Genomic DNA, 72,089 nt, shown 5'->3' on the forward strand with positions numbered 1-72,089 from the left:
CCTTAATTTTCTTCATTAATTTAAGTATTAAACAGCAACCAAAATGCCAACTTCGACATTCTCATAACTATCCTTATCTTTGTAAGACTCTAAAAAACTTAAACTTCAACTTAAAGTTTGATGTCCATTAAATTAACTAATAAATTGATTAAAATAAATGTACCTATCAATTAATAATATAGTTATGATGAGTATAGATATTGTTCCTCGAGAACTATAATTATTAGTAATTATCACATTTATATTATTTAACCTAATAATCTAAAGGCTTAATTAAAATTAAAGCAAACTATCTAAATTAACTAATGAATGCACCAAAGAATAAAACACACACAAAAAAAAAATCAAGCATCAACTAAGTGACAAAATAATATCTAGGTAAGAATTTATCTAAATTTCATCTATAATTCTATCTAATTTATGCAATTTTTTTTCTTAGCTTTTTGATCCGTAAAACTCCCTAATTTATGCTAATATCTCTTTCAAGTATAAGAGCAACTAACTCTGGGTTGATTAATTGAAATTTCTTTCTAATTAAAACTCATATTATTGCATTAATTCGCTCCATGGATCCCCTATTAGATTTAATTCTAATACAGTAGATTTATGTCGTCCTATTTCTAGGATTGCATGCAACTCCATTCAATTATGCAAGATCTAATTACAAAAAGGGTCTATTCAAACTCAGACTTATGCACATCAAACATGAATTAACACTCTAGAATTATCAACCCAAAAATAATTAAGCATTCATATTTGAAAACAAAGAAACTAAAGTTTTATTGCATAAAACTAGAAATCAAACAATAGAATCCATCCCAAGTTTCATCTCCCCTAGGTATTAAGAGAACTAGTTCATAATTGTAAGAAAAAAAACAAAAAATGCAATATAGCCACTAAAATAAAAGAAATCCATGACAAATCCCTTGGAAATCAACTTGCACTCTTGAATCTTGATGGAGAACTGCTTGGAAATCAGCTTCAATGGTACTCTTTGAGTAATTTTCGTGCTATCTCACGACAACTGTTTATTCTCACCTTTTAGTTCTTTATTTTTACCTTCTTAAAGTATCAAAAACTCTAAAAATCGTTACTTTCAATTGTAAGCGCACAAAGTTTCCGAAATCGACACTCCTTGGATACACGGCCATCTGGATTGGAAATCTACTATATGTGTACAATTTTCGGAATGCTTCAATGTTCTAATATCGACCCATTTTTCACTACTATTGTTCAAAGTGTCCTATTAAGCATCAAAACATAAGTATAAAGGATTAGTAGTATATGGTTCATAAATAATGTCACATAACCACCCAAAAATACACTAAAAATAAAGTTAAAAATTATTATTTTTGACACTTATCAAAGCTCAATCTCCTCCTTACTAACCCAACTCTATTCCAAGAAGACCCAAACAACCATTTTAACTGTTGGAGAACTTTTAGTTTCAAATTTCACAGGTTTTGATTATATTTTTTAAAATGTCATTGTTCAAAAAATAAATATTCTTTTTAGATGAAAAAAATACAGAACTTTTTGTCGAGTCTTCAGCAAGGTCTAAATCGAAAGAAAGCGAAAAAAAAAAAAAAGTGAAACTACTCGTGAATTGTTCATGCATTTGGTAATAGCATATACAATACAAAAGCTAAATTAAAATATTATATAAAATATGATACAATATAAAAATAATATAAACACGATATAAATATATAAATATTTTAAAAATTAACACTAATTAATTACAAACAAAAATTACAAAATAATTTAAAATTTTAAATATAATCATAATACAAAAATATAAAAACATAATATGCATACATAAATTATTAATTTCACTTTTTAAATTTTAATATTTTCTTCTTTTTCATACTATATCTTAACTCAATTAACACAACCATCAATATTTTTCAATTTATTTAGAACTTAAAATGTATAAAAATAATATTCTTTATTCTCAATTTTTACTTTAAAAGGACAATGTAGTTTGTATTCGCACCAAGGTCCAATAGTATGGCCTGCATTTTTGGAGCACATGATGTTACCCATGTAAAGAAGAAATCAAAATAAAATAAATAAAAAATAATGGGTCAGGTTTAATGCTGTATTGGACACTCTACTCACTCATGTGCTCACCGACCAGCCTGCTTCACCTCTATGTTGACGTTTATTTAAACTAAGAATAAGATAGCATTTTTTTATATATTTAAATATTAGAAAAAACAATTTCCACTCCCTTTTCATGTTCTATTTTTGTCTTTTTTTCATTATTTAATTATAAAAATATATATAACATAATGAACACCGTCAAAGTAAGATTTATTTATTTTAGGTTTTTAATTTATTTGCCATATAAACATAGTATCAAGTGGCAAAACAAAGTGCATTGAACTAAGCAACCACTGATGAATAAGATTAAAATTGGTATTCTTTGTCATAGTAATCTCCATAATAATATTATTATTATTAAACCCTAATATTAATTTTATGGATCATTTTCATTACATTATTTATAATCTTGTTTAATTAAAAAAGATATATTATCTTTCATTTAAAGTTTAGGTCAAATATATATATATATATATATATATATAATATGAAAAAACTATATAAGTGTCTTCTTTTAATTAGATAAAACTATAAATGATGTAGTGAAAATGTCTATAAAATAAAATTTTCAGATGTTATTATTATTATTTGTTTGTATAGTGGCAAAAGATTGTGTGTTTCCAAAAGAGCCCACTTGGGAGCAACTTTGGTAGGTACTTTTTAAATAATAATAGTTCATATGGTTCATCAAATATAAATTTAAAAAAAAATAGATTTTAGTATATTTAAGCAATAATTCTAAAAATATACATTCAACGAAGTTAGTTTGAAAATAAAATTGAAAAAAGAAAAAGGAAAATTCACTAGATGTTTACAAGGACAAATGATTTAGGCCATATGCTTTTTTTGCCACAAAGGGATTTACAAGGTGAACTATCAAGAAGAAAAATGCATCAATTAAAAACCTTCTGAAAAATTAATCAAAAGGATCTCCTTTCACTCACCCTATGATCAGTATTTATTCTAAAACATGATCCCAAACATCACAAAAGAAGGCCAAAAATTTATTCGTTCCATTCCATTTTCGATTATTTATCTTCCTCTTCTTTATACGATTCCAGTTGCTGCTTCCCAGCACCGTGAACACCAGCCAAAGACGGCGAAGACGACGGGGAAGAATAACCCGTAGCTGCTACCATGGCCAAGCATCCCTCACTCCATGATCTTCTCATAGGATAAGACACATTCTTGCTCTTAGGGAATGAACGTGAACAGTTCCTGCCCAACGACTTGTCGTGGAGAGCACAACTGCAGTTCCGGTGGTACGGTCGCCTCTCGATGTTGATGTCACAGTCGGAGATGCACCCTTCGTAGAGAAGTGACCGGAAAATTCCATCAGCAGCTCCAGTGGCCATCTTTCTTAATGAGCACCCTCGGGTTAGATTTGCAATGTACTTATTTATAGAAAGTAGTTATGGTAGTTAAGTACAGGGAAAAGACAAAGGGAAAAACTTTGTTGTTGGGGTGCGGTTAATGCGGTAATGGCGTGGGCCATCAGCCTCGTAGGAGCCGTTTCTTGAGGGTCGGTCCATGGACTTAGTATATGCCATATATATGAACAGTGTTGAATTTTTGGCCTTATTTGTTTTTTGTCCTGAAGGAAGATGAGAAGCAAAATGAATTAGGAGAGAAAATTGGAGAATCAATTGGACAGATTACCGACAAGAAACATCTTTGTTGTCTCAGAAAAACACACACGATTTATCGACTAATATTTCCAATGGTAAGTGTTTGGTATGACTATGGATTTATGCTGTTGAGTGTGTTCAGTACTCTTGTTATTCATCGGTTGGATCTATATAGTCTGATAAGACTTTTAGGGGATAAACCAACAATTTTGATTAAGATTGTTAGCTTAGAGTGGGGACATGGTTTCATGCACCATTTTTTTCAAGAAAGTTTTGTAATTAATAGGAATTATCAATAACAAAAATATAAAAACTACAAAAAATTGTATCCTAACCTGTCATCATCAAACCAACCTGATGACGAACTTTATGCAATTAAAAAACCATCGCCAATAGACACGCCTCATTAGTGATCCACAAAAGGTTAAGTCTTAGATGGTCTATTCTCCTCATCCTCATCTTAGAGTCCAAGTTTGCGAGCATCATCACAGTGCTCGGTCATCATAATACCTTCCAAGAACGATTCCCTTTAAATCTAACAACATCCTTAACTTCACAAATCTCATATACATATATACACACACATTAAAACAAATAGAAACTAAAAAGTAAAAACTAAAACCACCACTGCTTTCAAAGAAAATAAAAAACAAAAATAGTGTGGACTAAAACAAGAGAGAAAATAAAGTGGATTGAAACTAAAAATCAAAGAATACTGTTAAAGAAGTTGCAACCAACAACCACCTTGGAGGTCAGTGCCTCTGTGCCACTACCAGTAAGGCCAAGATTTGGTTTGACAAGGTTCAACAATTAGGGTTTTTTATGCTCAAATTATATTATGTTTAAAAAATTGTGAACTTAACATTGGTATGAAGATAAAAAAAGACATGATACATAGTACAAACGATAATTAAGACATTACAAATTGATGCACTAATGTACCGTCTATAGAATAATCTCAAAAGCGAAAAAGGCAAACAGACACTAACCATAACATTGAAATAATTTAGATATTTGTAAAGAGCGTGACCATGGAGCAGCATGTAAGATATTTGTAGCAAGTGTTTATTATATCGAGATAAATAAAGTGGAAGCAACTCAAAGACAAAGAAGCAACGAGAGAACAGAAAAACCACAAGAAAACACTCACAAAGTGTTTGAGTAAATTCTCTTAATAGTATTCAATTACTATAAAGGATTACAACTGAGTGATTACAAATAAGGGGAAATACATTTATTTATAGTTGAACTCTCCCAGATCTAATGGTATAGTTTACTTACATCGATGTTCGAGATTAAAGTCTATCTACAATTGTTATTTTTAAAGGATTTACACAATCCTCTAATATTACAAAATCAAATATTATAAGATTACACATCTTCTAAGATAAGTTTCCATATTTGCCATAGTAGCCCCAATTTTCATTAGGTCCTTCACTTGGCCATCAATGCTTCAAGTAGATAGGCTTCTCCACATATTCCACAAATCAGGCCAATTCAAGTGGGTCAAATGAGCCTTATTTAACCAATTGACCTCTTTGGGATACTTTTTGTACATTAGTCACGGGCTTTGATCCATGACCTGTGACACAAGATTACTCCTCATTGTCCTAGAGTGGTAGTATGAGTGACATATCACATTTAATGTTTCCAAAAATGTAATTGAATAAGAAGCCTTAGTAGCGAGTTTGGAACTAGCACAATAGTTAGGGGTCAAAACTTTTTAGATTTTACGGATTCACAATTGGTTGCCAAGCATATTTGAGGCAAATATGAAGTTAGAGATCCCACCCTTGCCAAATATCACAGTATTGTGATAAGTCAAGTGAATTATTTGATTATGCCTCATAAATATGCATTATTTGAACATTGATACTCACCAATTTGCTTAGCAATTAACAAGAATGTTGGCGAAGTTAGACAAAGCCAAATTAGAACAAATCACTAGGTCTAAAAACACAAAGGCAAATTCACTCCAAGCTCGCTTCATCTATTAAAATACAACAAGAGGAAACATATTGCTTAAATACAAGGAACACAGCCCAGCAACAAGCCTTCGACATCAACACTGAAGATACATGATGAGACCCATAGTTAGGTTCCTCACTGACAGATAACTCCCACTGTAGTGGCGAAGCTAGAAAATTTTTTTAGGGGGCGGAATTAAATTATATATTTTTACGATATTAAAAATACAATTTCATCATTTTAATAGTTTATATTTTTATAATTTTTAAAGGATTCAATCAAATTTTTTATTATTTTTGAGACCCAAAGTACAATTTTACAATTACTAATTTAAAATTTAATAAATTATAAAGAATTTAAATGAAAAAATTTCCATTTTAATGGAGACTAAGGCCCCTACCAACCCCCCTTGCCTCCGTCACTGTCCAAGTGGAGCCAAAAGAGCAAAACAAGCTTCATCAAAAGGTTGCAAAGTAAAAAAATCATACAATAGAACTATCTTAGAATTTGGGCATATTTATGAGGTGGTATAGTTATACAAGTATCGCATAGTTGGATTGTAATTGGGTGCTATGATGGTGGTGGTGGATGACTTCTGACTTGGGGCCCTGTTGATTCAAGCAATTCTAATAGTACTAAGGTTGTGGATGCATGTGGTTTTGCCATTAATACCACTAATAGGTGGTATAGTTATACAAGTAGCCATCATAGTAGACTTAATTAGCATCCCATGAGTAGCATAGTATGGTTATCATTGTCTCATATATTGTTGATAATAGTAATTCGAGTCATATATTGCTGATAATACTGATAATAGTATGGTTGGCTTCATTCTCACATTTTCTTGGAATATCTTGGTAGGGTTCTTGTCACATATACCATGATAGAAATTGAACTTGGCTAAGTGGTTTGAAGTGCTAAACTCAAGTTTTAGTTTTCTCATAAAATAACATGGATTCAAATCCCACCGCTAACATTTTTTCAACTTTGAATGCATTACAAGTCATATTAAATTTATAATTTCATTTGAAAATTGTAATCTAATCATTGATGTTGTAATGTTTTCAATTAAAAATTTCCAAATTTGTATGATACTAAATTGGAACACTTTAATTATGCTTTGTTTAGGAGAGGGTGAGAATTGAGGTAATTACGCAATGTAATGTATTGTATAATTATAATCGATTACATTAAAATCCAATACCTTATGGCTTTCAAACATACCCATATATGATTTAAGTTTAAGAAACTACTTTTTATAAATTAATAATATTTTAATTTTAGAACATATTTTTCAAAATATAATAATATGTTATTTTGCCAATCTTATTTAAATAATTTAATTTTTTTATTGAAAAGAGATAATTTTTCATATATTTTGGCCTACTAAATATAAATTAAATAATTAAGTCTGAAGATTAAGCAATCGATCTAATCAAACTTTATATTTTTTTATATACATACCATATATAACTATATATACCATAAATTTGTTAATTATTTTTTGGTATCGTTTAGAATTGTTCAAAGGTCAGGCTATCAGCCTAAACTCAAAAGCACGTTCGAAATATAGTAGGACTTGAACAAGTAGATAAAGCCCGAAAATAGGCTTGGGCAAAAGTGTAAACTCGTTTTTCTATTCGAGTAGAGCCTTAGGTAAAAATATTTACAGCCCCGTCCAAATATCTAAATTTTTTAAATATATATTTATAGTTATAAAATTTTAATATATAAAACTAACCTAAATCTAAATGTTATTTAACTCAAAGTACAAACCCATCCTTAAAAAATAAAACCCAAGCTCAAATCCATCCTTATTTGTGTTGGATTTAATATATAAAGTTAATGTTTTATCTTAAGTTTTGGTTAGAAATGTTCATGGGTTAGGCTGGGCCATATTCGGGTTGAGCCTATGTAAGATATTTAGATAAGATTTTAAGTCTGGGCTCGGTTCAACCCGAAAAATGGCTTACTTCTTTGCCTAAGCCCAACCAGATTTAAGAAAAGTAATTTTGGGTCCATTTGGCCCACCCATATTTAATTTTTAGATTAATTTTATTTAAAATTAAATTTTTAATAAATATAATACACTAAATGCACTAAAAAAAGCTAAAATAAAAGTTTTCTAACATATTAAAAATTATTTATATTAAAATAAAAACACTACCATAAATATAATAAATGTTTTATTATATAAAATCACCATTAAATATTTTATTGTATTAAATACAAAATAATATATTTTGGGCTGGGTTATTTAGTTAGGTAAGTTTTTTAGGTCTTGGGCAATGAATTTAATTGTTATTAGATTAGTGATTTGATATAAACATAAATATATAATTATTATTTATCATATATAATTAATATAGTGTTGTTTTATAACATAATATTCAGGTCGAGTTAGGCTCGAGCCAAAAAAAATTATCCAAGGCCTGGCCCATATAGAAAACGGACCTTAAATTTTACCTAAACTTATTTTTTGAGCATCATATTTTATTCAAATCTTTTTATTTTTCGAACGAATCTTCGTACCTGGATGTACTAACATGAGAATTTTAGTTGTGATAATAGTATTGGATTTAATATGTTAGTTGTTTGTAGAATCTAGATTCCAAAAGGATGCAATACATCAACTCTCACGTGAATAAGATAAATTACCTTAACATGGAATAATGTTTTACTAAGAAGAAAAGCATTGATTGGACTTACTCTAACCACAGGAATAAAAGCTTCACTCTTTATTGCTATTCATTATTTTATTTCATTGCAAGTTTACTGTTGTTCTATTTTTATGCATTCCTTTTCTAATTTGGAGTGTCAAAATGAATGAATTGATATGCAATTTTAGTTAATTTTTTATGATTTTTTTTTTAATTTGGAATGCCAGTATCTATAAACATTTTTTAATGAATTATCAAAACAAATATTTAATTGTAAATTTAAAATTACATTTCAATTTGTAAAAAAAAAAAGCTTTTATTTGGGTCGAGCCAAGCAAAAATCCAAATTACCCTATTTTATATAAGATTTAATTTAGATAAAAATTCAAGCTCATATTTTGGGTTGAGTCGGGCTTGGGCAGAGACAATATCTAGAAATTCATTGTCTGGGCTTGACCCATGGATAGCTTTGCTATTGTTCATATTTATTTTATGGTACATGTTCAAAATTTGTGACTATCTCTTCTAACTTGTCTCCAAAGTTTGAATTTGTGCCTTCCTTTGAGAGTGTAATGTATTTTTTAAAAGTTGATTAAGTCTTATCTCAGTTGGCATCAATATTGTTACCAGTGTAGGAAGATGTAGGTTTTCAGCGCGTTAAAGAACTTTTATCCTCCTATTTAAGAGTTAGGGAAAGAATTGGATAATCCTAAGTGTTGTATCAATTTTTTTTTTTAAAATTTAATTCTAGATTATCTAATTAAAAGTAATGCAATGTGGTTGGTCTAGAAAGTTAGTTTTGGAGTTATGATTAAGGGTGAGCTTTGATTAAGTTGAGTCAAATCGATTTGAATGATCAGAGTTTGATTAATCGAATTGACTAATCTTTTTTTATCAACTAAAATCAAATTGAAATTTTCTTGAATCGAAACTAATTATACAAAATTCAGGTTAAGTTAAATAGCATATATTTATCCGAATTAAATTTAAAAAAAAATCAATGTTATTTGCCAAGCAATGATGCTCTCTATTTTCTGGATGTGTTGTCTACTGAAAAAATTTGCCAAATTGTTATGAGTACCATATCTTCATCCAACATCGATGAGCAAATATCAAGGAGAAAGAATGCAAGTGGAGTAAAAAATTTATACTAATGGAATATGCTTATAAGACGAGAACGTGGATGTGTAGAAGAATAGCATAAAGACGAAGAAGAATTCTGGTTTTTTTATTGGACTGGACTGTGGGACTTTGGGTTTATTTGGGATTCAAATTTGGTAGAAAAAAAATCTAGAGTTTCAATTTAATTTTTAAGAATTTTCAGAGTTTTTATTATTTGTTTTTTACTGTAAAAATTCAATTAAATTTAAACTCAAAAATTGACTCATTAATTTGAATTGACTCGAAAATTTATATAACTTGAACAATTTAATTTAAATAATTCGAAATTTGAAAAAGAAAAATTTTAGGATCGAATGTTGATGTTGTTAAGTTATTGAAAACTTCAGCTCGGTTTATCAAGTCTGATTTGCAAAAGACTATGATACCTAATGTAGAGTTCAAACCCAATTTTGCAGAAGGGAGATGAAGAAATTTGAGTAGGTAGAAATCCTTTATGTTTCCTAAACAACCTTAACAAATCATAAAATTATTTTATTTAAATTTATAATCCTTTAATTACGTGGAAAAAACTATTATGTGGCATGATCAGTCAGTTTCTATGTAGGAGCAAAACGGCATAATGACCATTTTGAGCAATTTAACTAATAACAGTGATTATATTGACAAAAAAATTTTGAGTGATAATATAAAATGATTATATTTTAAAGTGATTAACAGAATAATTTACCCAAAATAAATAACAATAATAATAGGCACAAATGAACTTAAAAATTTAATTCATATATTTCAATTTTAAAATATTTTTAAGTCGTCATCCATAAAAATCACAATCATCAAATTAACAAATTCTATATGTTTTATGATCTCAAAGGTAAACCTAAATAAGTAATTCGGTTCAAGATTATGCTTATGAAAATTTTTTAAAAAAAAATAAGATTTTGAATCTGAATTTGTTTTCTCCCAAAGGTCACAATTTTCTTTATTTTTCTATAGAGCGGGGGTGTTAGTCTCTGGGCTAACAGCTGCTTGTTTTTTCTCCCTCTCACCAAGTTTCTCTATCTTTCTTCTCTTTATTCACTCCATGTGTATTCTCTCTTCTCAATTTGCAAATCTATTCTGTAGTTATATGTAACACCCTTAGCCTAGTCAGGTCGTTAGACCCAAGCTACAAGATACTACCATTGATTACTTGAACGATTATTATGTATTATATTTTTACTTTTTGGGACACCAAGCTCGCATAACTTACAACGTGCTTAATACCTACATGGCGAATCATGCCGCGCGCTAAAATGAGGTGGACTGATCCTGTGGGTCGTCCAACTGTGTATTGAACTGTAGCTGGCTAAACTTTTTACTATCCCGCAAACACAAATGTTGCATAAAGTAAGGTGAACATTTAATTTTGTAATTTCCAGCGGAAACCTAAATGGCGAGCTGTTCCGCGGATACCCCACATTGCAATAGGCCCTGCAGAACTTATAATGCGGAATATAACAGAGCCTGAGTTCATTTTATTTACATACATCAAGAGACTCTAAAGTAATCACCTTCAAATTTTAACATATTTGCTTACAAAATAACCAACTGTCTATATACATTCCACTTAGACCAAACTAAACAAAACCAAGAGTCTACAACAACTTTCGGTAGATAGTGTGAACTTCTCGTTGATCTAATTGACACGCTTTGAATGTTCAAAATCTATAAGATAAAAACAACCTAGGTGTAAGTATTAAGAATACTTAATAAGGTCATACAAATTCAATAATTAACCTACCTCACATAATAATTATGTGTTAATTTAATATGCAAACATAGTTTACCTATCAACCAACACAATTTGTCAACAAGGTAAATGTGCATACTTTATCACATACAGTATATTGAGTACTCAACATGATATGTTAACACTTTGCATATCTGATTCATTCACATACCGTTCACTGGTGCAGACTTTAATTTTTTAATAATAAAGTATTCCATTACTCATCATTCCTTAATTTGACAATTTCACACCTCACATGTTTTATATTACCCGATGGACATCGTAAAAGAACTCAAAACACATGTACGCTTCACATTAGAGGCTTGTCTGAACTAATCATGTACAGAGGTGTCAAATTACTCGTCCGAGCTAAACTTTTATTGATACAATGAAAGTCTAGCCAAGTTTTTATATACATGTAAGATTACCAGTCCATGCAAAACCTTTAAAACGACAACATATTACCAGTCTAGGCTAAATCTATGTCACATGTATCTTCGAGTCCGCAACAAATCCTGAATCTTGGAATCGTTAGGAAATAACATGAAACCATATGTATGAGTCTTTTACTAAGTTCATCGGGACACTTTCATTTTATAAACTCATTCTCATTCCTTAGTGTCATAATTCAATATCTCCTTTCTATACTCAACAAATTGAATTTGACTTGCCAAATTTTCAATTATACAATTAAAGAACAAAAAAAGAAAAGAAAAGAAAAGAAAGTTAAACAATGTTTAAATTATATGAACTTACATGGTGGAATGACAACACGCGACAATAAAGTCTACTCAACAACTTTTCCTCCGGTGATCTTCTCTTGGTGGCAGGGGCAAAACCAGAAAAATTTTTTAGGGGGGCCGAATGAAATTTTAATTTTTTATAGTTTATATTTTTATAATTTGTAAAGGATTAAATTGAATTTTAGGAGGGGCCAAAGTGCAATTTTACCTTTATTAATTTAAAATTTTAAAAAATTTCAAGGGCCAAAAATGCAATTTTACATTTTAGGGGGCCGGGGTCCATGCCAGCCCCCTGGCTTCGCCCCTGCTCGGTGTATTCAAATCTTGATTTATAACATAATTTAATTCAATTTTTATCAACCAATATCATTCATCAGCTAATGAAGCATATAAGTCAGTTCAATCCTATCACTCGAAATTTTGTTAAATCTAACACATTAAACAATCAAGCCCTTTTTAACAAAGTCTAGAGAAATCTTAAATTGGTTTCGAAATGTTTACACTTTAGTCCTGATATTCTAAACTAACAAATTTTCATTTTACCAAGTGATTCTTTTTCATAACACCTCTTCTAATATAATCATTTAATACCATAATTTCAAGCATTCAACAATGACAATCTCATAAAATCTTTAACAGTTTTTGAAACGAGCACCACTGTTAGCTAGATTGAAGCACAACAATCTCCAAAACACAAAATTAATGTTAAACAAGCTCTAATTAGCTTACCATATGCAAGAGCACAAAATATGGTCGAACTTTCTTAACTCAACAAAGAAGAAAGACAATGATGGAAAGGATGAAAGAAATAATAATGAATTTTCTTCCCTCTATCCACAATGTTACGGTATGTAAATCTAATCTAATTGTTAATTAAAATTAACATTATTATAGTGAATACCAACATTTGTCCGACCACTATCTATAAAGATGATTAAATTATCATTTCAGTCCCTAATTGATTAACGTATTATCATTAGCAAATAGAAATCTATAGTAGTAAACTTTTACCACCTTTACTATTTCATCCTTGTACTATGATCAATTCTCTAATCAATCAAAATTTCTAAACTAAAATTTCATATAACATTATATTAAACCAACGATTATTAAATATTAATATCTACGAACTTGATCATTGGAGACAGGATTCTGAAACCACCATTTTCGGTACCACTGAAAACGAGTTGTTATTGTATCTTTGCTATATTCAAAAGTTGTGATGGACAAGTGATGGTGCATCATGTCATTGAAACCCCACCTACAACTAGCAGTTTTTTTTTTTAAAAGTGGGTAGCTCTTCATCTTCTTCTTAATTTGTTTCTATTTTGAGAGTATATCAAAATAATAAATGATTTCACGAGTCGATTTGGACTTATGTTGTCTTAAGTTCTATATGCTATTTTTTTGTTTTCATTGTTTAATAAATCTTTACTTTTAGAAGTTTTTTGTGTGTTTTTCTAGCACTTTTTCAATATTACTTTTGCAAGCGATTTTAAGGATATTTTAACGAATGCTCGATTCTTTTATTAATTTTTTTCGCCGCTTTGAACCATCTAAGACTATTTTTATTATCGTATTAGGGATACTTGTGAAAGAGGAGTATAAATTTTTATAACAATAATTAAATAATAATATTATTGTTTGTATGACGGATTCATAATCGTCACAAGGTTAACATTTCTATCACATTAATTAGTATGGTTGAAATAAATGGATTTAACCCCTAAAAAATTAGAAAAATAATACAGTAATTACATTAAAAAGCTTTTACTAAGCAATTTGTAGTCAACTTTGGATTAACAATCTTTTGAAGATATTATTTAATCTTATCTAATTAATATTTTGGAAATAAAATCATCTTTAATTAATATTTGCTTTGCCCTTGGGAAAGGTAAAGGAAAAAGAACAAGACCGAACCCAAAGAGGATATTCGGTTCACCCACACAAACACCAACGATTCACACGTGTAGCTTCACATGCGAGCCGCTGCGCCTTTGGGTGCCACAATAGGCTCAAACCCAACACGATTACGAAACGATGCCCAGATTCCATCATGTCCGTCCACGTCATCCCCATGGAGCTACCCAATCGGCTTGACCCGGCTCCATCAACGCTCCAGATTGATCCTTCAACGCTAAACAGAAAAGAAAAGAAAAGAAAAGAAAATGATAAAACCAAAGGGAAGGTGAAGGACCCTCTTCAATTCCCTTTGAGGAAAGGCAACAAGCGGAAGCCATGGCAGGTGGTGGAAATAAGAGAAGATCAAATAATAACAAGAATAAGAACAGCAACAGCAACAGCAACAGCAACAGCCAAAATAAAACGAACAGTGGCCGAGGAAGATCCAAATCTTCGTCTACTCGAATCAGGAACTCTCTTTTTGTTGAGGGTGGTCTTTTATCCGATTGGCAGTTGGATTCCCAAGGTCCCCTTTCCTTACTATCTTGTTGGATTACTGAGAAAATGGGTTGGTTTTGGGTTTTGAGGAAGGGAATTGAGTCATCAAATGATTTGTATCTTAATAAGTAAATTTCTTTCAAGGAAAAATGCTTTTCTTATGGGGTGTTGTTGAATTGCAGGAAGGAATAGAAACGGGAATCGAATCGGGAATCGAATTTCTGGGTTGGGTTCTGATAGGGCAAAGGCTTCTACTTCAAAGAATGGGCCATCAACAAAGATTGGTGGTAGTGCTATAAGATATGAGTACCCTTCTCTCGATCTTCAAGTAAGTTCCTTTGAACACTAAAAGTTGGTCGCTTTTTATATAATTCGAGTCTTGAAGAATTTAAGTGTTCTTCCCCTCTGTAATAATGTAAGAAAACTAGAATGTGCTATCTATTGTATTTAAAACTGATTTTGGTTTCACTTAATTTTTCGGTGCTGAATTGGTTTGTTTGTGTTGATTCATTGTATTTATTGCTTTTTCTGCATCTTTTTCCATATTCTAGTTTTTGTGCTTGTTGAAATTAGCCTAAATTTCTGGCTTCTACTGTTTTCAAGAAACTTGGAGGTTTTGTAAGAAGTTAAATATGGGATATAGCAATTTTTCCCTTTCACTGCTAGTTATTTGAACTGACGTAATTTGTATTAGAAGAAGGTGGCCTGCTGCATTTTTAGTAGGAAGCAATTTTGAAAACATCACTGAACTCTGCCTTTATTTTAGGATATAAGTAGGAGCACATAGTCTGATATGATCCCCTACTTTCAGATGATATACTTGGCTTTATTCTTTCTTTTTTTTAACTGAAGATGTAGGAGAACATATTCTGGTTTCTAGTTTTTATTTGTGATTATAGTCGAGAGTTGAGAGGGAATATGATCTTGATGTTTGACAATTGTTATCTCTGCACTACCCTTGGTAATGATGAAGTCTTCTTATTTCCTACTTTGCCTAGTTATTTTGTTCCTTGAGGCTTCTATTCCTGAGAATAACTTGCATCAGCAGATTATTGTAGAAAGGCAGCCAAAATGTAATGATGAAGTCATCTATATTAAGTAGATTGTAATGGTTGTTTTTAATGTGGATTTCTTACAGGATCCAGAATCAGATATTCTGGCCAATAAGGGAGATAATAAAAAGGATGAGATGCATCCTATTATTTTGCTTTCAAAGGAGAGCCAAATCGTTGCTTACATGGACCAAACCACACCTTCGAAGCCTAGTCTTGTAAATTATACTTATGGATATGGTTCAGATTTTGTACTAGGTGATAAATCACACAGAGGATTAGGTTTTGATGATGAATCTGAGGCAACCCCCAGTGGAATTGAGTCATGCTCAAAGAAAATGGAAGAACAAGAAGGAGCATGTTCTAATTTATCATCCTCTGAGACAGAAGCTGATGCTGGTCATGATGATGATAATAATAATAGTAGCAAGGTTGATGCTGGTGTGGCTGAAGAGTTGATTTTTAATGAATTATCCCCAAAGAAAAATGCAGGGTTTTTGTCAATTGGAGGTGTGAAATTGTATACTCAAGATATGTCTGATGCAGAAACTGATGAGGACTATGATGGAAACTCACTAGGTGATGAAAGCTCTGGAACAACTGATCAAGAGGAACAAGATGGAGTATATGAGAGTGATGACTCTGTAGTTTCTTCAGATGATGATTCAGATATTGATGAAGAGGTTGCAGAAGATTACTTAGAAGGAATTGGTGGTGAGGGTAGTGTTTTGGATACCAAGTGGTTGGTAGGTCAGGTTTTGAATGATTCTGATGATGATAGTTCTTCTAATACTTCTTTTGATGACACATTAGAGAAGCTGGGTGGGATTGCTCTCCAAGATGCGTCTATGGAATATGGCATGCAGAAGAATCAGTCTAGAAATAAATACTCTGGAGGCGCTAAAGATGCTTTGTCACCGGCCTTGGATGATCTTATGCTAGTAAAGGATCCAAGAACCAAGTCTGCTAAAAAGAAACATGTTGCCAAGTTGCCTCAGTCTTGGCCTTTACTGGAACAAAAGAGCAAGAATTCCCGAAAATTTCCTGGTAATAATTGTTTTTTATGGTTACCTCAATCTGTATGCTTTAACTCTTCAGCCTGACTTTAAAACCATTTTCTTTAGGTGATTCTTTTGAGATTGTGCTTCAAAACTTGGATGTGGTTGGAATTTTATAGACCTTCAATGAAAGGAAAATAAGGAAATTAGAAGTATAAAAATAACTTTTTCCTTGTTCTTTTTTTACGTACTGCTTGGACAAATTATATACTTTGTACCTCAACTAGCTTAGGTCTGTGAAAGAGAGAGTGTTCCATCTTTTTCATATTTATTATTTATTTGTTTTCTCATTTACATTCAAGTCTTGACAAACCCTCAATTTTTTGATGAGCTCAAAGAAGCTTTAGTTATTTTATGAGATTTGAATATGATGATTTATGGTTTCTAAGATGTGCTAGGATTCTTATTGTGACATGAACAGATAAGCTGGTTCTACTATGTCAGTCAGCTATCTCATATTCAGTCACTTGCCTGTTTGTAGATATATAATTATGATGTTCTGAAGAAAATCATAATCAGTTAAACTGTTACATCTGTTCTAAATGAAATAAAAATCAATTGAAACCCTAACAATTTGGTCTTTGCATTTTCAACTCGAAGGTCTCAGGTTCAGACCTTGAGAATATGAGGCCCGGTCTTATGGGAAGAGATAGGGTCATTTTCCTTTCTGTACTTCACCTTCATTTGTAACAAAAACAAAACAAAGCAAATGATGAAATAATTCTGTACTACATTTCAGGGTCACTGTCACAGTTTCCTTTGTTGAACTTTCTCAACTTATATTAGTAGCTCCATCTGCTTTCTTTTTTTTCTAATTCTCGGTGGACCAACTTTTGGAAATTCCCAATGTAATGACATGTAATTTGGTTTGTATATATATTGATAGAATAATTTGGTATATGTTGATGTCTCTATTTTCTCTTATTTTCATTTTGCATTATGGTAATTAAAATATCAATATATTTGTTAGAAGCCTATTTAAAAATTGCCTTATTTTGTAATTATGGTCTTTATGGTACATCAGTATACCTGAACGCAGACCACGTTATATGTTCTTATTACAAGCTCGCTTTTCAGGTGAAAAGAAGAAACATCGCAAGGAAATGATTGCTGTGAAGCGCCGTGAAAGAATGCTTCGTCGAGGTGTTGATCTTGAGAAAATTAATTCGGTAAAATGAAAAACATTTTAAGAGATTTAACAATCACTTGTTTCCTTTTATTGCATCTATGATGATTACTGATGCCATTTTTTGTCTCATAAGACTACTTATCATGCTTTATTTGCTGCACATTCTTAAGCCTACTTATCATGTTCGATTTGTAGCACATCATAAGTTTTAGGTTTTTGCCATAGTGTTATTTTTCTTGTTTCTTCTTCCTCCACGCTTGAGTTTCTTAATTTCCTTTTGTGAAAGTTTAGTTAGGATAAGTGAATTGCATTTTCCCAACTTATGCTCCCTTTTAAAGATTTTGATTAGCTCATAAAATATTTGAAATGGATTCAGAAAAAGTTGTACATGTGAAGAAATAATCAGAGATGGGAGCTACTTAAGTGATCCCTTTTTCTCTTCATACAAGACAATGAACACAAGTTGATAAAGGAGCAATTAGAAGTAATAGAGTACTGGTTCAACTTTGTTCCCAGGGGTTTGGGGGAAGAGGTAGCAGGGGCCGGGCCCCCCTAAAAGGGAAAATTTTCCATTTAGGCCCTTTGAAAATTTTAAAATTTTAAATTAGTAAAGGTAAAATTGCACTTTGGCCCCCCTAAAAATGATAAAAATTTGATTTAATTCTTTAAAAATTATAAAGATAGAGGCTATTAAAATGGTGAATTTGTCCCCCCCCCCCGGGCTTCGCCCCTGTTTGTTCCTATTCCCTTTTAAGTTAACAAATATAATAATTGTTCTTTTTTCTTTTCTTTTAATAGCTCAAATGACAAGAGGTAGGAACTTTCCTGGTAAATAGAAAACTAAAAGAGATGACACTGATCTTTCTTCTTCTTCTCCTCCTCCTGCTCCTATTTTTTTGTGCGTCTTTGGTTGGGCACTTTGAGGAAACCATTGAAGTAATTAATAAATGGATATTAAGTTATTCTTAAATGCATTTCAAGTTACCATGAATGATTCAAGACATTAACAGCTCCATGTTTTGATGAATTGTAGAAATTAGAGCAGATTGTTTTAGATCAGGTCGATATGTTTGCTTTTCAGCCAATGCATCCTCGGGATTGTTCACAGGTATGGCCCCATGGCTAAACTTTCGCAGTTGGGAGTTTATTTTTCTTTATACATCCCCTCTCTTGTTTTCTCTGTGATTTTTTAATCTTATCTTATGGGCATGGATCATTTTCTACCAATATATAACAAGGTGCAATTATCATTATAATATTTTAAGTTAGTGGCATGGAATAGCTTGTTCTCATTTTAGCAAATAGGGATAAGGTTTATTTGGTCTTAAACTAAGGTTATGACTGGGAGAAGAATGTTAGTATAAGGTGAAGAGCGGATTATCCTCCAACTTATTGGCATGTTAGAATATGAGCAAAAGAAGTCTCTACCACTTATTGACATGTTATAAAAAGTTCATTGAAGTGTAGATATGGTTAGTTTGCCATCGTTATTAGCTTTAGTCATTAGGAAGTTAAAAATGAATTGCTTTATTTAGTTCCTGTGCTTTGACCCAGTAAGCCTTCAGGCGTAGGGCAGATGATGCAGATTAGCTTGTAACCTACTGGCCATGAGATATTTAATTTTTTTGGTTCTTAACATGTGTGAGGCAACACCATTTTTTCCTAAAAATATTCTTGAACAAAATGTACATACATTAAGGAAATCAGAGGCATTGTTTCATCTAATAAAGGTTAGGTACACATTTTTCTATGTTAGCATTTTAAGTTATGGCTAACAAAATGTCTGTGTAGGTAAGTAGTAAATTTGCTTTTTTTTCTCTGGTTGTAGTTTGGAAGACTTTACTTATTTTATGATTTATAATGCTTTTGGTGATACTTCAGTGCTTGCACTGGTGATTTCCTTTGTTTCTTGTGTTATTGGAAGCCTTCTTCGGTCATCATAATGGTTCCTTGTGTGAAATTTGCACACTTTTCTTTTCACATGAAGAACAACTTGAGCACTTGGAACATTTTCTACAATTCCATATTTCAACTTAACTCAAAATAAGATTATTAGATTAATCTAAAGTTTGGAAAGTTAGTTTCTTCAATCAAAAGGCCAAGCATGGAAAATATTATCAGTAGTGTCAAAGAGGATAACTTGTGAGTTGAAAATGTCAATTAGCCATTGAACTTGTGTATTTAAAGGCAAACAGGCCTGATAATTTTGAAAATAGTATTAAAGAGTCCTGCTTTGAAATTCAATGTGGAGCTCTGAAAAAACTCAGCATCAAAAGGCTTTTATTTACCTTTTTAACTTGCTGCTGACTATTTTGCTGCTATTCGAGTATATTTGATGTACTTTAGGTCACTGTAGGTAAGAAGATTAGCTGCAATTTACCGTTTGTCGAGCGGATGCCAGGGTTCTGGAAAGAAAAGGTAATTAGTCTTTTACTACTGCATGAATGGAGTCTGATGTCCAAACCTGATGCCATTTCTCCTTACAGGTTTGTGACAGTAACACGGACACAATACACTTCCATGCCGTCTTCCAGTGACAAACTTCGCCTGGAAAAGGTACCAAGCTCCTTTTAACTAAATTTTAAAGGTTATGCACTGCAAGCAGTGGATTTTGCATTAATATTTTATTAGTATTATGTGTATGTAATTATATATCTTTTGCTATGTTAGCTCTCTCTAGAGTTTGAGCTTGTAATTGGACAGTCTATTAGTGAAAATTAGCAGACCTATAATCCCTTTTTTTCTGGATTGCAGCTAATTGGAGCTGGTGACGAGGATGCAGACTTCCCTGTTAATGAGGGGTTTAATATAAAGGCATTGGATTCAGGCAGAGCAAGAGCACAGAAGGTTGCTAAAGGGAGTGGCTTAAAGAAAGCCGGTTCTAGTAACATTGGTGAATCAGGTGAGAAACGACGAAGTGGGAAAAAGGTTTCCTATGCAAGTCAACCTGTCTCATTTATATCGAGTGGCGTCATGGTATCTGAAACTGATGAGATCAGAACTACGGATCCTGAGGGCACATCAGAAAGTTACGAACACAAAGATATCATCAGATCAGCACAGTTTGGTGCATTCGAGGTACATACAAAGGGTTTTGGATCCAAAATGATGGCGAAAATGGGATTTGTTGAAGGTGGAGGGTTAGGAAAAGATGGTCAAGGTATGGCACAGCCTATTGAAGTCATACAGCGGCCTAAATCCCTTGGGTTGGGTGTGAATTTCACCAGCACAAGCAGTGACTCGGATAGGGTACATCATAAATCCGGCGGAGCTTCTGAAAATCGTAGCAAACGTTTTGGTGACTCATCGAAGGATCAGCATAAATCTTTTGGAGCCTTTGAAAAGCATACCAAAGGTTTTGGATCCAAAATGATGGCTAAGATGGGTTTTGTTGAAGGTATGGGGTTAGGCAAGGATTCACAAGGCATTGTTAATCCTTTGGTCGCTTCTAGGCTCCCAAAATCACGAGGATTAGGTGCTAATCATTAAATGCCATGCATAAAAAATGAATATAAAAAAGGCAGCCTTCAAATAGAACTGTTTCTCGGGTTAGTTCAATGCATTTGTAGTTATTTTTTATTTAGCAAATCATAACATTTACCTCACTAACTTTTATGGTACGTTTAAAAGTAATAAAAGCTTCATCCATTTGGATTCTTCCTGATTTATCATGTATTTCATTAGCCATTGGAAGCTTTCTAGTGTTGTTCATTGAGGGAAAACCCCATGAGTTGTTGTTAACTTTCTAGGATGGAGACATGGTGGCAAAAACATGAAATGACTTCTATATGCAATAGGAAGCCCTTCAAGGCTTACTTTAGGCATGGTTTGTGAGATGTGGGAGATTTAAACAGCTCTATTTCTGAGTGATTTTCCATGTGACAGAAAATGTGAAAATCGTTGTTGCTGTTTCATTCACATAATTGTTAGTTTTATTATTGGAATTGGTAAGATGTGTGCATCATGGCCCGTATGATATACCTTTCATTCTTTATGCATTCAGTCAGAATATGATTTATTTATGTAGCTAAGCAAATGGTGTAGAAGACAGTCTTAACAGCTCACCTTTAACAATAAAAAATGCCGTATGATTGAATCACATTACCTTCTTTTTGGTGCTAAATGATATTGCCATCTTGGTTTGACCAAAACAAAGGCCATTAATGTTAAAAAATGATGGTTAAAATTTGAGTTTTCTTTGCTCATTAGTTGGTGGGTCGAGAGCTAGATTTAAGCCATATTAACCCTAGTTAACTTGTTGAGAGTCATTCCAACACTATCCTTCTAGTTAATTGGATTGTGGCATACTATATTAAAAAAAAAGGTAAAAATGTACTTATGTATATTTATATACAAATTAAAGAAATATGTTTGTAAATTTAAAAATATTTTAGAAATTTAAAAATTGTAAAAATAATAGAAGTTATAAAATACTATCAAAATTACAAAATTTTATTAAAATATAAAATTATTAGAAATTGTAGAAGACTAAAAAATTATTAAAATTTAAAAACAGCAAAAATTGTTGTATCTTATAATTTAGTATATCTTTATCACAATTAAAACATTAAAAGCTTCATATAAAAATTGTATATAGTTAAAAATACAATCAATTTTTATAAAATATTTTAGTAATTATTGAATAAATTTAAATACTTTTAAATGAGTTAATTTTAATACTTTACTAGTGTTTCTAGCAGTATGCTCGTTCAATTTGGTTTCTTATTTAATATGTAGTGTAAGCTTTATTTATCCATCTATCATCGTAAATACTAAAGTTCTTCAGAATAAGTAAATACTCAACAAGAGTGATGGATCAAAGAAATATTTTGGACTTTTATGGGTATTTGATTTGTAATTAAAATCATAAATATTAAATATTCGAATGTTTTTGTTTCAGAAAAAAATATTCAAATGTTTTACAGCAACATATTGGTATGTTAATATTTAGATGTTAACTTTACACAATCTAGAAAATAAAAATATTAGGAATAATTAGAAATATTATTTAATTCAAATAGCATTATTTTTCATTGTTTAAATAATTAAAAATTTATTCAAATATCTACAAATTATAAATTCTAGTTGATCGAATTATAAAACTATTGTGGGTGATATGTTCGCAAAAGATAACAACCTCATGTTTAAGCTCTAGTAAATATGACATATAGAATTTTAGAAATATTAAATTTTTAATATCTTATTTAAAACTTTAAGTATTTTTTTATATTTCTAGTAATTTTATAATTTTATAATTTCTTTTAATTTTAATAATTTTGTGAGCTTGTATAGGTTTTTTTTGTATTTTTATATATTTTCCATTTTTATAGTGTTTTTTTTCAAATTGTGATATTGTCATATAATTCAGTAACAGCATATGATTGGCTAGATATGCGAGCTGTTAGTTTTAACGTTCAAGGATTAAACGAGAATGTCTAGTTAAGGATTAAAGTGGGTCAAAAACTTTAAGCCTTAAAATTTGTATTTTATATCTCAAAATATTAATAATAAGTTAAATAAATTTTTTAATATTTTTATTAAAATATTATAATATTAAAAATTTATACATTATTTAAATGTATATTTTACTATACAATATCATATTTAATTAAAATGAACATTTTATTTCTCAAAAGTATTTTTATGATAATATTAAACACTTAAATTTGGACTAAATATTTTAAGATCAGTTTTTTATTGTACTTTTCAAAAACAACAGGAAACTGACTTTAAGTGATTTTTTTTCTAAATTTAAATCTATAAAAGTTTTAAAAAATTCAAAATGTTATGCATACAAGGCAAAATCAATTTTATATGTATAATTTTATCAAATTGACTCACATATTATATTATAGGTTAAGATATGTTATAAGTGCTTATGTTTTTATGAATTTGAATTTTAGTTTCTATATTTTTATTTTTAGAAATTTAATTTATTTGTTTTTAGATTTTAAATTTTAGATTCAATTGTTAATATTGGTAAAGTTATTTTGTCAATTTAGATTCATTATAGCGCCATTCTTTTAGTTATATTCTTCCAATAAGTGTTTCATTTATTTCAAGATTTCACATCAACAAATTTAACAAAAAATGTTAACAATTGAACTTAAATTTTTAATTTGAAAATAGAATGACTAAATCTCTTAAAATAAATTATAGAGATTGAATTTTAAATTTATAAAAAGTGCAAGGACTTATCACATATTTTAACCAACTAAAATTTATTCTTTAAAAATAATAATGTTATTTTTATATTGCTTTCAAACTAATAACTAATACATGTATTCAATGTTACTAACAAGTGGTTAGGTATAATGGTAAAGCACACTAGATTCTCAAGAGGAGGATTTAAGTTCAAATTTTGAAGACGATATTGTTAAGAGGAACAACTACAAACCTTAAATATAAACCATAAAATAGACATGAAGTATAAAAAATGTATCCAATGTTTTATAATAAGAGCAGTAATCATAATTAATATTAATATTTTACTATATTATTTATAATGATTTTGTAGTAGGATCTTTTAGAAAGAATAAAGAATATAAGTTATTGAAGGGTTTAATTACCAATTTCGTCCATATATTTTAATTTTTCAAAATTTAATCCTTATATTTTATAAAAGTTGATAAGCTAGTCCGTTTTAAGTAATAATATAAACCTTGTTAAATTGCTATCCTTGAATTCATCCATTCATTTACAATTAATCAGAAAAAAAATCAATAATTTAATAATTTATATATGCGAATAAATAGAAAAATCAACTATTCAAGTTTATATATGTTTACTAACAATTGGATTAATTTATCAATTTTTATAATATATGACGATTAAATTTTAATAAATTAAAATAAAAGGACCAACTTTTTAATATTCTTAAAATTATTTTAAAAATATGCATAATAATCTAATAAATTTAAAGCAAACTACTATATAGTATACACCGGGAAATAAAAGTAAAAATAAAGAAAAATAAGGCTTTGATAAAGTGTGAGAAAAAATATATTTTCAAGAAGTTAATTTTTTAAATACTTGATGACCCACAATAAAATTTATCAGATAGAATTTTTTCCATAAAAAGTGTGAAATATGATAAGTAGATAAGACCTATTTATTACTTAATAAAAATATTTTTTATTTTACTTTATTTCATTTAAGATTATGTTATTATTTATTAAACAATCTAATTATAAATCGATTTAATTTTAAGTAATACATCAACCAAATTTTATAATTTAAATGCAATATTTATTTTTTAGCGCTTAATTTTTAGTATATCTAACATAACTAAACAATCTTTTATAGATAAAAATTTGAACAAAAATTTGGTGAAAGTAGCTAAAAGTCACTTTATTATAGGACAAGATTAAATTAGTCCTTTTACTATTAAATAAATTAATTTAATTCTTATACTATTAAAAGAAGATAATTATCATATTGGAAAAAATAATATTTATTATTTAAAAGATAACAAAATATTTAATTTACAAATTATAAAAAGCTTTCAAAATATAAATCCGTTAAATAAAAAATGATATTTTTAAACATTAAATACTAACTCGGTTGAAATGTGGTTTTATTTGATTCTTTTATTAGAACAAAGATTAAATTCATCGATATAATAGTAGAGGAACTAATATGATCTAGTCCTTTTAATAGAAGGACCTGTCTAGTATATTCACCAAAAAAAAATTAATAGAGTCAAAAACGTGTAATTCACGAAAGCTTCAAGAGGAAAAAAGAGAGAAAAAGAAGACTCAAAACATGGTGTCGGTAGTAGAGTGTTTTTCAGAGCAAAAAACGGAAAAAAAAAAAAAGAAAAAAGAAACCCAATCATATAAGACCCGCCATCGTGCCTTCCATTTCTACTCTCGTCCTCTCAAAAGTGCATTTTCCTTGGAAACCGAGAAGGAACATTTTGAAGATCTCTCTATGTTCAGACTTTAAGTCTCTTCATAGAGGCTCTTCATTTTTGCTCTCTCAGCAGGAGCAGGTAATTCTATTTCTCCTTCCATTGTTACATGCACTGCTAGATTTTGTGCTGTTCCCATTGTTTGCTCAAAACCCACATCGAAATTCACCTATATCTTTGCTAACAAACACATTTCTCGTTCTGGGTTTTCCCAGATCTGACAAAATTTGGAGTGATGGGTAATTTTGGGATCTGGGTATTAACAATTTGCTTGATATTTCAATCTGGGTTCGGGTTTTATTTGCCTGGTAGCTACCCTCTGAAACATGTGGTAGGGAATTATTTGTCTGTCAAAGTGAATTCCTTGACTTCCATTGATACCGAAATGCCCTTTAGCTATTACAGTTTACCCTTTTGTAAGCCTGTAGAGGGTGTTAAGGATAGTGCTGAGAATCTTGGTGAGCTTCTCATGGGAGATCGGATTGAGAACTCACCATATAGGTTTAAGATGCACACTAATGAAACTGAGATCTTCTTGTGTCAAACCAATAAGCTCTCGTCTGATGATTTTAAGTTGTTGACGAAGAGGATTGATGAGATGTATCAAGTTAACTTGATTCTCGATAATCTGCCTGCTATAAGGTATACTAGGAAAGAGGGTTTTATGTTGAGGTGGACCGGGTATCCAATTGGTGTTAAGATTAAGGATGTGTATTATGTGTTTAATCATTTGAAATTTAAGGTACTTGTTCATAAGTATGAAGAAACAAATGTAGCACGTGTTATGGGGACTGGGGATGCTGTTGAGGGTTTCCCTAGTGTCGGCAATAAGGGATCTGATGTTCCTGGTTATATGGTTGTCGGGTTTGAGGTGATTCCTTGCAGTGTCATGCATAATGGTGACTTGGTTAAGAACTTGAAAATGTATGAAAAATACCCATCTCCGATTAAATGCGAACCGACTACTGTATCAATGCCCATCAAGGAAGGTGAGCCAATTGTCTTCACCTACGAGGTTACTTTCGAGGAGAGCGATATCAAGTGGCCATCTCGTTGGGATGCTTATTTGAAGATGGAGGGAGCTAAAGTCCATTGGTTCTCTATCTTGAATTCTCTTATGGTGATCACTTTCCTCGCCGGTATAGTCCTTGTGATCTTCTTAAGGACTGTCAGGCGGGATCTGACTCGGTATGAGGAGCTCGATAAGGAGGCGCAAGCATTGGTGAACGAGGAGCTTTCTGGGTGGAAGCTAGTTGTTGGGGATGTTTTCCGTGCCCCATCCAATCCTGCCCTTTTGTGTGTTATGGTTGGGGATGGAGTTCAAATCCTTGGGATGGCAATTGTGACAATATTGTTTGCGGCTCTTGGATTTATGTCACCAGCATCCCGTGGAACTCTCATTACAGGTATGCTATTTTCCTACATGATTCTTGGTATTGCAGCTGGCTACGTTGCAGTTCGTCTTTGGAGAACAATTGGCTTCGGTGATCACAAAGGATGGGTTTCCGTTGCTTGGAAAGCTGCTTGTTTCTTCCCCGGTATTGCCTTTTTCATTCTAACCATTTTGAATTTCCTGTTGTGGGAAGTCACAGCACTGGAGCTATTCCATTTTCTCTCTTTGTTATTCTACTTTTACTTTGGTTCTGTATCTCGGTTCCACTCACCCTAGTTGGTGGATACTTTGGGGCTAAGGCACCTCATATTGAATACCCTGTTCGAACCAACCAAATCCCTCGGGAAATTCCAGCTCAAAAGTACCCATCGTGGTTGTTAGTTCTTGGTGCTGGGACTCTACCATTTGGTACCCTTTTCATCGAGCTTTTCTTCATCATGTCTAGCATTTGGATGGGACGAGTTTACTACGTCTTTGGGTTTCTGTTCATTGTTCTGGTCTTACTTGTTGTGGTTTGCGCTGAAGTATCTTTGGTGTTAACTTACATGCATCTGTGTGTGGAGGACTGGAAATGGTGGTGGAAATCATTCTTTGCATCCGGTTCAGTTGCCATCTACATCTTCCTGTACTCCATAAACTATCTCATATTTGATCTTAAGAGCTTGAGTGGACCTGTCTCAGCTACTTTGTACTTGGGGTATTCTCTCTTCATGGTTCTCACAATCATGTTCGCAACCGGCACAGTTGGATTCCTTTCTTCTTTCTGGTTTGTGCATTACTTATTCTCTTCGGTAAAGCTGGATTGAAGATGGTTTCTCCAGGTATGCACACAAAAAATGGCACACTGAAGAGGTAAGTGGACAATGAAGAGGATCTTGAGAAAAGAATTCAACCCTTATATTAGTCAGTCTTCTCTTTACAAGTACTTTGTTATCTTGAGCTTTAGTTTAGTGGATGTAATAACAATAAATTTTCCCAAGTTTTGCTTTATTCTTTTATGAGATTTGCATTCTGATCACTTGGAGGCTGATTTGGGTTGTGTTGGTATACTTTGTTGCGGTAATTATACTGCGTTGTTTTCAGCCATGATGAAATGCAATGAACATCAGTTCATCACTTTTTCATTTGAAAAAATATTCAAAATCTTTATATCTATTTATTAAGTAAATTTAAATAAAGATTAATTAGTATTTTATTTATTTATTTTTTATCTTCAGTATTTTTTAATTATTATTAAATTAAAAGTTTAAATGACAAATTGCTACTTAAATCATTCTTGTATTCTCATCTTAGTACATTTATTCTTTTTTTTTTTATCTTGTTAGAATGATTTACTTAAAATCACTTCAAACATTACATCCCATAATTCTTTTCCGTGGCATAAAAACCTCGTAAACATTGACATGTATATGTTTATATCAAATCATTTCAAGAAAAGTTAAAAAAACTTATAAAAATTAAAATAAGAAGTTTAAAAAAAAATCAAAATATACTTTTAACAAACTTTTTATGATATATTAATATATAAAATAGGTTGTGCCCAAAGATATTCTATTCTACCGAGGGTGTGAGTTGATTATGAATAGACAATGTATTTTAAATTGATTCACTTTAAATGTAGTGTGTTTTTTTTTTGAAAAGTAGATGCAGAATGAGGCACGGTTTTTGGATAATAAGTATAGAGCAGCTTATGATAATTACTTGTTCTGTTCGCTCAATTTCACTATATAAGATTATCATTTTATCATTGTATATAATATATTATAGAAAAATTCATATATTTTATGCTTAAATATATTAATTTGAAGAATTATGTTTAAATATTTAATTGACTCTAAAAAATTAAAAATAAGTAGTAAAATTAGATTGAAACGTAGCAAAAAGAAGGTGAATGTATCCAACATCCATGAAGATGGTAACAGTTTTCAAGATAATACATCCATAATAAAACGAGACGGATGGTAAAACAAAACGTGCTAATTATGAAGTGGTAACAACATCTACGTCTCGTTCCATTACCATCTCTAATCAATAATATGTTATTACCTCGTCAATGCAAGTAATGTAAAATGGAAGCATGATGGAGGAATTTCACCCTTAAGAGCTATCTGCCAAGCTGATCCATATATCTTGGAAATCAATCAAGTTATCTCGTGAAGGACCTTTGCTTTTCACTTGTGATCTTGTTTTATTTTGTAAAGCTGATCTAATCCAAGCAAGGAGTGCTAGGAATATTTTGGAACAATCATGCGTGTACTTTTGGGCATAGATATCTAATTCTCTATGAATGCCTAAGATGTTATGAGGTTGAGACTTTTTAGATGTTGGGTTTTTAAAAATTCATTTAGGTGTTCCCCTATTCCATGAAAGGGTCATCAATATCGACTCTTTGATTGATGAAGTGCCTAATAAATTAAATGGATGGGACATCAAACTTGGGGACATATCACTTTTACCAAAAGTGATTATGGCAATCCTTAATTGATTTATACAATCATTGGATTTTATGCCTTTAATGTAATAATTTGGTTATTTTATTTGTAATTTTGAATTGACTAAAAAATTAAAATTTTATAATTAATTTATTATATTTTTGTAAGATTGTTTTCAATAAATTTTTTTTCATAAAAAGCAAATCAAATATTCCTTCATTAATTACTTAAAAGTTTAATTAATATTAGGTTGCATCGTATATTAAGATTATGATGCAACAAGATAACTTATATTAGTAAAACATCTAAATTGTTTGTAGTTTATGGAATCAAGATGAACAATTGATTCATGAGAGTTATTATATTGTTTCTAAGTCCAATTGTGAAGAGACATTATCTTGTGTATCGTGATAGTTGACTTCTACACATAAAGACATAGGTGTAATTGCCTAGATTGAAATGCATCAGATTAGACTTAAGTAGAATTTATCCTCAATCCGTTTATGAATTTATTACTTATGAAGTTCATTGTATAACTTATCTAAATTCTGAGTAAGTGATTGGCTAGGTATACCTAACTCACGTACTTTGATATATTGAAAGTTTGTGTTCCTTTGGTATCGAAGCTTAAAGTTGGTATATTGAGTGTATGACTTATATATAGCATGACTTCATTTACAATAGTAGAGTTCATAGCTCAATTAAGGAGTAAATGATATTCTTTTACTGGCATTATATGAGTTATGAAAAATGAACATAGTCATGGGTTATTCGTCTGGGACAAATGATAAACATTACTATTTGTTAGTGTTAAATATGACTCCTATTTTCAGTCAAATTTGAGAAATAATTTTTCAGTTAAACTTTGTTTAACTTGTTTCAATCAAACACTGATTAGTTTAGATTATTTTATTATTGTTTGACCTATGAATTTAGCCTATAAATAGGCTCTTTTATAACCTTAGAAAATACATCCATTACATATTACAACTCATAACACATTTAGAGAATTTTCTGTTTACGTTTTGAGGGTTCTTTGTTTTCAGGTTTTCGGAGTTTAGTTTTTATCTCCATCTTTTGTACCCTTCGTTCTTTTTCCATTATAGTAAAATTATCTTTACCCATGGTTTTTTATCCTCTTTGGAGGGTTTTTTCACGTTAAATTTGAGTGTTCAATTTCTCAATTTATTCTGCTATTTTTTTCTTGTTGCTTAATCGGGTCGATTCTAACAAGTGGTATCAGAGCTAGTTCAATTTTCATAGATCAGCTCATTCAGATGTGGCACCAATAAGGTTTGAAATTGAGAAGTTTGATGGTGAGACAAATTTTAATTTGTGGCAAGTTCGAATGATGGCAATTTTAGTTCAACCCTGCTTGAAAAAGGTTGTTACCGAAAAAAAGCCTGAGAATCTAAATAAAACAGAATGGGAAGAGCTTAATGAAAAGGCTTTGTCTGTAATCCAGTTGTGCCTCGCGAATATGCTATTGCAGGAGGTATTGATGGAGAAAACCTCACCCGCCTTGTGGAAAAGGTTAGAAACTTTTTATGCGACTAAGTCTCTAGCTAACCGTTTAGTGTTGAAACAATGTCTATTTACGTTTCGCATGAACGAATGTGAACTTCTTAGAGATCACATCAGTTAATTCATTACTCTTTTAAATGATTTAAAGAATGTTGAGGTTCATATTGATGATGAAGATCAAGCTATGTTATTATTGTGCTTTTACCCCCTTCATACAAGTCTTTCAGGGAGACCCTGATATATGGCAGAGACAAACTCTCGTTTGAAGATGTGAAGGGTCATTTGTTGAGTAGAGACAAACTCGACAATGAGCTTCATTTTGATAGCAAGGCAGGTAGACAAGCTTCTGTTTTGATAGCATCAAAGAAACAAGACAAAAGGTGTCACTATTGTAAAAAGTTAGGTCACGTCAAAGCAGATTGTTATAAACTACGAAATAAAAGAGCTGCTAAAAGTAATGAGGAAGATGTAGCTGGTGCTAATTTGGCCAATGAAAGCGATGATGATTTCTTGTTAGTGTCAACGAGCAATAACTTCAAGCTCACGTTCGAATGGATCCTAGGTTCGGGATGTTCTTTCCACATGTGTCCCAATAGAGAATGGTTCTCCACATACAGTTCAGTTGAAGGTGGAGTTATGTACATGAGAAACGATTCATCTAGTAAGGTAATTGGTATTGGTACTGTTAAAATTAGGATACACAATGGGACGATTAAGACACTTTTAGATGTCAGGTATGTACCTGATTTACAAAAGAATCTCATCTCCTTAAGTATTTTAGACTTGAAAGAATGTAGAATCAACATTGAGTCGAGCAGCATTAAAGTATCTCGTGGAGCTCTCGTTTTGTTAAAAGGTAAAATAATTGACAGTCTTTATATTCTGGAAGGTTCTACAGTGACCAGTGAAATCGAACGTCCCTCATCTATTACAGAGTCAAAGTCAACTCATTTGGAGTGGAGGCAACTTGGTCATAGGAGGGAAAAATGTATGACCGTTTCGTTGAAGAGAGGTTCTCTTTTGGATGCATATTTTGAAAAGTTAGGGCACTGTGTTCGTGAAAATCAAACCCGGGTTAGTTTTGATTTAGCAGTATACAAGTCGAAGACTAGAAGTCTTCTAGTTTCTAAGTACAGATTCGACTCAATTAATTCCCTGTATAGTTTAAGATAGGCTCGTAGCGGGCTTTGGCAAAGATGGCGTTGTGGAAATATGAGTCAAGGTGGAGATTTGTTAAATATGACTTATATTTTCAGTCAAATTTGAGAAATAATTTTTCAGTTAAACTTTGTTTAACTTGTTTCAATCAAACACTGATTAGTTTAGATTATTTTATTATTATTTGACCTATGAATTTAGCCTATAAATAGGCTCTTTTACAACCTTAGAAAACACACCCATTAGATATTAGAACTCATAACACATTTAGAGAATTTTGTGTTTACGTTTTGAAGGTTCTTTGTTTTTGGGTTTTCGGGGTTTAGTTTTTATCTCCATCTTTTGTACTCTTCGTTCTTTTGCCATTATAGTAAAATTATCTTTGCCCATGGTTTTTTATCCTCTTTAGAGGGGTTTTTCCACGTTAAATTTGTGTGTTCAATTTCTCAATTTATTCCGCTATTTTTTTCTTGTTGCTTAATCGGGTTGATCCTAACAGTTAGCAATAATCTTTTTCATTGTGGAAGATGACAATGACCTAAAATAGAATCATATTGAATGAATGAAATTTAACTCGAAGGGATTAATGATACACTATAAGGGTAACACACAGATGATAATGTCATTGGAAAAAAACATAAATCTAGGTTGCTTTTGTATATTATGGGTTAACTCAATGAAGAAACTGTAATGGTCCTATTTTGCCTGGGGCTAAACCAATAACTCAAAAAAAAGAAGAGAAAAGACCAATTAAATATAAGATAAAGTCCAAATTATTAGAGTCCATTCACAACATCAAAAACCTAGCAGGCCCAATTTACAAATTGCCCAAACATAACCCAAAATCCCTAACCCAATTCCTATCAGCCCAATAGGCCCAAAACACTAAACCAACTCAGGAACCCTAGGGTTTCTGAGCCTCCCTCGCGCCGCAGCCTTCACCCACGTGCTTCAGCGCATACTCTGCCCGAGGGTCGACTCTCCTTGCACGGAAGTAGAAACTTCCTTATCTGTTGACCTTCAATGGACCTGCAAACATGCAAAAAGGGGAGAAAGCAAGTAGAACCGGAGCAACATGCAAAGGAAACGAAATAAAATAACTAATATATGTATTATTTCTCGGCTATAAAGCCCCAAAAAATGAGAAATGTAATTTATTACAGACGATTAAGCAATCAAAAGCGAAAACAGAAAAAAGGTTGATTTTGAATCTCGTTTTATCTTTTTTTTTCTTTCGATTTCCTTTTTATTTATTTATCTATTTTTTGTTTTTAAATAGATTTTAAACAAAAAATTAAAAGAGAAGGGAAACAGACTTACCTCAACCTTGAGTCGTGTCATTGGAACTCCCTTTCCGTCGTCGTAACCGAGTCTAAAAGGCAGGGGAGAGCCCCTTTTTCTTCGTTCTTTTCAGGTTTGGAGAGTGGCCTTCGAGGGTGTTCTAAACAGGGGCTGAAAAGCCTATTTTAGGCCGCTCGACCACCATCTACGGTGAAGGAGCAATGGACCAACGACGGCTCCCCCAAGATTCGGCCGAAACCCTAGAGAGGAAAAGGGGAGGCTCATTTTTTAAAAAAACAGAAGGACAAAAATGAAATAAAATTTTTTTTTTGGTTTAAATAAGGGCGCAAAACGGTGCCATTTTTGCACCCGAGGCCCTGGCACTAAAACGGCGCCGTATGAGCCTCTGACCCGCGCGTGACCTGACCTGCTCCAGGGGGGATCCTCGTGTTTTCACTAAATGGGCTATTTACGCCCGCAGTTCTTCCGCTTTTTTTATTCTTTTAATTTAATCCTTTTGTTCATTTTTTTTATTTTTAAAATTGGCCACGTGAATTTGCTGGAGTTTCACTACGGTCCTCGACGCATAGAGGCGCTGGGTGATGGCCACGTGTCCAGGGGCTGGGTTTTTTGCCCGTTTAAGTCCCCAAACCTTGCGCGCTTTTATTTTTGACCCCATATTTTTATTTTGTTATGATTTTTATCTCTAATTCCATTTTTGTCTCAATTTAGTCCTTAATCAGTTTGATTTTAATCCTTTTATTATTTATCTGCTTATTCTAAGAAATTTATTTTAAACTTATTTTTCATATATTATTTATGATAAATTTCTTCATGTCATTTTAAAATGTTTTATAAATTGTTTGTTTTGAGTTTGCTCTACATACTATTTTACTGTTACATATATATCAATGACTTTAACTCGTTTATGTTTTTTTATATATAGTATCTATTTTAAATTTGTTTTTCCACATATTATTCATTTTAAAATTGTCTTATTGTTTATTTCAAATTGTTTTATATCATTCACTTTATTTATTTATTTATTTTATTATTAATGTTGAAATGTAAAAAAATATGTGTTGTGTGATTATCACCATTATGTGTTTTATAATCCATTCATTCGTATCTTCATGTCATTGTGATTCATTATTGTCATATTTTCATGGGCAAATTATTATGCCATATTCGATATTATCATTCCTTTTTATTCCATTTACATCGCATTGTGTATTAAGTTCAAGTGTATTTATCCAAGTATGGACCATTTATTCCAAAAAATAAATGCACATTCCTAAATGTCGCATTCGTTTTTATTCAAAGTAAGGCAATATTTCGCGTTTCGGGAATTCAAGAAATCATACCCTAACTTACTGGGTTTCGATTTTCTTGTTAAACCTAAAAAGCCAAATATCCTTTTAGATTTCAAAATACACAATCTTTCGACAAACATTAAAAGGCAAAATTGCTCCCGAAGATTTAAACGTCGCATCCTAACTTACTGGATGTGACACCTTACTATCTCGGGACGAGTAAGTCTTTGATGCTCGTTTCAATGTAATTCAGGCGTTTTAAAATTAGTATTCATGAGAAGGGATCGTATTTTAAAATTTATTTTAAAATCTTTTCAACTTTAGACATTAAGATATTAATTAATCGATTAGGTACCAATTTTGGGCGTGACGAGGGTGCTAATCCTTCCTCGCACGTAACCGACTCCCGAACTCGTTTTCTCAATTTTCGTAGACCGAAATCATTTGTTTTAATAAATAAAAATATTTTATTAAAATGACCAAATTTCTAGGTGATCCGATCATACCTAAATAAAAAGGATTGGTGGCGACTCCATTTTTTTTTAAATAAGTTGACGCCCTTTACAAAAAAAATGGTTTCAACATAAATAATTTGTGATTAATAAATGAAAACTTGGAGATTAATTACAAACTATTTAAGCTCTAATTATATAAGTCTGATTGGTCCAGCCACTAGCTCAATACAACTCTGAATGAATTGCACGATAAGAACCATTTTGATAAATGAATGAAAATGATGTATAAAAAATAAATTGTATGAATTATTGTCCATAGTAAATGCATTTTCTCGAAGCAACAAGAGATGACTTAAAAATTAATTTAATTAAATGTAATAAAATAATTGAGTCCAAAGTGAAAAGTTAAATTAAATAGTATTGCAGTTTTATTAAAAAAATAATTCAATTTATTTACTCATAGATTATAATACGATTAGAGCTGATCATGGGCTGGGCGGCCCGGCCCGGCCCGAAGGCCCGTCCGAAAAAATGGGAGGGTTTGGGTAAAAATATAGGCCCGAAAAATGGGCTTGGGCAAAAAAACGAGGCCCGTTTAAAAAACGGGTCGGGCCTCGGGTAAGAATTTTTGGTCAAGCCTGCCGGCCCGGCCCAATTATATATTAATATTTTTTTATTTTATTTTTAATTATTTTAAATTTTAATATAACTATTTTTATTATATTGTTAATTTGTGTATTGTTTTAAGAATTGTTTTAGTATTATTTTTATTTGTTTTAATATTTATTTTTATGTTTTTAAATATATTTGATTTATTATATTTTTAAATTTTTTTATTTAATGAAATAAGAAAAAATTTAATATGGGCCGGGCCGGGCCGGGTTCAGGCTTAGTAATTTTATTTCGGGCGGGCTTGGACAATTTTAGGCCCACATTTTAAATGGGCGGGCCCGGCCTAGTAGACGGGGCTAAAATTTTATTTGGGCTCGGCCGAACCCGGCCCGCCCGGTCCATGATCACCTCTAAATACGATAAAGTCGTGATTACTTTGATGAGATTACAATTGAGTTAAAAAATAATTTAATTAGATTAATTAATTTTTAACTAACCAACGAATTAATATTTTGGGAATAAAAAATTAGTTATTGGGTTAAATAATTATATTAACTTATTTTAATTTAAAATTAATCTGTACATATAATTGTACCAATACATGAAACAGCTAGAAAGCCAAATTATTGGACATGAAGGGTCTCCCTATGCTTACTGCCATCCCTGTTGGAGTTTTAGTAGAACTCTCGTTTTCTATTAAATATTATTTTTTCCTCTCTTTATTCTAGTAGGATTCTTGTGAACGATTATGGGGTGCCGCAAATTATAAGGAAAATATACTAGGATACTCTGCAAATTTTAGTAAAAATTTATTTGGATTATTTCTTTGAACTCAAAAAAAAAAAAAAATCGTGAGTACTTGTAGTATAATTCAAATTTGCGAGATTGAATTTTTTTAGTTTTGGATTTTTCTAGAGAAAGTTAACTTTTTCAACTAGAAAGTCTCAAGAAGATTATTCGGTTAAAAGTCAAAAAAGATTTAGACACTAGATTTAAGATTTGAAAAATCTCCCTAAATAAAAAATATATGTACTATAAATGTCACAAACAAGTTCAATTTTATGAAAAATTTAAAATTCTTTTGTGCAACAAAAACTATTTTTCATAACCTATTTTTCCAACAATGATCATTTCCACTGGAATGTGCTAAGAAATAGAGTGAATGAGTTCGTAGCTTTGTATGAGAATCAAACAATAATATAAGAAAATTTTCTTTACTGAGTTGGAGTGATTGTTTCTAACAGACTGTCAATGAAAGACTTAGCTTGTGGAACTGAAAGATCCTAATACATTTTTTATGATGAGACTTGGCTATCAAATTCTCACCAATAAAGATAAGATTGGTGATGGAATTTTGAATAACATTTACTAGCCTAATTTCTCTGTTGTTTGGAGATCAATTTCGAAAATTTGGGCCACTTTAAAGGAGAATGTGTATTGGTCAATTGGAGATGGTGAGGAAGTTTGCCTTTAGGAAGACATGGATTTTAGATGTTGGCCCTTTTTTACACCATTGTCGAGCACCCCATTTGATTTTCCCGAATATTAAAGTTAAGGATATGGAAGGTGATATAGGAAATTGGCTTTGAATTTTAATATGGAAGATAGATGCATTGCAATGGGTAAAGAGTTTTCTCTAAGTGCATGCTCATAATCGACTAATAGCTGATGGAGAGTGTAGCTGTCGAGGAATGTTTGATGACTCATTGTATGTCAGATGCCAATGTTTGTGTAAAAAATACTATTCACGTAGTAAGAGATTTTGGTATAGCGAGAAAGGTTTGGCTTGCATTGATTCTTCAATAAGCCCGTGTTCGTTTCTTCAATCTTAGTCTAAAGGATTAATTGTTTGTAAATTCGACGAATAATTTTAATCTTATTCTTCAAACTGTAAATTGGGTATCACTTGGGATTGTATGCTAGCAATTGCAAAGAGGGAGGAATGACTTGGTGTTTAATATGATCGTTGTAATTAGGAATTCACTGCTAAAATAGTGTTTAACATAGGGTAAATATATTAAGCAAGCTACGACATTGTATATGAATAAGCTTTCAAATAAAAGTGATGTAGTGGAGCGGATACCACTCGGACTAGGATAGTTAAAGTTAAATATTGATGGCGCAAGGGATACCAACAATTGTACTACTTTGGTTGGTGGATTGGTTCACAATGACAAAAGGGAATTGGATCACTAGTTTTTCTAAGAATGCAGGAGTCGTGCTGAATGATCAGTGCAGAATTATTGGGCATATTAGATGATCTGCTTTGAGGAAGGGGGGCTCGTAAGATTGTGGTAGAATGTTACAATTTACAAGGAAAAGCCCGAAATTAATGTAATGGCTTTGGTAAGGACTATTTGGGAAATGTGTGGTAGGAATTAGGATGTTAAATTTATTCATGTGAATCAAGGTGGCAGTAGAGTTGTTTGACTTTATGGCTAAACTGAGAAAGCAAATGAGCGCACTTACTCTTGTTGGAAGATTCTCCTTGTGATATTGATGAATTTTTTTAAGTAGAGAGCTGCTGAGCACTTTTATTGAGAGAAATTGTAATATGTATTCATGGGTTGAGCAGTCTCAACTTAATTGGTTCAATTCGATTTAGGTTGGATTTAAATTTTACACTTTTAATTTTATCGTTTAAATATAAAAAATACTTATTATTATTTTTGAAATAGTGAAATAGATCATTTGGATAAGTTGAACTTAAGTTTGAGCTTAAAATTTTTTAAAATTATATTTCATTCAGTATTTAAACACATCTAATTTATTAATTTATAAAACATGATGACCGCATTATCTATAAAATAACTTGTCACTCATAAGTGTTGTAGTACCCTTTAAAAAAATTATCATGAAAAATAATTTTTAAGCATACTTATTTTATATTCAAATAAGTAAACCACAAAATGACAGCTTGTGAAAAAAAAACAAGTCTCACCAAGAAAAAAATATTAAAAGATCACATATTAATATGAAGGAATTTTTATTATAAATAACTATATTATATCATGTCTACTACTTGGGTAGAGTTTTTTTGTAAAAAAACTTTTAAGTGTGTTTAGTTGGATGAAAAATAGAGGAATAAAAGGAGGAGTGGAAAATAGAAAAAATAAATTTTAAGTGTAGTTAGTAATAAAGAAAAGTGAGAATAAAGAAAATAAGAGAAATTATTATTTTCATCTTCAAACATAAAAACTAAGTTTTTCAATTTAAAATGATAAGAGTAGAAGAAATGAGAGATAGAGGTATGTTAGTTCAAAATTATACATTTTCCAAATATTTTATTTTCTTTCATTTTATTTTTAACTCTACCAAGTAAGAGGGATGGAAAAGATATTAATTTTACTTTCAAATTTTCCATCTTCCTACCTAACACACCTATGGAAAGGAAAATTATATTTTTCACTTTTCTTTCCCTTCATTTTTTTCATTTTCCTTTCCACTCTACTAAATAAAGTCTTAAGGTGTACTTAGTTGAGTGAAAAAGTAGAAAGACGGAAGAAGGAAAATAAAATTTAAGTGTGCTTGATAGGTAAGAAAAGTAAGAGAAAAAAGAAAGAAGATGATAATTTTTATCTTAATCTATAAAATCAATCATTCCATAATAAAATGATAAAAAGAAAAAATGATAAAAACTATGTATATTAACTTAAACTTATATATTTTTTAAAATTTCATTTCCTTACTTCTCATTTTTTGAATCTATTAAGCAATTGAATTGATGAAAAAAATTACCTTTTTTTAAAATTTTTCTCTTTTCTAACAAGCAGACTTAGGAAAAAAATTTATATTTTCTATATTTCTGTTTTTCATCCTTTAATTTTTTATTTTTAAATTTTCGTTCCACTCTACTAAATATAGCGAGTACCGCCTGAGATTATCAAGCTTAAGTTTTAAACTTTAATATTATATTTTTTAGTAAATCATTTTAAGATTTTATATAAATTATTAAATAATATAAATATTTTTACAATAATATATAAAAACCTTTCCTCAATTGAGTTGGTATCCTCGTAATAATAATAACTTTTTAATATTATTGAAAAAGAAACCAACAAATTAATTGAAAGAGGAAAATCCACTTTTTATATATATAAAAAAAAAACCTAAAAATCATAAGCCCGAGAAATTTAAAAAAGAAAAAGAAAAAAAGAAAAACATATAAACAAGGAAAAACCTATGGTGTCCATTGATCCGTTAGCATGAATCAACTATAATTCAACTTTCATTTCAAAGCCTCTGTTTTCCTCTATTTCACTCTTTCTCCTACAGTTTCACTTCTCAAAGAGAGCATCATCAAATGTTGGCTACTTCTTCTTCTTCTTCATCTTCTACTGCTATTTCACTTCATCCACTTGCCAATTATAATGCCTCTGCAACGCCCTCTCTCAACCCATCTTCTCTTTCTTTCTCTTCTTCTTACTCGTACCTTTCTCCTCTCTCTTTTCGTCTCCATAGCAGCAAAACCCATCTCAGGATTACCCCAAAAAAGGTTTTTCCCTCTGCTGAAAATGACTTCTTTTCTTTTCCTTTCTTTCTAAAGATTTTTTACTCGTGCATTTTCTTTCCTCCACTATTGTTTTCTCTTCTTCTGTTTACAGGGATTGAGGGTAAGTTGTTCAACAAATGAACCTTTGAAGGTGATGATATCAGGTGCCCCAGCATCAGGTAAAGGCACCCAGTGTGAGTTAATTGTACAAAAGGTAACTAAATTTATGCATAATTTACTTCAGTTCAATATATTACTTGTGGTCTCAATGAAAATCTGTGTGATGTTTTATTCTATATTATACAGTATGGTATTAGATGCCATTGAACCAAATATATGCAAAGGTTTATACTTTCTCTTCATTGCTTGCACTCCTTGTCTATTCTAATGGTTATGAGTTTTTGTTTTATGAAGGCTTGATTAGAAATAATTTCGAGGGAATGAATCTGTTTCTCTCTCATGAATTGGATTCTTAATAATTTTCTGCTGTAGAGCTGTTATGCTTAAATGGAAAAACATGAAGGAAACAATATACTTATATATATATATATATATATATATATTAAGATGGGTTGCTTTCCCTTCTTCACAAATACCTTTCTGTCCTTTAGAATTTATATGCCAAAGACTATTTGCATGGCCTTCACTTTTGATGATTGGCATTCCTTTTTCTCGATTTATATTGAAGATAATATTGTTGCTTATTGATAATGGTTCTCTTATTAGATTGAATATATATATATATAAAGAAACCTGTATGGTGTGAAAGTTTTTGGAGAGGGCATTTTGAAAGAAAACCATGTGAAACATTTTAGTGAAGTACGCAACATCTTTTTTTTATCTTGTGAAATTTTTATTGATGTAAACAAGCAATTGCCTATGTGCAGTGAATCAACAGAAAGCCATAATTTCATAAAGTAAATTAAAGGGAATTACTGCTTTTTTCCCTTCTGGTTCTAAAAAGAAGACAGCTTAGTCTTTTCTACAAATTGCAGCTGTGGTATTTGCAATATTATAACTTTATATTTTATGTTTCTAAAACATAATTCACTCTTAATACACCAATTACTGGGGTCTTCTTATTAAAGAAGTTTTTCATATGCCTTAAACTTTTCTTTTAAATGGTTATCTATGTTTTTCATTCTGGCAGTTTGGATTGGTGCATATATCAACTGGGGACCTCTTAAGAGCAGAAGTATCATCTGGGACTGAAATTGGAAATAAAGCAAAAGAATTCATGAACTCTGGGCGTCTGGTTCCTGATGAAATTGTGACGGCCGTACGACCATCAACCTTCCCACTTAAATCATATTATTCTTTATCCATTCCTCCCTTAAATGCTTAAGAAATTAACTATTTCTTATTCATTTTATAGATGGTTACAGTCAGATTATCACGTCAAGATGCTAAGGAGAAAGGATGGCTTCTTGATGGATACCCAAGGAGTTTTGCCCAGGCTCAAAGTTTGGAAGAATTAAATATTAGACCAGATATCTACATTGTACTAGATGTATGTATCTTATACGCTTATGCTGGTTCGGCTTAACTTCTCGACAATTGTTTTGGAAGTTACCGAATCCTACCCAATGGAAAGTTTCTTGGGATACTGATCACCATAGAACTCCAGACAACAACTTAGGAACTGAGAATTTAGGGGAAAAGAGATTGAAAGAAAAATCGAACGGCTCAATGCTGGACACATACCTAAGCCCAACATTTACACACACATCCAAGCAACATAGTCTTCCACTATACTATTTGAAAATATTTGATTCGCATAGTGATATTTTAGAGCCTCCTTCCACACAAACACACACATCCATATGTTGTTACTTTGCCATCAAATGAAACTGTGGTCATAAATTTTGTTCATAAAGTGGCTATTTGTGTGCATAAGATCTCAATTTAATGCTACAAGGTATTATTCTACAAACACTTCAAAAGATCTTTTGTTACATTGCTTCTTATAATTTTAACTCTGAGTAAATATTGATCATACCTCTTTTCAATCTCTGACAAATTCATTGCATTTCATTTTAAGTAGACAACTATGGATGAAAACATGCTTTTTACATTTACTTTATTTCTTAACATTCAGGTTCCTGATGAAATTCTAATCGACAGATGTGTTGGAAGAAGGCTAGACCCTGTGACTGGAAAAATTTACCATCTGAAAAATTTCCCTCCTGAGTCAGAAGAAATTAAAGCAAGACTGGTTACCCGTGCTGATGACACAGAGGAGAAAGTATGATTCTCTTTACTGCTTTCATTTATATTCTTTCATTTTGTTGCTTTTAATTGGCTTAGATACAGGGTGCCAAGATGTTGTGTGAATATATGACAGAAACAATTGCATCTTCAACAGACATCTGGCTTACTATTCATTGTTCTGCATGGTACTAATTATTTGAGAGGCTTGTATAAAATTCTTGGAGCTGGGACTCTATTACTACAAATGTAGACAAAACTTGTTCAGTGCAAATAACCTCCCCTTTACATCCAAAAATTTTGAATATATGACTTGCAAGAGAACTCGCAGAAACCATCTCAACTCATCTCTTAATGATCTGGGTTGAACTCATTTAAGAACTAATAACGGACTGTCCTGATGGTTATATATATATGACCATTTCAAAGTACTATTTGGACATGCAGTAAATTCAAATCTTGTGGCCTGATTTTAAAATAAACAAACTTGAACAGTGCTGCATGGAGCATGACTTGATCTTGGAACATATCTTAATAAACCTATTCCGAAGTAAAGCTACATGTTAGCAGTTCAGCCTTTATTATATCACAGGATGAACTGCTAAATTTTCCTGTGGATCAAGTTTGCAAAAATACTTGTTATGGTGCTTCTAAGTCCTTGTATGCCTCTGGGTTACTTGAAACTAATGTAAATGTTTACCTTAGACCTATTATTGATTGAAGGATCAGCAAGGATGTTGCTCCCTCTTTCTATCTCTCACTCTTACAAAAGGAAAGAAGAGATAGGATGAAGTATTGAGGGAAAGCTCCATGTACAATTATTGTCTAATAGATGCTTCATTTCATGTAATGCAATTTACCATGTGCTGTGTGCTAGCTACCTAATATCCCCCCTTCCTTTTTCCATTTTCTTTGCTTTATTTAGGTGAAGTCGCGACTAGAAATATACAAGCAAAATGCTGCAGCAATCTCATCCACTTACAGCAGCATAACCAACAAGGTTTGGCAAATTAAAATGCTTTCTCTAGTCCTGTTTTGTCTTACTTTTATCATTGTATGAATCTTCCCCTCACAGATTGATGGAAACCGCCCAAAAGAAATAATTTTCAAGGATATAGACTTCTTGTTATCTCAACTGCTGAAGGATAAAACAGCAAAATCAGGTAAGTGGAAATAAATTTCAAGTTTTAGAGTACGAACTTACTTTGCACTGTCTTGGTGTATTAATAGAAAATTTTCCTACTCTTATTAAGCTTTATCAAAGGCAATTTTGGAACTGAAACTTTTTTGCACTATTTGAAAGCATTTTGTGGATAGATTCTTGAATTTCTCATTTAGGGGGCACTATTTGGTTGAGATAAATGTAGGACGACACTGATTATCAGCCTACTGCATTAAACCTTTAGATCATATAGATATTCTCATCTTGTCTTCCACTTTCATTCTTACAGAGGGGTTCACCTGTTAATTTTGGAGGGGACAATATAGAGGCCTTTTAATTACTTTCTAAATGATGGTTGATGTTTTCTCAATGTGTATCGTATTAGACCTGTTTCCAGTTGACCTTTCTGTTTCATACTTATGGCTATTTATATAGACATGGTTCTATAAAACATAAATCCAAGCACTTGATGATGGTTTAACCTTTGATCACACCAGAAGTAGGATGGCATTGTCAATATGAGTCCATGGACTTGAGTTTATAACAAGATAAGGATTTTAATCATTATATGTTCTATTTCTTTGATTATGCTTTCACAGAGATTTTCATGGTTCAAGATCAGTTTGTGTTTCAGTGTTTAAATTGAGTTTATTGTCCATGAGATCACTTTCTATCTTTGATAGCTTCTGCCACTTAGTCTACGTAAATGCTGACAGATCCCTGTTTTCCTTGTTTGTTTAGTTCTATTCCTAAAATGTCAGTTTATATATTCACACTTTCTCATTTTATTGACACTATTAACTTCATTTTTTTACTATCTGTCTATTACTTGAGGATTATCATGTTCATGAAAGTAACTTCATTTGAGCCGACTTTATACTATCTGCATTTAACTAACTATAGCTTCAGTTATCCATTTTGACTTTTTCCGGGTTCCTTCTTGTTTCCAGTGAAACCAGTTCTTCAAACTGAGAACTGTTTAGATCAGGCATCTTCAAACGAGGTAAGCATTTATACAATTTATATAGTCATGATCCAACTTAGCATAGTGGTTCTTTTCTCACTATATAAAGACCTAAGAGTAAAACCCTGCCTTCACCATAGTAGGGAAGGTTAAAGGAAATGGAGGACTATCCTTTGTATAGCTTGGTCATGGGCAAGAAATAAAAAAGAATCCCTTTCACTCAAAGTTGCAGTTCTATTTTTTGTTTTGCTTTCGGCAGGAAAAATGGAGGGGAATTCCAACCAGATTGAATAATATTCCTCATTCTAGAGAAATCAGGAATTATTTCTATGATGATGTGCTACAAGCCACGCAGAGAGCCGTAAATGATGGAAGAACTCGACTGAAGGTCAGAAATTGGTACTTGATTCAGTTGAACTGAATTACCTTGCTGTAGAAATCAAAGAATCTTTTATTACTAGCACATGAATAGTAGGGTTCTTTCAGTTATGTCCTCTTGAATCAAGATTATTTTTATTTTTATGTTTAACTGAATGGTGTTCTCTTTGAAAATGGAAAACTAAGGTCTGCATAGAAATTCTCCATTTAGTGAATGCAGCAAAGTTAATTATGACTATAGATGACAACATGGTCATGGTCCTTGACACAAGGCTTAGCAAATTAGTCTTCTACTGATTGCATAAGTTTCTTGAGATATTGATTAGAGAATTCTATGCAGTTTTATTTTACTTTTGAAAAGGAAATTCTGTAGGAAGAAGGTGAATAGATGGATTTGAGTGAAAAGTAAATATTTCACTCTACTCTGAGAGACATATTTATACATGTTACAACTTAGCAAAAAGGGAAAGAGAATAAAATGCAATCCCTAATAAAATCCCTATAAATCATATCTTTGCAACTATACAAATATTCTCTAACAACTTTCATAAATGATGCGAAGAATTTTATTCTTATCTCCATACTGTTGTTATGAAAAAATGCATTGTTAATCCTGTCTAGGATGGTTAACAAAACTATCATTTATTATGGATCCACTTATCAAATAACAAGGCGTTCACCATAGGCAGGAATCCACAGATTCAGGGCATATGCTTGAGATGGGTCAGGCATGTTAGGCAAAGGGGTACAAGTGCTCCTGTAAGAATATGTGACTTAATGGAGGATGCCGATGTCAAAAACTGGAGAACAAGTCTAAAGGAGCCATGGAAGTAATAAAGAACGACCTTGTTAGTACTTTATACTTTGTAGGATTAGCAATCGACAATAATATTAACTAAGAGATGGAGTTTGTAATGGGAGAGACTACGTTTCGTAGATGTAAAATTCAGAAAGCTATTCCCAGCAAGGCTGATTGTTTTCTTTTTTTTTTGTTCAACAGGTGGAGATTAATATTCCAGAGCTGAACCCAGAAATGGTGAGAGATTATCATTATATATTTTGTCTTCATATTTTCCCAATAAATTTCTTTAGAGCTAACCTATCCTCTGATTGACAGGATGTTTACCGTATAGGTACACTAATGGAGCTAGTTCGAGTCATTGCTCTTTCATTTGCTGATGATGGCAAACGTGTCAAGGTACTATTAATTGTTAATGATATAATTATGGAAATGTTTCTAGCATTTTTCCTGAATTTCTAACCACTCTTCTTTCAGGTTTGTGTACAAGGCTCAATGGGAGAGGGTGCACTTGCAGGAATGCCCCTACAACTTGCTGGTACCCGCAAGATCTTGGAATTCATGGATTGGGGTAATTATGGCGCTATGGGAACATTTATCAAGATTGGTTCTATAGGTATGAGGCAATTTTGGAGAAAATATTTATATATAAATTTTCTGGTACTGCTTGCTAATGTCAAAGTAACGAAGTTCATGTTATTTTGCAAATATGGATGTTGCTAAGAGAGAACATATCTTTTTGGCAATTGGCATGTAGGAGATTTAGTGTGTGCTGGTTGCACTAATTCTGAAAGATGGACTGAAGCTATTGTTGTAACTTGGAAATAAAGTCTTTGCCTTGTGGCTTTCTATCTATATGCCTCTGCATCAGACTGTGCACATACTGAGCTCCATAAGATGTCATTGTTAAGAACAGGCTTTTTCTATTCCGTCTTATTCATAAGAAATTACATAAATATTTATACACATAGTAAGCCTAACTTAGGAAACTCTATACTAGGAAACAGACTAACTCTAGGGATGCTGTCTAAAAAAAACAGCCTTAAAGTTAGGGATAGTAATCAGTAAAATATTTACGAATCCTATCTCGATACACTTAAATATTCCTTAATTAGTAAACTGTAATCGACACTCCCCTCAAGTGGGAAGTGGATATCATCCATTCTCGCGTGCTTACTAGTTTTTGAAACAACTTTCCGCACAACCCTTTCGTAAGTATGTCGCTAGTTGACCATCGTGGACACAAATGGAGTGCAAATTAAGCCACCGTCCGTTTTTCCTTTATAAAATGTCTGTCAACCTCAACGTGCTTTCAGACGATCATGTTGAACTGGATTATGTGCAATATTGATAGCAGACTTATTATCACAATACAACTTCATTGGACCTTCCCACTTGATCTTCAAATCTTCCAAAATAATTTTTAGCCATAATAGCTCACAAATTCCAAGAGCCATCGCCTAAATTCAGCTTCAGACTAGATCTAGCCACAACATTCTGTTTTTACTCCTCCAAGTCACAAGATTGCCTCCTAGGAAAGTGCAATAGCCCGAGGTTGATCTTCTATCAACCATAGACCTGCATAATCTGCATCAAGATAGGCTTCAAGGGTTAAATTCTCCCTTTTAAATAGGATTCCTTTACCGGCATGCCCTTTAAGCATCAGTAGAATTTGATACATGCTCTAAGATGTGATTCTTTAGGGTTGTGCATAAACCGACTTACAACACCGATTGCATAGGCAATATCCGGTCGGTATGAGACAAGTAAATGAGCTTCCCACAAGTCTTTGATATGAACTTTTATCAACTGCTGCATCTTCTAGTGCATCTCCAAGTCTGTGATTCACCTCTATGGGTGTGTCTGCTGGTTTACATCCCAACTTGCCTGTCTCTGTCAACAAATCAACTATGTATTTTTGCTGAGATATGAAGATTCCTTCCCGAGAGTGTGCCACTTCAATACCAAGGAAATATTTTAACTTTTCGAGTTCTTTGACTTCAAATTCTTTTACTAGGCATTTCTTTAAATTCTCCATTCCTTCCAGGTCATCACTAATCACTATAATGTCATCTACATAGACTAATAAAGCAGTCACTCCCCCTGAAGATGAGTGTTTTACAAACAGAATGTGATCTCCTTGACTCTGTTTATACCCCAACTTGAGCATTACTTTGGTAAATCTTCCAAACCAAGCCCTCGGGGACTGTTTTAGTCCGTACAAAGCCTTTTTTAGTCTGCAAACTACCGTCTCAGATTTGGACCGAATCTCGTGGAACATCCATATAGACTTCCTCCTCAAGATCACCATGTAAAAAGGCGTTTTTTATGTCAAATTGCTGTAATTTCCAGCCTCGGTTGGCAGCTAGTGACAACAACACTCTCACAGTGTTCATCTTTGCAACAAGGGCAAATGTCTCAAGGTAGTCTACTCCATACATTTGAGTGTACCCTTTAGCAACCAATCTTGCTTTGTACCTCTCCAAAGAACCATCGATTTATACTTCACTGTGTACACCCAATGACATCCCTCTGGTTTCTTTCCTCTCGGTAATTTCACCAAGTCCCATGTCTTATTTTTTCAAGAGCTTCCATTTCAACCTTCATGGAATTTTTCCAATTCTCATCTTCTAATGCCTCGAGATCTTGTTTTGGGAATGGAGATAGAATTTAGGCTAGTAAGAAAGGCTTTGTGGTTATGGGACAAATTTTTGTAAGAAAAAATAAGTACAAGGGATGTTTTGTATGTGCTCTAATCCCTTTTCTAATAGCAATGGGAAATTCATCTAAATTTTCAGTAGTTTCAGTAGTAGGTTCAGCAATTACCTCGGGTTGTATAGGAGGAGAAGATGATTGAACTTGCACCGTGCCTTCTTCCTTGAGTAAACCAAGAAAGGACGAGTAGTGTCCTGAATCCTCTTTGTGATTTGGGTGTATTAGGCTCTGTTTCAAGTTGCTGGACAGAGCTGGAATGTGAGTGTTTGGTTCTTGGACAGAGCTGGAATGTGAGTGTTTGGTTGTTGGACAATGTTGGAATGTCAAGAAGAAAGAATTCTCTGTCCTTATCTTCTGTGAATAAGATCTCCTCCTGAAGATAAGGACGAGGAAAGAAATTCTCTTGTTCTGCAAAAGTAACATCCGCTGATACATAAAATTTTTTTGTGGCTGGATGATAGCATTTGTACCCCTTTTGAGTGGAAGAATAACCAAGAAAGACACACTTGACAGCTCGTGGATCAAATTTTCCTCTATTTTGAGAATGTACATGTACAAAGGCAACACAACCAAATATTTTGGGAGGAAGGCTACTTGAAGTACTAAAATTAGGAAAGAATTTTGCTAGAACTTGCATAGGACTTTGAGAATCAAGGACTTTTGTAGGCAATCTATTTATCATATGAGTAGCAGTTAAAACAGCCTCCCCAGTATTGTTTAGGGACATTTTTTGGAACAAGAGGGCTCTTGTAATAGCTAAAATGTGACCATTTTTTCTTTCGCAACACCATTTTGTTGGGGTGTGCTAACACAAGATGACTCATGTATAATGCCTCTTTCTTGGAAATATGGTGAGAGAAACCGATTGAAATAGTCCTTGGCATTGTCGACCTAAACCTTTTATTTCAGCTCCAAATTGTGTTTTGATCATGTTGTAAAAGGTTGGAAAGACAGACCTTACATCGATTGCTTTTAAAAGAAATATCCAAGACACACGGTACAATCATCAATAAAGGGTACAAACCACCGAGCCCCGAAATATTTGAAATAGTGGATGGTCCCCAAACATCACTATGAATAAGAGTAAAAGGAGCGGATGTTCTTTATTGCTTACGGAAATGAGGTACGTTTATGTTTTGCAAGTTCACGACATCACAATGGAATTTTTCAACAGTTAATCCTTTGAACAATGAAGGAAACATAATTTTAAGGACTCTAAACGATGGATGACCAAGGCGGAGGTGATGGAGCCAAATTTGGTTTTATTGGTTTTAATAGATTCGGATATGAAAGATAATGGTGAGGAATTCAGAGCACTAACTTCTCCAATGGATTCCTCAAGATAGTATAGGCCATTTACTTCCTTAGCATGTCCAATCATCCTCCTCGTATTCGCTTCTGAAAAAGCCATCGATTGTGATAGAAAACCACACTACAGTTAGAGTATTTAGTAATTCTTTGGATGGATAGAAGATTGGTAAATAGTTTTGGAACATGAAGGACATTTTTAAGAGTAAGGGTTTTGTTTATAACAATATCACCCGACCAGCCACTATGATCACAGAACCATCGGCCATCTGTTATCTTTCTACTACTAGGACAAGGTGTATATGAAACAAATTTTTGTGAGAGTGGGTCATGTGGTCTCAGAGCTCTGAGTCAATGACCCAAGAACTTTTTGTGGGTATATCTGAGATTTTAGAATTTTGAGAAGAGGATATACCTGAAAAAACCAAACCACAGGTACCTATTGAAGGAGATTTTTCCAATGATCCCAGCAGATTCTTCAACTTCTCAATTTCTTCTTTACTGAACTCAACAGATGATTCTTGAGAATTCCCTTCTCCAGTGTTGCTGGTTTTGACAGTTTCAGCCATGTTTCTTTTGAACAAATTCTACAGGCTTGAGGGTTGATCGGGAATGAGAAGAAGTTGCCAGACAAAGAAAAAAAATCCCAGAATTTGAGCTAAAAAAACGGCTCGGATACCATGTTAAGAACAGGCTTTTTCTATTCCGTCTTATTCATAAGAAATTACATAAATATTTATACACATAGTAAGCCTAACTTAGGAAACTCTATACTAGGAAACAGACTAACTCTAGGGATGCTGTCTAAAAAAAACAGCCTTAAAGTTAGGGATAGTAATCAGTAAAATATTTACAGAATCCTATCTGATACACTTAAATATTCCTTAATTAGTAAACTGTAATCTGACAGTCATGAGTCATATTGATATATTTAAGAGCATTGATATTTGTAGCTAATTTTATTGACCTATTAAGATTGATATGTTTTTCCTTCTGATTATTTTGCAACTTATTCTGGACGGTTGTTATATTCAACTTTTGGAAAATCTTTTAAGCAGTGTGCCTTCTGCCTACCAAGTTTAACTCTTTGGCTATATTGAATTGTGTTTACAAGTGACGCACATAAACTTTTATGTTCCAACATAAGTGATTGGTTGTCCTCGGATCACATAGCTTGTTTGAGCAGCACTTCTGTTCACATTTATATGCACTAATGCCAACAACTTAACAGTAAACTGCCTTGATTATTTGCATATCCGGATAAGATCTTCTATAATTGTAAAACCTATGTCATCACTTAGATTTGTGAAATATTAAGCAAAGTTATATAAGATGGATTTACAGATCAGCTGGACTATCCTTCTACCCGCATGATTAAATTATTCTCTTCTTTTAATGTTTTCTTCATTTGCAATGACAGGTGCAAAAGAGGTTGATGAAGAAGATGATATGTTCATCTTAGTGGCTCCTCAAAATGCTGTTGGGAATTGCATTATAGATGTAAGAATCTTGAGAGTAATTGTTTTACTATGCTGTTCTAAGAGCCTTCCACTTGACACTTTAGTTTCTAACCTTGCTCCTAAATTTGCAGGATTTAAGAGCGATGACGGATGCTGCTGGGAAACGTCCAGTTATACTCATCAATCCTAGACTCAAGGTTGGATTCTTATATGAACTTAAAAGAATTATCTTACTGAATGATTTTGCACTCTAAAAATAAAAGATAAATCTTTATGCAGTCTCAAACCATTTGCATATCTATAGGGCTTACCTCTAGGAGTTAGAGATTTGAGGAAAAAGAATATCATTGAATTGATTTCGGCATATTATGGTGCTAAGCCTGCAACTTAATAATATCAAACTTCATTCCTAGGTAGAATTAATGATGCTTACACAATGTAATCAAAGCCTGAAATAGCCTATCTCATTGGAAAATGCATTGTTTCATTTTTGGCTATATTATAGCAAATATCCGTCATGGTAAACTCAACTCAGTTCATTTTTGGTATAATGTAATCAATAATTGTTTCTATTTCTGACCTGCTTAGTTTTCAATTTCTTTGGATATAGGATCTGCCTGGTTCAAGTGGTATTATGCAAGTAAGTAAAACCTTTCTTCATGTTATTATTAAATTTAAATGTTATGAATACACTTTTGGATATAAAAGGAAATGTTATTGAAAATTCATAGTAATAACAAAATGCTATTATAGGACCGATGAAATATTTTCAAAATCTATTTCTGTGCTGACTTGGGGCACCTTTTAAGTTCCTGAATGTATATTTTCTTTACAGACTATGGGTCGGGATAAGAGACTGGAGTATGCAGCTTCCTTTGAAAGTTGCTACTTTTTCAGGCTTCTCTATTATGCTGGAACCCAATATCCAATTATGGGTGCAATCAGGTAGGGTTAGCATTAGCCGAAAATCATTTGTCGGTCTATATGAATGGTCATCCATGTTTTTTGGTTAATTGGAATGGCTTACCATCTTTCAAACTGTGCCTGTAAGTTTCCATTCGGGATATATCTATAAATATCTGGTGCTAAGTATATCCTTCTTCAATTCTTTTTCCTCTATAAACCAATTCTCATCTGGATGCACTTTTTATTCAAAGTAATGGTTCAAGTGGTTAAATGGATTTCTTGCATAAATTATTGGAATGAAAGTGTGTAATACATGAAATCTAGTGAAGTCCAACCACAGTGCAATGTATATTAGAACTGTTTATAAGCTTGGATCCTACTTCCTAGATCCTTATCTCTGAATAAAAAGCCCTTATAGTGACTTCATTGCTTCTTGCTCAAATAGGAAGTAGTTCTCAAGTGCTTCTTTGTTTCTAGTTTAATGAAACTAGAATGAAGGAAGAAGATTAAAAAAATTATCATACTGCTTTAGCACAAAACCAGCATTTATATTCATTGAAATTTATGGAATAGAAAAGGATTTGAACAATTTTCCAATAGAGATTTAATTCTTCAAACTGTTTTCTATCAAAACTCCTTTCTGTTATCCATTCCTACTGGAGGATGATTCTCTTTTCCCAATATAACTTACATTCTAATTCATTTCAACTAAGGTAGATGTTTTGCCAATGCAACTGATGATAGAAATGCAGTCTTCTGGTTTCCGAGTTGATTGATTCTCTTCTGTTAGATATATAATGTCATTCTCATGTGCTATGGAAACGTTTGATGTGATATTTAACCCCAAACATTTACTCAGTTAAAATTTCAGTGGAATAGCCTTTATAAAGTACAATATCTCATGATTTCAGGATGACATACCCGTACGATTACGAACTGTACAAGAGGGTGGATGAACCTTCTGGGAAGGAAAAGTATGTTTCATTATCAACTTTTAAAGAAAGGCCAACCATTGATGAAATTAACGACGCGTTCCTTGGAAAACCAAGGTAAGTTGCATTCATTAATTTGTCTGTACTTTTTTTACAATCCCTAATGTGATAATTTCATTCGGATTTCCCTTTTACAGAAATAAAGATAAGAAAGCCTCTGGAATTTGGTATGATCAACATTCTTGTTCTTTATGTTAACTGCGATTACGCTCTCTTGATGTTGACCAATCTAAATGTTGTTGTGTTGCAGGGGCTTTCTGAGTGGTGTGTTTTGAGTACAGTTGAAGTTGTTTAAACCAGAAAGCAGGGCAAGCCAGTTTGTATATTAATTAGTACATTATTAATAGCAAAGGGATACACAACTATACTCGTTGGACTGTCTTATAATCGTATTCCGATGTTCTTTTCATTCTAGGAATCAGTTGGATGCTACATATGGTTGAGGTTACAGGTTAGTTTTCTTATTCTACACCAACAAATATAACAATCCTGAAAAATTAATCTTTTGCAGGTATAGCATAGTAAATTGCTTTTCCTTCCAAATCCATCATTTTTACATCATAGGAAGGATTAGACTCTAGTGAAATTATGATCTTCTATGCTATTCGGATTTCGGATGAGTGTCAAATACAAATATACATCTAACATCGGTGCATTTAAATTTTTCTAATTTTTTTTTATAGAGAGAGAGAATCATTTCACATACTCATGTTTGAATATGCAAATTTCAAGTTGGAAAAAATGTAGTCTTGTGTAAAAAATTAGCATCCTAATCACAGCTATTGCATTGACAATCTCATAACAACTACTGCATTGAGAAATAATATTATATACAAATACACACGTAGATATTGTTTAAAATACTAAAAATACAATACTCATCCAATATATAGAATTAAAAATCAGAGTCAAAAGAGAAATAATTGTGATTAACTATTGATAGTCAATATCCTGATAATGAAGTGAATGAAAGACTCTAGCCATATAGAATAGGGAAAATTAAATTATACTACATCTCCATTCACGGTGACGTTTAAGATAGATTAGAATCTAGCCTCCTTATGCTTGAGGAAATTATATTAAGGTTTTTAATATAATATTTATATTTATATTAATGTATAATAGATACAATGACATATTTATTAGATAAATATAATAATTAAAATCAATTACTATTTTAAAATCTTACGAAATTTGAATGAATTAAGACATGAAACAAATACAACAGTCAAATAATTAATACATGGCATGACTCAAAATCGTACACAAACAAGCGGTTTATGCAAAGCATATTATTAACACGTATAAATTTGTATAAATTTTTATACTTATAATTTATCTCTAAATTAAATTACTCGAATAAATTAATTCACATATATCATCAATTTAATCACTCGAATTTTGAATTTTAGTTTATGGCATGACTTCATAATTTTTTCTTAATGTAAATTACGATAATAAATTCTACAAAATATAAATGGAATAAAACACATACTAATTATTCAGCATATCTGATATACATTATGATTTAGGAGGTATAATGTATTTTTCCTAATTGTTATTAAGGTTTTTAATTGGATTCATTAAAAATTGTTAATCAATGAAATTAACAAGGAGGAAGTGATGGATGTGGTGGTGGTGGTGTTTCACCCTCTTTTGGGCGAAGAGCTATTGGATGGTGATAAAATGGTCTTCGGAGATTGGTGTTGGTAGGAGGAGAATGAGGGGAAAAAAATGGTGGTCTCTGTATCTTGACTCATTCTTAGATGTAGAGTGAATTTATATATATGAGAGATAAAGATGTTCACGTGTCCTAAGCTTGCCGGCAGTTAAGTTATACATTATTTCTTTACAGTGGCGGTGATATAATATCCTAAAATATGACTTCTCAAAACAAGTAATGAAAATCTCATATGTATCTTATAAAAATGGACTCACGAAGGTTCATCAGTTTATTGTAGTTTAAGATTCACTTGTTTAGAGGTTTGCTCAATATGAACACATCAACTTGAGGTTTCTCTATTTATGACATGAAAAGACACATCAAGAAAATATTACAATTAATTGAAAAAAATCAACAACAAATACAAATCAGAAATGCATCCTCGAAGTTAAAAAGTTTTCCATAGATGATGCTTTTGTAATAAAAGACCACTGAAAATGAAATGCTCATTTTATAAAATATAAATATTATATTTAATTTATATGGATTTATATTTGGTATATAGGTAAATTTTTTATTTTACAAATAATTTTAAAATTCAATTTTTAAATATTTATTTTTAATATTTTACTATAATCACTTATCAATTTTTAATCTTACTTGTGGAGCTTAAAATCTATAATGATATTATACCAAATATTTTCTCCATACAACCTGCACAACGTTGTGGGTATAGGAATAAAAAAATAATTAACTGACATTAGAAAAATTGGATATCAAAAGTTATATTTCAGAAAATCATACTTCACTTTAACAAATTCAATATATTTTTTATTTATTCTTTTATAATATATTTTTTAGTGCATAATAGAATCTATATCAATACAACGTTATGGAAGTTATTCGCTAAAATATTGTGAATTCTATTTTTTTTTGGATTATTTTTCTAAATAATTTTGAATGAATCATTTAAATTAAAAATATCATGAATTTGATCCATCAAAATTAAGGAAGTGATCAAGAAAAGAACCTTAAGAATAAAAAGATCTCGACATTTATGGGTGTCAAGATCTTTTTTAATGCACATATTCCTTTCATAATCCCCTTCTTAATTTTGATAGGTTGAAATGACAATCTTTTAAAAGAGTTTAAAATTTGGAGAACCCTATGTCATAACCTGACCTAATTTGTAGAACACGGGTTGTGCCATGAGAACATGTTTTACCCCTATACTAGCAATGACATGTGTTAGAACATGGGATGACTTAGTAATGACTCTCCATTGAATGTGACTTATAGGTAACTTTCTGCTAGATATCCTTTGTGGTGACTCCTTACCCGAAACCATTTGCAACCATTTGCGGCTCCTACCTAAGTTGTCTTAGAGACAATACACTACAAACCCTCTATGGGGACCACTGAGGGACCATTAAAGCACAACAATCTTATACAACCTCGAGAATGAGAATGTAAGAGTAGGACCTAATAACACTACATATGGCAACAACTGACCTATAATGGTTTTGCCACCTGGTCTACCACATGGATAGGTTTACGCTCCATAATGTTGGCTACATGACACTACCAAATAAGAAACACCCTTATATATACTCCAATGCACGAGAGACAAAGGATCTCCCTTCTTCCCCGAGAAAAACTTAAGTGTTTTCCCCAAGCTTCCTCCTCATTCTTTTCTCCTCTTTCAATTTTCTACTTCGGCTCTTTGCATGTCACAAATGAATTGGCTCTCTTATCTCCACCACATTCTCTTTATCTCCTTGTTGAAACCTTATATCAATAGAACATAATCCAAAATTGTTCTCTTTGGGCCTCATATGTCCTTCAATGTTTTGTCAACCTCAAGTACACCATTAAAGATTCAAACCCACATCACAAGGCACATATGAGCGCACACTTATCAGGATGAATACCAATTGTTCTTAAATTTCAATTTTGAAGTTCTATAATAACCACCTCCTTATTATGATTGGAAGAACATGTTGCTCACTATGTAGCAACAATGGATGGAACTCTAGTGTCTTGGTATCGTAATAATATGAAAATAAAATAGCCTCATTAATCATTTAAAAGAAATTGATTTTTATCACATTTGTGAAATTGAGGATTTTACTTTCATGTTGACATTTTTTTTTCGCTATCATAATAACCATACTTTTCATCTCCTAGAGGTTAATCTACAATAACATTAGAAGATGTAGCATTATCAATGAGATATCAGTAACAGAAATTTCTAGTAAGAATTCGGGGACATAACTTGTTGAAGTGTTTGATATATCACCAACTTTAAGTCTAATTTTGATGGTTTCTAGATTAACTTTACATGATTAAAAAAGTACTTTAGCGAACTCCCACTACATCAAACTCCTCTAAAGATTATTCAATAAGTTAGAGTTTACATCCTCCAATTGATCGAAAGCAAGTTGATGTTAGAAAAGTACGACAACAAAGTTCATTCAATGTATATTTCAATAATTGCTGATTTCTTAACAATCACAACATGTAATTGGGGATCTATGGTTTTGGCATGCCTATATAGATTTTATTATCCTGGGGTAATATCTATTGTCATGGATAATCCCTATCACTTTTACTCCACACATTTTTCCTCTTATTAGAAGGTAAATTATAAGCTTTATTATAATATCAATACTAACATTTTATATTTTAACAGATGAATAAATAGTCATGACCATACAACTTATTAGAAGAATGATGTTGCGTGGATGTGTAATGTGGCAAACTCAACAATACAATTCCAATTTTCGTTAAGTGTATTTGTCTTATACAAGAATTAAGGAATAATATTTCGTAATGAAATTTTTCGACTCTATAAATGAGGTTAAGAGATTAACAAATATCCTATAAAAATATAGTAAAATATTAAAAAAATATGGTAATTTTTTTAAAGTTATTTATGTAAGAAAAAATACACTACTAATATGTCAAATACCACCATGCACAAACTAAACACCCCTATCTTTTTTTGCTTTTTTATTATTATTATTATTTCAACAGGGCCAATTAGGTTTAAGGTAAGTGAGAAATTAAGTAAAAAGTTTGTAACCCAAGAGCCCTTTACTTGGAATGATAGGAAACTAAATTTCTACACCCAAAAGTCAAATAAATTTTTTCTAAAGTTACAATTAAATACAAATTAAAGATTGGGCCACCAGATTTCAAACTTGTCTAATCTTAATCAATGAAGGTGTACCATTTTTTGGCTGAAGCTGAGAGACGTGTAGCTAAACACAACCACATTTAAAGGCTGGCATTCATCTTCAATTTGAATGCCTTGATGGGAGACCACTTACATAAACATTGTCTTTAATATCAGAGAAATGCCAAGCTATCAATTTGTAAATAAAAAATAAAAAATACTGATTTAGTCTTAATGTAATTGGCACGAGTATTGTTATCGATATAAAATGATACGAGTTTGAGTGCGTTGAAGTACATTGTCCTTTTATTTATGAGTTGGGGAGTGACTATTAGTAATTCTAGGTATTGTGTAAAAAAAATAGATATAATCAAAATGTATAATGAGATCATGAAAAAAAAAAATCATAAGCATTGCTATATTCTATCATTTTAAGGGCTAAAATGGTAATTACACCATTTATGTTTCCTAATGTTTTTATAACCTTTGATGGTAAAAATCTCAAAATTTGGGACATAATATACAAATTTTCACTTTCCATAACTAATGCCAAAAATAGTATTGATATTTTTTATTTATAAAATTGCAAATCTTCAATTTTTGAATTCCTGAGATGTTAGATATACAAAACCAAGTAATTATTAAAATAATTAAAACCATATTTTTAACTCCTAAATTTGTGTAATCAAAATTAAATGTTAAATTACAAAAGATTGAATACAAAACCTAAACCTAATTACATATAATTATATAACATAAAAGAAGGACGGAAGTAGATATGAAAACATTGAGTTTTAGGTTAGTCCTTTGAATTTTAATTTTCTTTTCTTTTATCTAAATAATATTTTCTGTTTTACTTATATTTAAAGTGGATCCCATGTTTAGTATTAAGTTTTAATAATTAATAAATACAATAAAAAATTTAATTTCAATTTTTACACTTGATTTTTTAAAGAAAACAAATATATTATTTTACCTGATTTTAACTAAGAAGAAAATAATAGTTTAATCTTTAATAAAAACAAAATTTGTTCTACTTCTATTTCATTTTTAGTAATTTACAATATTAAAATAACAAAATCTATAGCTTTATATGAAATTTAAATAAAATATTTTAAAAATTATTTAATTGAAATTTGGGCCAAGACAGGTCAAGGAACAAAAAAATTAATCAATACGTTTATTTATTATATTTACTTTAATTAAATCAATTAAAATTTAAGAATTTAATTATTTAACATTCAATCAATTTTAATTCATTTTAATATTTTCTTTAATTAAATTGAATCAATCAACCATATTTTGAATTGAAGGAATAAATTCTTTATCTATTTTATGTTACAATATTACTTTTGAATTTTTTATGAATTTACAAATTTATATTTATTTTTTAAATAATTAGGTTAATGCCAAATGTAAATAACTTAAAATGTCTACATTGTTAAAAGTTTCCTTTTAAATTTATATTCTCTCGTGTGATGTATGACTCAGTTATGTTTATTAAAGTTATAATATTAATTTTTGTTTAAAACTTTTAATGAATTTATTCAAAAATTGTTAATAAATTGAAAATGCAATGTAATTAAAAATATTTTAAAATATTTAACTAATTTAGAATAAATTATATTAATGTTAATTAATTTTAAAAATATTAAATATTAACTAATACAAAAATTCATCATTGTTTGAATATTATTATTAATATATTATAATTTAAATAATAATGTTAATAATTTCTAACAAGATATTTATTTTTATATTATTATTAAATTAATTTATTTTGATGTTAAAATTGTTTAAAATTTTATTTTTGTATTTTTATATTTATATTTTATATACTTTAATCGGTAAATGTAGTTAACTTTTATGATATTTAAAAATTATAAATTTAATTTCATAGATTTGATTAATATGTGTCTTTTTAAACTATATTTTATGTTTAATAATTTAATATTCATTAATTATAATATATTAACATTAAAATTTTATTCAATTAAGTAAAATATGAAAATAAAGAAATAATTTATTTAAAATTAACTTTATATTTAACATATGAAATAACTTAAAAATTATAAAAGCAAGGAGTAAAAGAGTAATTTATCCAAATTATAAATAAGTGCTTCAAATAGGGAATGTCATGTGTCCAAAACTGTAATGTAAATATAACTATTTATTTTCTTTATTGTAACCTCATATTGCTATAGTATATATATATAACTAGTTTGTATAACCATGTGACATACAGGATAATAGTGTTTGTCAATGTAATTATTTTTTAAAAATAAAAATAAATTTAATCTTAACTTAAAAATCGATAATACATATTAGTAGTATATAAAAATATGTATTTTATTCTGAAGTTTGAAAATACTAAATTAAAATGCTTATAATAAATAGAGATGTCAAATGTTAAAATAAATAGAAGAAATTTGTACTAATCAACAAATTAATTTATGAAAATTAATTATAATTAATTGTAACAGAAAGGATATTATTATGAAAATAATAACAATAAGATTAATTTAAAAAAGTCTTATAATTGTAATATTTTAAAAGTTATTTTATTCAAAAAATTTAAAACATATATTCTTTTTCAAAATTATTGAAAAGATTTAATATTATTTTAAAACCAATTCAATTTAAAAAGTACCAAAAATAATATTTATTAGTTTTTAAAATTATTATTATTATTATTATTATTATTAAAATTAAAAATATTATCTACTTTTAACCATAAATAATCTTAATAACTTCACTTTGGTCAGAAACAGTCTTTTTCTTTTTAAATTTAAATAATCTCATTGCCCATAACCCTTTTTTTTAATTATTTTTTAATTTTATTCAGCAAGTGTGTGCCTAATTTTTAATTATTTAATGGTGTAAGAAAATGAAATGATGAAAAGTTGCGTCGAAAACAAAGATCTTCCCACTATCCCTAATTTTTAATTATTTAATGCGTGAGAAAATAAAATGGTAGAAAGTTGCGTCGAAAACAAAGGTTTTCCGTGTGGAAAAATATTTTAAAAATAAAATAATTTTTATTAAAATTGAGTAATTAAAATAAATATTGCCATTAAAACAAAAAGAAACAAAGGTTAATGGTAGTATCTAAAATACATTTTTTTATTTTAAATACTCAAAATGAAAAGTCTGAAAATTGAGTCACCAATTATATAATTTACCCTTCCTATATTTATAAATGATTGACACGTGATATGAGAAAAAAAATCGGTTAAATAATTTAGTTCGGTTAAAAATTAATTAACGTTTTTTTAAAATTTCGATTATTAATTAATTCGATTCGAAATTGAGTAATTAATTGAATTAATTAAACGTAATAATTAATATTATGTATTAATTTAAAGACTTATATAGTGTTTTTAATTAGGTTGTGTTTCAAGACATAAAAATTCGATTAATTTAACTAACTTTCAAGATAAAACATATATTTTGGTTAGTTTCAATTTATTTTTTTATATGTTTTATATTTTATTTTAATTAAAAGATAAAATATATAAATTTCAATTAATTCGTTAACGAAACATTTTAATGATTAAAAGATTATATAATTGGATTAGTGTTAATTTGATTGGGTTGACCGTTTGAACACCTCTATTACAATACAAGTAATAAACTGATATTGAAATCTTGTTATATTTAGAATATAAGTTCACCCATTGAACAATTTTATATATATAGAAGTCTCGTACTTAATTTGGCAACCCTTTTAGCATGTTCAATTCAATCCATTATTTGCTAAAATTTAAAGACTACTTGAAAAAGAAACCACACAAACTTTCTGCTTTAAGAAAGATATTTTTTTGTTAAATTTTCTCTTTCTTTCTCAGGTAAACAGGACGGGTCTTCAACCAATTCATTTCTATTTCAGTTAAAAAAAAATCCAGAAAGGTAAATTTTAAATAACCCAGAAATTTAATTATCATGAATTTTGAACCCATTTTTTTGTTTGCAAGGTAAAAGGTGTTGCCTTTTTAACTTATGAAAAATGCATTGCAAAGTGTTGTGCTAATGACTTTTTTCTATATCCAATCCAATGTTGGCAAAGATTGTGAGATTTTGCCGGCACATGTAGATTAAATAAATGGATTAAAATAATTCCTTGACAGATACTTGAGATGAACACTATGGAAAATAATTTTCTACCTTTTGGAGATCATGTGGGGGGTTGTTTTCCTTCAGTCAACCACTGTGAAACCAGGCTTTAAAATCTTCAATAAGAGAAGAAACAGTGGTGGTGAACGTTGAAGAGGTTTTTGCCCTTTTGTATTTCATCTGGTTTTTTGTGTGTCCCTAAGAGGAAGAGAAAAGAAAAGGCAAAAGCTTTTCAACCATGCCTGCTGGGGGTTTAGTTCCAACTGGGGTGGCCAAGGAGAGAGCAGAGCTGTACCAAGGAAGGGTCACCTTGTATGTGGTTATTGCATGCATTGTTGCAGCTGTTGGAGGATCAATTTTTGGATATGACATTGGAATTTCAGGTACTTTCTGTCTTTTTAATCCAAAATTTTGTTCATAGATTAAGAGATTTTGTTTAGATTGTTGGTTTTAGCATTCATTTGAAACACGAGACTGTTCTGTTCAATCTGTTTGGAGAAAGGGTATTTGTATAAGAGTTCTATTGGCAACCAAAAAGGGGTTATGAATTTTTTTGTAACTGATGTTGTTTTGAACCTCATAACAATGGTTCATCAGGTGGAGTGACATCCATGGATGGATTTCTTCGCGAATTTTTCCATTCGGTGTACATAAGCAAGCAGCATGCCCATGAAAACAACTACTGCAAGTATGACAACCAAGGGCTCGCAGCATTCACCTCGTCGTTATACTTTGCCGGTCTAGTTGCATCCTTGGTGGCATCTCCTATAACCAGGAAGTATGGTCGTCGTACAAGTATAATTTGTGGGGGATTCAGCTTCCTTGTTGGAGCAACTGTCAATGCTGCAGCTCAAAATCTGGCAATGCTCCTCTTTGGTCGAATCATGCTCGGTGTTGGGATAGGATTCGGAAACCAGGTGATAACGTTGTTTGATCTTCCTGTAGTGAATAACCCTACTCCATATCTTTGAAGCATAGGAGTAATTCATTGGCCTCTAATCACAGGCAATGAGCAATGCCTAGTATGTTTTACTTTATCTATGAGATAGTTTGGTAGATATTTCTGAGCCGTGCTATTTTTCATGCTTATTATGAAGGCTGTTCCATTATATCTGTCAGAAATGGCACCAACTCATCTTCGAGGAGCCCTCAACATGATGTTTCAGTTAGCAACAACGCTTGGAATCTTTACAGCAAACATGGTAAATTATGGAACTCAAAAGCTTGAGCCATGGGGATGGAGGTTGTCTCTGGGCCTAGCAGCAATACCAGCAACGTTAATGACAGTGGGAGGGTGCCTTCTTCCTGAGACACCAAACAGTTTAATCGAAATGGGATCAAAAGAGCGAGGCCGAAAGGTTCTGGAAAGGATTAGAGGAACCGATAAAGTTGATGCTGAATTCGAAGACATGTTAGATGCCAGTGAGTTGGCAAATTCAATCAAGCATCCCTTCAGAAACATCCTTAAGAAAAGGAATAGGCCTCAACTAGTGATGGCAATCTGCATGCCAACATTCCAAATCCTAACAGGCATAAACTCCATCCTGTTTTATGCACCAGTGTTGTTCCAAAGCATGGGATTTGGAGGAAATGCTTCACTCTACTCATCAGCTGTCACAGGAGCAGTTCTTGCAGGATCTACATTCATTTCCATTGCGGCAGTCGATCGATTGGGTCGAAGAGTTTTACTTATCAGCGGCGGAATACAAATGATTATATGTCAGGTGCAATATATTAAACATTCTTTCTCTCAACATATAATAACACATTGAACTTTGCTGAAGCATGTTGCATTGTCTGCCATTGAATACAGGTTATAGTTGCCATAATCTTGGGGGTGAAATTTGGGGACAACCAAGAACTATCAAAAGGGTACTCAATATTGGTTGTGGTAGTGATATGTCTGTTTGTTTTGGCATTTGGATGGTCATGGGGTCCATTAGGGTGGACTGTACCAAGTGAGATATTCCCACTGGAAATCAGGTCTGCAGGGCAGAGCATTACGGTTGCTGTAAATCTCCTCTTCACATTCATCATTGCTCAGTGTTTTCTAGCCATGCTTTGCCATTTCAAGTTCGGGATCTTCTTGTTCTTTGCATCGTGGATCACGGTAATGACCGTCTTCGTTTACTTTTTCTTACCGGAAACCAAGGGAGTTCCAATTGAAGAAATTATATTTCTGTGGAGAAAACATTGGTTCTGGAAGAGGATTATACCTGAATATCCCGAAGTTGATGACAATCACAATGTTTAGAAAAACTCAAGAAAGAGTTACATAGTACTTGTTTACTATGTTTGTGTTGTATCAGTAATTAGAATTTTTTATATGTCAAGTTGGATCGGCCCAAATTAGAGAAAATTACATTCAAATAGAGTTGTTCATGAGTCGAGTTGGATTGACTTGAATTAGAGGAAATTACATTAAAAACCTTAAACTTGACTCTTGAACAAGTTTAATTGTAATCGTTTTCAACAAGATTGCTTTGGACTTGCATTTAAAATTATAGTTGCTGAATGATGTTATCCCTAATTCTTTTTTATCCAACAAACCTTGAATAATAGATCCATAAAATGAGTTTAGGTAGCACAAAAACTTAATAAGTCATGGATATTTGTGTACCCTTTCCCCTGCTTATTTTAATGAAAAAAAAAAAGTTAAATTTTGCTATTAGTTATTGTATTTTGTAAAAATTGTGGATTTAATTTTTATACTTTAATTTAATCATTTTTAATCCTGTACTTTTCAAATTTTAAAACTTCAATTCTCACTACTTAATAACTGTAAAATTCATTAAGTTAATTTCTTAAATATAATACGCCAAACATATTATCATATGTGTAATATCAAGTAAGTTTATTATTTTCACATATTACATACTAAAGATTCAGTTAATAGATTAATGATTGTCATTTATGTAAAGTTTGAAATTTCAAATTTCGTGTCTTAAAATGATTCAATTGAAAAATATGGACTAAATCTACAATTGTACGTATAATATAGGATTAGTAATTGAATCTAAACGGATTTAGCATATACTATTTAGGTAAAGGCTAAAATTTTAAAATTCGAAAAATAAATGAACTAAAATTGACTAATTCAAAAACTATAATGACTAAAATTAATGAAATTAAAGTATACTGACTAAATCCACAACTTTTGCCTAATAGCAGAATTTAACCCAAAAAAACAAAATTTCTCTTTTATTGATGACCATACAACATGCGTGTATCTTCATCTTCTTTAAAATTTATGTTTGTCACTCTTTTCATTTTTTGCGAACTTGTAAACAATTTAATCATCAATCCTTCACTTCCATATGAGTAGTTAGTAATTAACCCTTGGTTTTAAAATTTTGTTAAAGGAAAGTTGTTGGATTGCATTTTTGGTCCCCCAAGTGCTTTACTTTAATTAAATAGTCTAATTTACCTTTTGCAAACCTTAACCCGACATGTTAATAATCCCAATTCTCATTATAAGAGTGCTTAGGTGATTAATAATTTTTAAATGAGGTATTCGATTCCAGGGATAAATCGAAAAAGAAATTTTTATCGGCTCTACCTCTTATTTCTTAAGAAGAAAATGAATCATTTTCTTAAAGCATCAGAAAAAAATGGCCCGAATCTTTGAGAATGATTTGGAAGATTCAAAATAAAAAATAGTGATATTTGTTAGCAACGACATATAGAGGCAGTCAATCAAAATAGATTGATATGAAATCTAATTCAAATCTAATATAACACCTATGGGTACATAAAAAAAATATAAAAATATATTAAGAGATTTAATTTGATATTTTCGTATATTATCTCATGTGAAAAATAATTTCTTGGATTTTTTTATTTTTTTATTTTTTACCTTTAGAAAGATTGGTATCTTATACCATCACACTCTGCCGCCCATTACACATTACCCCAATTATAAAATTGATTGCTCTAGTTACTGGCCACTTACACGCAGCCTCATACTGTGGCGCATGTGGAGCAGGCTGGTTTTCTATGGTGGGAGATTTAGATTTCACATATCGTCATAATCTCCTTTTCAGAATCAATGCTTCAATCACATTGTTTAAACTGATGCATTCCTCTATCGACTACCCTGTATGTATGAAGCTCACAATGCTTTCTAGGATTTCACTGACTTTGATCTCCTTTCATCAGTGGTGATGGTGGCACCACTAATCCTTCTTTCATGATTCCATTCTTGTTTCTTCCCCTCAGACTGTTGTTCCTTGTTGGTTTCACTGTCGTTTTTGTAACTGGCTTTATCCATTTTCTTCTCTGACCAGAACGGCTTATATTTCTTTTTTGTCAACCTTTTCAATCTTTCATTTCGGTAGCTCAACTTTTTATGCGTCGGTATATCACATTGTCTTTTTTTTTTTATAATTGATAAAGCCCGGTTGGCTATGCGTCGATTAGTACGCATCGCAAAGGTCTATATTTTACGCCTGAAATGAACACTTTGTTGCTGCATGCAATCATCTAATATATTCTCACAAAGTCTCGTCTTGATTTTGAGTGATCAAAATTTAAACTAAAATTCTAAAGGTTACTCTATACTAGCAAAATGTGCCATAAAATTCTTACTTAATTGATCGAAATTCACAATCAATTCTATGATGAATGAATAACACCAGGTTCTAAGAGTGGTTGTAAAGATACGGCACTAAATAAATTTAAGAATTTTCTTGAAATTATGGAAGGCTATGAAGTGATTTAAATGATCCACAAGTTTTGTGGAACTATCACATATTTCTAGTTATAGCTTAAAAAGTCTCAAGAGCAACTTATCAAGGCCAAACCTTCATATATTTCCCAACAAATAGGAACATTCCTTAAATAGTTGCACCATTTTTTTTTTAAATATTTGTTGGAAATAATATCTAGCTGTTGTCATTTAATTATGAAATTGTAATAATTTTAGATTTTAAACGCAAAGGCTTTTATATAAAATATCTTTAGCCTTTTTCGATGTTTGTTTCATATAAAATAGGTTGATCAATATAAAAAATTTTCCAATCAACATAAAATTACCCTCTTACCCTATAAACTGTCCTACCAAAATTTGTTCTGTAAGATATTTTCCAATCTGATAATACTCTGTTTATTATAACACTCCCATACTCGACCCGAACATAGAGTTAAAGCATCGAGTTGTTACATTCTCTACTACATTCTTCACTTATCAAATATTTTCTTATAAATTTTCATAACTTTTCAATTTAATCCTTTTTTATCATAAAAGTTCAATATTCACTAATTAATCATATTAAATCAATTTTCCAAAAATCATCTTCAATGAAACAAACGAAACCTTAAATTGTTTTTATTTCTGAAATTTGTTTTTCAAATGGTTGCCATCTTGGCATGCTTCAAAGGAGTGTAAGAATTTTTTTTTTTATTGAGGGGGAGAATAAGATGTTTTGGTTATGATTAACTCAATTACAATTTTTTATGATCATTACCATTCAAATATATATGACCAATGTAGCACCCACTTTTCAAATGTGAAAACCAATTTGTGAATGGTAATTAAACATGTATTGAATATTAAAGAGTGAAAAAGTAATGGAGTGGAGACTTTTTACTCTACAATTGGTTATGTTATTATGTTAAGCTTGACTAATAAATGATATGTACCCTTCAATCATAGAGGTACACTTAAACATGCTCAAATCCAAATCTTCCTAGTTGTGACAATAATAACAATGTCAACTGAATTAAATCTTAAGGGATAAATGATACATGATTTAAATAAATGAAAAGAAGAGTAAATGTCTAAACACTAATTGCAAGATATGGATTTAGTGTAGAAGTAACAAGGTAATGTTGGATAGAATTAATATATGTGAGTTTAATAAGTAATTTGAATGAAGTAGGGTGGCCAATGAAGATGTTAAAGAGTCATGTAAAAATGAAACAAGCGATATTAATTGAGTAAATTAGAGTCAATATTAAGTGTTATTTATTTAACAATGCTATAAGCTAATAAAGGATAGTGAATAATCAAATTGAGCTAATAGTGCACAATTGAAGCAAATATTACCAAAATAAACCTAAAAGTAACTTATGGAACAAATCAAGGTATCGACACCTTTTACTTAAGTCGAGAAATAGATAGAAGGTTTTAACTTGATTAACTATATTATGGGTTTTACAAATATAATTAGAATTTCAGTTCCCAAACCACCATATTAAATATGTGTATCAGCTATAGTACTTTAATATCAACTTGCCTTGTGTATTTATAAAAGCCAGTAATGCCATTAAAAATTTTTTTTTTTTTTTTTGAAATCTTTACATTATGATTTGAGGGATTTAATAATGGTTAGGATTTTGAGATATGATAAAAATAAAATTCTGAGGTTGGGGTTTTTATATTCTTCCAAATTGACCCAAATTATTCCATGAAGTTACGTAAATGATGGAAATGAAACCCCACTTGCCATTGTGAACTCAAAACTTATATTTAGTGGGGATTCAACCCAAGACCGGGAGATAAGCTTCATTGTTATGCACAGAAGATGAAACTGTTTTATACACAGACCAGGTGTGTTCGACTGAGTTCCTTCGACAACACCAGGATTAATGCTTTACAGGTTACAAGCAAGGAAGTAAAGCCATTACCTCAGATTTGATAAACCATAATAGGTTTGCTTTTCGACTTCCTGATAACCTGGGAAGTTTCCCTGCATCAGTGTTATTGTTGTAGCCAACAATAGTTTCCAAGGATGCGGACCTGCGAGCCCAAGTAACATGTCAAATACAGTAAAATAGAGTGATTCTAATGAAAATGGGTCACATTCATGCTTGGCAATCATAACTCACAATCAACTTACTTTCAAGTAATCCTATTCTATTCCGTTCCAGAGTCAACTTTACCGGGACAAAATTGTGGACTCCGATCCCTCATGGTTGAGATAAGGGAATATGGCAATAGAAATTCCAAAAACTCGAGTGATTTGTGTTGTATCTGCAGTTTCAAACAATTTTCATATAAAATCAGTGGATTAAGAGAGTTATTTGACATTTACGGATAAAACTCCTCATACCAATTTGCTGGCTATTTACACTTGACCACCAGGGAACAGATTTTGGTTTGGGAAAATATTAGCAACCTATGGCGAGTTTTTCATATTACTGGAGAAAGCTGCTCTACAATACCTGCAAGGTTTCAATATGCTTTTCTGATCAAATCCATGATATTCCAGGCTCAAGGCGTTTAGGCAACTTCAGCAAGAAAAATAAATCTGGTCATTAAAGTGAGAAAGTCCCAATGAGTTTCCAAATAAACATATTTCACCAAGGGTCCTCCATTTTATGTTCACTCCAGTGTGGGTAGAGAGAGAGTAAGTTCACATAGAGCATAAAAGTTGGGCAAAAACAAAGGAAGATACCTGCTATTGATTTGCAGAGAACAATGTCAGACCTTCGCAACTGAACAGCTAAAACATTTCTGGATGAATGAATGCTTAATGTGCTGAACAGTGGAAGTCGGCTGAAATCAGATTCTCCCTTTCTTCCTCGTCTCCCCCTTTCCTTGAGGAGAAACAAAATAATTAAGAATTACCAGAAACAGAATCAGCAATATAAACATGAGCAAACATGATGTACCTCAAGTAGGTGGAGTTCAGATGCCATAGATTTACATATTTTCCTTTCCAAGCCTGGTTATATACATTTGAGCTCAATCAGAAGCTAGATTATCAGAAGAAATCATGTGACATCACAGAGTTGCTGAAAGTGTTTGTTTTATTAAATTGCTTTTCAGATGGTGTAATCAATGAGAGCGTGCAAAAAGGAGAGTATTATCTGCCATTTGAGAGTTAAGTTCAGGAGGCAATTGCTGAAGAAGTCCACTGTTAGATAAGTCTTCCCAGCCTTTGATATCCTGTTGCAAGCGAGTTGTACACAGAATAGCATGATCCAGAACTACCGGATCATCTGGAGGATTATGCAGAAGACTAAGCAAGGTCTGTCTATAAATTTGAGCTGCTAATAGTGGCCTTGCTACCTGCCTATTTTTACACATCATTGCTACTTTGATGACATGCTTACAGAGATTTCCCAGATTTGACCAGTGGCAATCACAGAGAGAAAATTCTGAACCAGGATTCCAAATTGTATATGCCAGGTTTCGGTCTGTTTGGGAGATGACCTTTGCAACCTGGAGATTTTGCTCATCCAATATGACATCAATATCTGGTATGTGTAGGGCCTGATACCAAGCATTGGTTGAGAAAGATTCGTCTCTGAGATTAGAAAAATATCCGGTTTCTACAGTATACTGATCCAACCAATATAAGGAGTGAAATTCGGTAGTCAAAGTATGGATTAACCAGTCAATTCTAGGCCAGAAATTAGCATATTGATCATTAAAAAGCTTGTACTTCAGTCTTCTGTGATACGATTCAATGGCAGCATGCGGCTCTGGACCAGCAACAGGAAGTGACCTTATGCAACTGACCCATGACTCTGTAAGACAAAAAAGCATTTAAGGTCAGAAATTAGACAACATAATACATCATGTTAAACTTATCAGCAACTAAAGACATGACTATGATTAATCACTGTGTTAGCAGAAAAGAGAATTGCTATAGACAAAATCAAAGCCAACAACCAATGGACACTCACCTATGTATGGTGACCATTGGCTCTTGAAATAATCCATAAAAGCAGATTGATCAACAAATACTTCCATGAATTCTTGAACTGCATCCATCGCATTAGGTACGCTTCTTGAGGAATATAATATCCAGCCCAAGTGCTTAAACATCTCTCGTTGAACATCAATGTTGCTGCAAGTCTTCAAAAGACTCCTTATCCAAGCACGGCGAACATGCCAGACACACAATAGAACCCGACACTGGAAAGCATCTCTGCATGTAAGCAACTTAGATTTCACATTCCTCCTATAAATAAAAAATTATTCAAATAAATTAGAAACATCACATCAGAATTTACCTTATTGCTGAAAACCCAAAAGAGGGATCGTCTACCAAAAAGGCATTAAGTCTCCATCTAGAGTCCTTTGTCCTTAATCTTTCAGCAAGGGAGCCTACCCATTTATGAATATCTTGACCGGTCAAAGAGGAGGTAATCACCCAAGCAACAGGAATTGCATTTCGGGATGAGTCGAAGACAAGTAAAGTGGATAGAGGATACTGTCAATGAAGGGGATTTTCATCGAGTTTAAGGTCATAATCATTTCAAACTGCGGTAAAGATATAGAATTAAAAATATGTGATAACACAGTAGACCATGCATCCTTAAGGTTAGGCCTATCTTGCTACAACTATATTTCTATGTACTTGTCTCCAAACTTTTTATGGACACAGTTATTGAGATCAGCCATCCAAATATGTGGTAAAACTTGGAAAAACCTAAGCATACCCCTGTCAGACACATACCTTAATCTAGCACTCATCATTGAATCCAAGTAACATAGGTTCAAAGAACAATGACTTCGTATATAATATTTCCACATCAACCAATTTCCAACCTATATATTTGCAATAATAAATCCACAAAATAGGAAACCAAAACAACAAAGCAGAAACATGAAATTATTATCTTTACTTAATATTGCTTTATTTAGCACCTTGTATATGCTAAAATATCATTAGTACATCCTACTACAATTTCTAGGGTGTTCTTTCAGTTTCAAGTGTAAAGGATTCATTCTGGTAATTGTAGGTTTCAGAGTATAGAGGTTTATCTTAAGCTTTACTAAATTAAATAATATATATATTTGATTTTTGTTTATGGTTTAGGAGTTATTTCTATTTTAAATTTCAATTTCTTGTAAGAAAAGATAATGACACTCAATAAATAAGCATGAAACAACTTTAGACGAATAGAGAGCAAGTTTATGATAACTTTACCAGCTGTTTTGTTATATTTTCCCTATGGTATTGTGTCAAACAGCCATAATCCTAGGTGCAGCCGGGGGTAGGCAGGGGCCTTCCCCCCCACTTCCCCCCGCAAATGGAATAATTGCTTTTAATGCCTCTCAAATATAAATAATTCAGTTTAAT

At 31.5% G+C, this 72,089-nt stretch overlaps 6 protein-coding genes across 21 annotated transcripts in view; 4 read left to right on the plus strand and 2 right to left on the minus strand.

Moving 5' to 3' along the window:
- Positions 1–2,916: 2,916 nt before the first annotated feature.
- On the minus strand, positions 2,917–3,515 carry LOC128294141 (uncharacterized). The gene has a single exon (XM_053030100.1). It carries the CDS (start codon positions 3,459–3,461, stop codon positions 3,135–3,137), a length of 327 nt encoding a protein of 108 aa, XP_052886060.1. The 5' UTR covers positions 3,462–3,515; the 3' UTR covers positions 2,917–3,134.
- A 10,342-nt stretch (positions 3,516–13,857) lies between these two features.
- LOC108486321 (uncharacterized) lies at positions 13,858–21,557 on the plus strand. Its single transcript, XM_017790315.2, has 8 exons — positions 13,858–14,423; positions 14,578–14,723; positions 15,534–16,494; positions 17,583–17,674; positions 18,668–18,742; positions 19,991–20,052; positions 20,121–20,190; positions 20,389–21,557. The coding sequence occupies exons 1-8, from the start codon at positions 14,234–14,236 to the stop codon at positions 21,121–21,123; spliced, it is 2,331 nt and encodes a 776-aa protein (XP_017645804.1). The 5' UTR covers positions 13,858–14,233; the 3' UTR covers positions 21,124–21,557.
- A 3,812-nt stretch (positions 21,558–25,369) lies between these two features.
- LOC108486220 (transmembrane 9 superfamily member 11) lies at positions 25,370–27,957 on the plus strand. Its single transcript, XM_017790131.2, is given in 2 exon segments — positions 25,370–27,126; positions 27,129–27,957. Coding segments are annotated over 2 exon segments (1,962 nt in total). The 5' UTR covers positions 25,370–25,781; the 3' UTR covers positions 27,746–27,957.
- An 11,880-nt stretch (positions 27,958–39,837) lies between these two features.
- On the plus strand, positions 39,838–53,732 carry LOC108486792 (adenylate kinase 5, chloroplastic). 2 transcript variants are annotated; one of them, XM_017791028.2, is made up of 19 exons: positions 39,838–40,209; positions 40,319–40,420; positions 41,357–41,485; positions 41,582–41,716; positions 42,305–42,451; positions 43,340–43,414; positions 43,490–43,577; positions 44,527–44,579; positions 44,800–44,928; positions 45,919–45,954; positions 46,036–46,116; positions 46,195–46,333; positions 51,161–51,240; positions 51,332–51,397; positions 51,811–51,840; positions 52,036–52,145; positions 53,018–53,155; positions 53,236–53,265; positions 53,349–53,732. In XM_017791028.2, the coding sequence occupies exons 1-19, from the start codon at positions 40,018–40,020 to the stop codon at positions 53,371–53,373; spliced, it is 1,785 nt and encodes a 594-aa protein (XP_017646517.1). In that variant the 5' UTR covers positions 39,838–40,017; the 3' UTR covers positions 53,374–53,732. The 2 variants fall into 2 exon arrangements, with proteins under 2 accessions (XP_017646517.1, XP_052886115.1); XM_053030155.1 differs by lacking the exons at positions 39,838–40,209; positions 40,319–40,420 and adding an exon at positions 40,926–41,025.
- An 8,155-nt stretch (positions 53,733–61,887) lies between these two features.
- LOC108483993 (sugar transport protein 7) lies at positions 61,888–64,582 on the plus strand. Its single transcript, XM_017787585.2, has 4 exons — positions 61,888–62,435; positions 62,650–62,969; positions 63,150–63,776; positions 63,866–64,582. The coding sequence occupies exons 1-4, from the start codon at positions 62,291–62,293 to the stop codon at positions 64,304–64,306; spliced, it is 1,533 nt and encodes a 510-aa protein (XP_017643074.1). The 5' UTR covers positions 61,888–62,290; the 3' UTR covers positions 64,307–64,582.
- Positions 64,583–68,515: 3,933 nt separating this feature from the next.
- LOC108484099 (uncharacterized) overlaps positions 68,516–72,089 on the minus strand; it is a 6,366-nt gene continuing 2,792 nt past the window's right edge. For 5 of the 15 annotated variants that reach the window (XM_017787760.2, XM_017787755.2, XM_053030009.1 and 2 more), the window contains 7 exons: positions 71,017–71,216; positions 70,687–70,931; positions 69,667–70,527; positions 69,450–69,591; positions 69,105–69,216; positions 68,892–69,025; positions 68,516–68,791 (listed from right to left, as the gene is read on the minus strand). In XM_017787760.2, coding sequence (XP_017643249.1) covers positions 69,833–70,527; positions 70,687–70,931; positions 71,017–71,216 — 1,140 coding nt within the window. In that variant the 3' untranslated portion in view covers positions 68,516–68,791; positions 68,892–69,025; positions 69,105–69,216; positions 69,450–69,591; positions 69,667–69,832. Of the gene's footprint in view, positions 68,792–68,891; positions 69,026–69,104; positions 69,303–69,449; positions 69,592–69,666; positions 70,528–70,686; positions 70,932–71,016; positions 71,217–72,089 lie in introns of all 15 variants that reach the window. The other 10 variants (XM_053030013.1, XM_017787758.2, XM_053030011.1 and 7 more) reach the window with 8 other exon arrangements.

The sequence above is a fragment of the Gossypium arboreum genome, chromosome 6 (genome assembly GCF_025698485.1).
Source record: "Gossypium arboreum isolate Shixiya-1 chromosome 6, ASM2569848v2, whole genome shotgun sequence".
Classification (NCBI taxonomy): domain Eukaryota; kingdom Viridiplantae; phylum Streptophyta; class Magnoliopsida; order Malvales; family Malvaceae; genus Gossypium; species Gossypium arboreum.

Excerpts from the sequence above, each read along its gene's own strand:
- LOC128294141 (XM_053030100.1), bottom strand. The coding sequence starts at position 3,461 with ATGGCCACTGGAGCTGCTGATGGAATTTTCCGGTCACTTCTCTACGAA.
- LOC108486321 (XM_017790315.2), top strand. The coding sequence starts at position 14,234 with ATGGCAGGTGGTGGAAATAAGAGAAGATCAAATAATAACAAGAATAAG. Across the intron at positions 18,743-19,990 it reads ATCCTCGGGATTGTTCACAG|GTAAGAAGATTAGCTGCAAT; the intron begins GTATGGCCCCAT and ends AGGTCACTGTAG. Across the intron at positions 20,191-20,388 it reads ACAAACTTCGCCTGGAAAAG|CTAATTGGAGCTGGTGACGA; the intron begins GTACCAAGCTCC and ends TCTGGATTGCAG.
- LOC108486792 (XM_017791028.2), top strand. The coding sequence starts at position 40,018 with ATGTTGGCTACTTCTTCTTCTTCTTCATCTTCTACTGCTATTTCACTT. Across the intron at positions 42,452-43,339 it reads CTGATGACACAGAGGAGAAA|GTGAAGTCGCGACTAGAAAT; the intron begins GTATGATTCTCT and ends TGCTTTATTTAG. Across the intron at positions 52,146-53,017 it reads CCAATTATGGGTGCAATCAG|GATGACATACCCGTACGATT; the intron begins GTAGGGTTAGCA and ends TCATGATTTCAG.
- LOC108483993 (XM_017787585.2), top strand. The coding sequence starts at position 62,291 with ATGCCTGCTGGGGGTTTAGTTCCAACTGGGGTGGCCAAGGAGAGAGCA. Across the intron at positions 62,970-63,149 it reads GGATAGGATTCGGAAACCAG|GCTGTTCCATTATATCTGTC; the intron begins GTGATAACGTTG and ends CTTATTATGAAG. Across the intron at positions 63,777-63,865 it reads TACAAATGATTATATGTCAG|GTTATAGTTGCCATAATCTT; the intron begins GTGCAATATATT and ends CATTGAATACAG.